General features: G+C 48.5%; 5 protein-coding genes and 2 long non-coding RNA genes across 15 annotated transcripts; 2 read left to right on the plus strand and 5 right to left on the minus strand.

Moving 5' to 3' along the window:
- Positions 1-807: 807 nt before the first annotated feature.
- CCDC120 (coiled-coil domain containing 120) lies at positions 808-11,452 on the plus strand. 5 transcript variants are annotated; one of them, XM_040265947.1, is made up of 11 exons: positions 808-893; positions 4,133-4,282; positions 4,398-4,488; positions 4,629-4,762; positions 5,423-5,563; positions 6,148-6,445; positions 6,930-6,992; positions 7,285-7,459; positions 7,596-7,694; positions 8,883-9,797; positions 10,288-11,452. In XM_040265947.1, exons 3-11 carry the CDS (start codon positions 4,440-4,442, stop codon positions 10,400-10,402), a joined length of 1,989 nt encoding a protein of 662 aa, XP_040121881.1. In that variant the 5' UTR covers positions 808-893; positions 4,133-4,282; positions 4,398-4,439; the 3' UTR covers positions 10,403-11,452. The 5 variants fall into 5 exon arrangements, with proteins under 5 accessions (XP_040121881.1, XP_040121880.1, XP_040121879.1 ...); XM_040265946.1 differs by lacking the exon at positions 808-893 and adding an exon at positions 910-1,620; XM_040265945.1 differs by lacking the exon at positions 808-893 and adding an exon at positions 910-1,620 and having other exon boundaries at positions 4,133-4,232.
- Positions 11,453-11,986: 534 nt separating this feature from the next.
- PRAF2 (PRA1 domain family member 2) lies at positions 11,987-15,081 on the minus strand. Its single transcript, XM_040265952.1, has 3 exons — positions 14,515-15,081; positions 13,244-13,461; positions 11,987-12,806 (listed from the first exon to the last, which is right to left on the minus strand). Exons 1-3 carry the CDS (start codon positions 14,691-14,693, stop codon positions 12,667-12,669), a joined length of 537 nt encoding a protein of 178 aa, XP_040121886.1. The 5' UTR covers positions 14,694-15,081; the 3' UTR covers positions 11,987-12,666.
- A 78-nt stretch (positions 15,082-15,159) lies between these two features.
- On the minus strand, positions 15,160-20,443 carry WDR45 (WD repeat domain 45). 3 transcript variants are annotated; one of them, XM_040265951.1, is made up of 11 exons: positions 20,333-20,443; positions 18,860-18,931; positions 18,656-18,730; positions 18,462-18,566; positions 17,506-17,611; positions 17,289-17,383; positions 16,739-16,818; positions 16,418-16,626; positions 16,236-16,337; positions 16,004-16,149; positions 15,160-15,622 (listed from the first exon to the last, which is right to left on the minus strand). In XM_040265951.1, the coding sequence occupies exons 2-11, from the start codon at positions 18,912-18,914 to the stop codon at positions 15,513-15,515; spliced, it is 1,083 nt and encodes a 360-aa protein (XP_040121885.1). In that variant the 5' UTR covers positions 18,915-18,931; positions 20,333-20,443; the 3' UTR covers positions 15,160-15,512. The 3 variants fall into 3 exon arrangements, with proteins under 3 accessions (XP_040121885.1, XP_040121883.1, XP_040121884.1); XM_040265949.1 differs by having other exon boundaries at positions 17,506-17,686; positions 20,333-20,437; XM_040265950.1 differs by having other exon boundaries at positions 17,506-17,680; positions 20,333-20,430.
- A 9,115-nt stretch (positions 20,444-29,558) lies between these two features.
- Positions 29,559-36,272, minus strand: LOC120882121. The gene is made up of 4 exons (XR_005725421.1): positions 36,261-36,272; positions 30,441-30,444; positions 29,896-30,146; positions 29,559-29,681 (listed from the first exon to the last, which is right to left on the minus strand). It is a non-coding gene; the product is annotated as an uncharacterized LOC120882121 (long non-coding RNA).
- LOC120882120 (60S ribosomal protein L36-like) lies at positions 34,760-36,000 on the plus strand. The gene has a single exon (XM_040265953.1). It carries the CDS (start codon positions 35,663-35,665, stop codon positions 35,960-35,962), a length of 300 nt encoding a protein of 99 aa, XP_040121887.1. The 5' UTR covers positions 34,760-35,662; the 3' UTR covers positions 35,963-36,000.
- Positions 36,273-39,216: 2,944 nt separating the features above from the next.
- GPKOW (G-patch domain and KOW motifs) lies at positions 39,217-47,435 on the minus strand. 2 transcript variants are annotated; one of them, XM_040265955.1, is made up of 12 exons: positions 46,894-46,981; positions 46,299-46,388; positions 45,833-45,987; positions 45,609-45,733; positions 43,618-43,727; positions 42,593-42,806; positions 42,061-42,190; positions 41,367-41,493; positions 41,041-41,164; positions 40,883-40,952; positions 40,261-40,346; positions 39,217-40,168 (listed from the first exon to the last, which is right to left on the minus strand). In XM_040265955.1, the coding sequence occupies exons 3-12, from the start codon at positions 45,873-45,875 to the stop codon at positions 40,034-40,036; spliced, it is 1,164 nt and encodes a 387-aa protein (XP_040121889.1). In that variant the 5' UTR covers positions 45,876-45,987; positions 46,299-46,388; positions 46,894-46,981; the 3' UTR covers positions 39,217-40,033. The 2 variants fall into 2 exon arrangements, with proteins under 2 accessions (XP_040121889.1, XP_040121888.1); XM_040265954.1 differs by lacking the exon at positions 46,299-46,388 and having other exon boundaries at positions 46,894-47,435.
- A 10,947-nt stretch (positions 47,436-58,382) lies between these two features.
- On the minus strand, positions 58,383-60,535 carry LOC120882124. 2 transcript variants are annotated; one of them, XR_005725422.1, is made up of 2 exons: positions 60,229-60,535; positions 58,383-58,625 (listed from the first exon to the last, which is right to left on the minus strand). It is a non-coding gene; the product is annotated as an uncharacterized LOC120882124 (long non-coding RNA). The 2 variants fall into 2 exon arrangements; XR_005725423.1 differs by lacking the exon at positions 60,229-60,535 and adding an exon at positions 59,951-60,198.
- Between the last annotated feature and the right edge of the window lie 3,609 nt (positions 60,536-64,144).

Here is a 64,144-nt window from a genome sequence, read left to right on the forward strand (position 1 = left end):
CCGTTGGTTGGCTGTGTTTGCGCCATTTACCCGTTTTCCAGATGCGGAAACCTAAGCCTTGAGACTCAGTCTGCATCGCTGGCCAGATACCCTGTCCCTCTCAGCCCTGATTTTATAAATATCCCCCTTCTGAGCATCCTTGGTGTCCTACAACACAGGGGGTTGGGGGCCATGGCTGAGAGGACACTCCCCACCAACACTCAGCTGCCCAGCTTGTGGCTTCTGCCTCCATCAGCCCCAGGCAGTAAAGGGAGGGAGAAGGGGGGTGATGAAAGTGGCCTTTGTGTCCCATGCCGGAAATCTCACAGCCAGGAAGAAAGGTGGGCAGGGTAGCAGGAGGCCTGTAGCGTGCACATGGGGCGTTGCTGATACAGAGCAAGTTCCTTTCCAGCCTTGGTCCACCTGTCAAGTGGGGAGGGAGCTTTCCTCACTCTGCTCTTTCACATCATAGCATGGGCTGCTGTCGGGGCCTGGGCTGGGCTTGGGCCCTGAGGGCACAGAGCAGATGGTCCCTAATGGAGCTCAGGATGTGTGTGGGGTGTGCCAGGGCAGGCCCAAAGCCCAGGTGGTGGTGTAGGGGAAACAGTTGGTCCATCAGTCTGATCCATCGCAGAGACTGATAGCCTCCCATTTCCTTGACTCCTGGCCAGAAATGCCCCAGGGGGTGGGGGAGACCCAGCCTGGATATGAAGCGTGAACCGCCCCCACTCCTTCTCCCCTGCAGGAGTTGCCTCTGTCAACCTGCAATCCAGCACCCCGCCCCTGCAGTTCTGATTGTAGCTGCTCTCACGCCTCTGTGATCAGAGTTGGGCTTCTTCACCTGTGTGGGGAGGCCCCCCGCTTTCATCTCTCCAAGCTGGCTCTGTGGAGCTGGGTCTGTGCCATCCTCTCAGGTGTGTAGGGGTTGAGGGGGTGGTTAAACTACTGGTGTGTTTCTGCCCTTTGCTGGGATGATTTCTTGTGACGCTGCAGAAGGTTGTAGGGTCCTGAGACATGGTTTCTCTTAGAAAAGTGGACCTCGTTTGTCCCACTTTGGGAAACTGTTACCTCAGCGAGGGTGGGAATTGCCTTCTGACCTTTTCCCACACCTGCCTCACCTTGGGAGGAAAGGGTAAAGGATCTCCAGAAAGTGATGGGTGCTGCCACAAGAGGCACACACCCATTGCACACCCAAATCCTTCTGTGTGCTTAGCCTCTCCCCAGACCTCCAGCCTTCGGCACCTAGGGTGGGCAGGATTGAATCTGGGCACTTGGGGAGCACCAGAGGCAGCTACCACTCCCACGACCATTAGCCCTTCCTCCTCGGTCCTCTGCTAGGTATATGGGGTAAAGGGGGAGGTCCAGGCTCTCTTCTTGGCCATGCTGGACTCCCGGGGGAGACATGACTCCAAGACAGCTCTTAAGGGTGACCCAAGCCCTGGTGTCGGGCAGGCAAGGGTTAAAAGGTATGGGCTGGCCCAGTCCCTGGCCAGGTAGGCTGGGCCATTACCTAGTGGGAGGTGGCCTAGGCATCTGCCACTGGGCTCACCACTTATTGCCACTACCAGCGGGAGCAGGGCCTTGTCGAAGCAACTTTTTTTTTGAGGTATCTGAGGCCACCCCACAGCACCTCTCTGACGGGTGAGCACCCAGGAGCAGTGGGGCCAGGGGCGAGGGGTGAGGGGAGAAGGGCATGGGTATGCTGAAGTTCCCTGCCAGAGAGAGTGAGGTTTGTGTGAGAGGCACAACCAGGAAGGAGGGCCTGGCTAAAGGGGCAAAGCCTAAAATGTCCAATTTCCTTTCCTGGCAAGAAGCCAGTTCCTTGCTGGAAGTGGATGAGGGGAAGGGACGAGGGAGAAGAGAAGCTGGCACCCTAATAGCAGAAGAGCGCCCCTTCTCCACTCCCTCCTACTTCCTGTCCCCTTTCCTCCATTGCCAGGGTAGCCCCTGCCCTCCTTCAACCCAGGGCTCAGCCCCCTAGGAAAGCGTAGACTAGGGTATTGAGAAACTGCCTCCCACACCTGTCTGCCCACCACCCCATCTGTCCCCCTAGAGGGGGCCCTGGGGGAACCTCTCGGGCAGTGTGGGGAACAGTGCAATACATCAGGAGTTGTTATTTGCTCCAGAGACGGCAGGATGTAGAAATGGGGGTCCCACTGAGGTGTTGGGGTGCCACCCAGGTGAGGTGTCTTGGTTGTAAACAGTCATTACAGCCAGGAATTTCTTTCTCGGCATTGGTGTCAGAAGGGCAGACCTGAAAAACCTGCTGGGCCCGCCGCCTCTGGGTGTGGGGGGGGGGGCCCTTTGCAGCTCTCACTGCAACCCATCCTCAGATAGGACAGGGACACAGGGTCACCAGTGGGGAGACCCAGGGGCTGGTTGGGAGTGTTTCGGGGAGGGAGCTGCTGGGATCCCCTCTTTCTCACCATCCTTGGGTGGGAACCAGGCTGCCCCAGGCCCCCAGGCCAGTGTGGAGAGGGTAGGCGAGTGGAGGCAGAGGCTTGGGAGCGGGTGTGAGAGTGTGGGGGTGTGGGGCGTTGACCTGTGTCTAACCTGCCTGATGACCCCATGACTCAGGCCCTAGCTATGTCCCTGAGGTCAGGCTGACAGGGTGTGGAGTTGGGGTTCCTGTCTGGACCCCGTGTGGACTTCCAGGATGCCACAAGCTTTACAAGCTCCCAGGGAAAGAAGGCTGAGGGAGACGGAAGGAAGATGAAGCAGCCCAGTGTGGGATGGAGGAGTGACCCTGGTGAATGGGCCCATTGGGGAGGAGTTGAGGCTCCTGTTGGGGTTAAGGAAGGTTTAGGGGAGCCTTCCTCAAACCCAAATGGGAGCTGAGGAAGAAGGAACCCCTGGAGCCAAGGAGCAGAGGAATCTAAGCTGGGACCTCAAGGAAAGCCTGCCATGCCAGGCAATGTCAGACCTTGGAAGGTGACTGCTGCCTGGAGGTGCAAAATAGCTTTAGGGACTGACCCCGCCCATGATTTTGAGGATTAGGAACCCCTGCTTTGTTGGAGGGGCATAGACCCCAAGAGGTGGGTGAGAGGACTGCTGAGAAACTGCTGGCACCCTATTAGCAGCTTGGCCATGTACTCCAAGATACACATACGGAAGGGGCTTGAACCCACCCCACCAAGGCTGCCTGGTCTTCTCCACACCTGGCCACCACGTAACGAAAAGCTGGGGATTGCAGAGCCAGGTAGAGATGGAACCTCTATAGCCTCAGGAGGTCCCCCCAGTCGCCTGCTGCCGAGGTCAGACCAGGTGGTGGGAGGTGATGTCACCTAGCTGCCCAGCTGGGGACTGAGCAGGCTGTGGGAGGGAGGGAGCAAACTCCAAAGGAAGGGATGAGGACAGGGCTGGCAACCAGCCAAGGCCAGCTCCATGGTCAACCAGGGTGTCTGGGGCAGAGAAGGAGGCAGTCGCTTGTTATCTGCAGCTGTGGACTTTGCCACTCCCAGTTCTGGCAGGGTGACTTCCCTATGCCTCTGCGGGACAGGCTGGCATGCTGGGTGGGGCTGGATGGGTCCTGAGGCCAAGTGAAAGCTTTTGCTGCTGCACCAGGGCCACAGGAGGGAGTTGGGACAAGGAGCTTGCAGTCATTCTTTTATTCACCCAGCAGACACTCCCTTGAGCACTTGCTGTGTGCCCGGAAGTATTCTGAATGCCAAAGTTACTGATAACATTTTCTGTTCTCATAAAGGTACAAGGGAGGCATAGTCTTGACATAGTGTGGGCCCACCTCTGGAAATCACACTGAAGCCCCAGAATATAAGAGAGAACCAGGGGCTGGAGTGGCCAGAGGGGAAAGTGCACTCCAGACAGCAGCCGCAGCCTGCGCAAAGGCCTGGAACCCTGATGGGCTGAGAGGTTATGAGGGATTTGTGAGGTTCAGCACCTCTGGGGAGGGAGAGTGTTGGACCAGAGGGTGGGCTGTCTACATCCTTAGCTGTAGGCAGATTATTTCATCTCTTTGTGTCTTACTCGTATCTCTAAAATGGAGGTAATAATGGTCACAGAAACTGCCATCGTAGGGTGGTTGTGAGGATTAAATGTGACATATAAGGTAACTGTTCCAGGCAGCCAGATGGTTAATAAAGGCCCACTGTTGTTCTAGTTGGTTGCATCTGTACTGTTAATTCTCCTTTCCCAGGCAAGACTCCTGACGGTGGCCCATGGGCCTCTGAGGAGGTGTTGTAAGTCCGCCCAGCTCCCCACTTGCTGTGCTCCCACTCAATGGGAAGGGAACCAAGGTACCCGGGCCTTGACATTGGCACAGATTCTGAGAGGGCAGGCCAAGCAGGTGGGTGGGGTCAGGGTCCTCCTTATTCACAGCTGGGGCACGGGCACCTGGGTAGGGGTGGAGGGTGGGGGCGCATGCTGGAAGATCCCCAGTGGCTCCCCTGCATCACTGCTAGGCCTTGTCCAGCCATCAGTCACGGCATCCTGACAGCTTCAGGATGGAAGTCAAAGGTCAGCTGATCAGCTCTCCCACCTTCAATGCCTCAGGTCGGTGTCTGGTTCCCCCTCCTGCTGCCTCCTCCCCTGCTCTGAGTTACCACTTGCCTGTGTGGGAGGGAGTGGGCCCTGGCCCCACAGCTGCTCCAGGATGCCCCCCACCCCCTGATCTTCACTCCTTCTGTGTCCAGCTGCCCTGTTTGGAGAGGCTGCCCCCCAGATGAAGTCAGAACGTCTACGGAGTCTGCTCGACCGGCAGCGGGCCCTGCAGGAGGCCCTGAGCCTGAAACTTCAGGAGCTGAGGAAAGTGTGTCTCCAGGAGGCGGTGAGGGCCTGAACCTAAGGGCGTCTGTGGTGGGAGGAGAGGGGTGAGGAGCAGGGACGAGGTAGGCAGACTGAGCTGCTTGTCTGAGCTGGAGATTCCCCAAAGCTCAGCTTGGATGTCTTCGAATACGGTAATATTTTACCACAATCCCTTATCAACAATTTGAAATCCGAAGAAGAAGAAGAAGAAGAAAAGCCTCAGAGACAAAAGAAGTTATTTCCCAAACATGGCAGTAAAACCTGACCAGAAGTGACATGGGCTGATTTATAGTTTTGATTCACCTCTCTCGCTGCGAATGTCCACACAGTTTGCCAGAAACGGTAATGCGGTTCAGAGCATGCAGCCCAGGCCCTGAAGCGAGTGTCATATAATATGTAGTATACAGACGGTGTCACCTTTATAAAAACTGTGAGATTCTGGATTCCAAAGCAGGCTTCCCTGCCTCCCATGCCCACTGGCCCTGGGCTTTGGGCCATGGAGGGGCTGAGAGTGTGCCACACACCCACCTGGTGGAGAATTAGGAAGAGGAAGAGAAATAACAAGTGTGGGCGCTGAGCAGGGCTGGGCTGCTAGTGGGACTTGTGTACCTTCGTGTCATGACTGCTTTGCCCCATCCCCCCAACTAACCCTTGGTAGTCTTCAATCCCTGACCCCACCCAGGAGCTGACTGGCCAGTTGCCTCCCGAGTGCCCACTGGAGCCTGGTGAACGACCCCAGTTGGTCCGCCGGCGCCCCCCTGCAGCCCGCGCCTACCCTCCACCGCACCCCAACGCAGCACACCAGTCCCTGTGCCCCACCGAGGTGAGCTGATGGGCACGCCGAGCAAGGCAGGGGTGGGACAGGATCCTGGAGGAAGCTGAGAGGGGCTTATGGCCAGGGAAAGGAGAGACTAAGGTGGGGAGGCTTCCCTGGTGGCTCAGAATCCACCTGCAATGTGGGAGACCTGGTTTCCATCCCTGGGTGGGGAAGATCCCCTGGAGAAGGGAACAGCTACCCACTCCAGTATTCTTGCCTGGAAAATCCCATGGACAGAGGAGCCTGGGGGGCTGTAGTCCATAGGGTCACAAAGAGTGGGACACGACTGAGCACCTTTCACTTTCACTCTCAAGGTGGGGAGGAAAGGACCCTAAGGGAGGTGGCTTCCAGGTCTGAGAGAAGATGCTGGTCCCTAACTGTCAGGATAAGCCTTTCCCCCTGCCCCAGGAAGATGAGCAAGTGCAGCTCTAATGCACACAGACCCTGCCCCCAGAGGAACAGTAGGTACCCCCAGGAGGGGCAGGCCCCGCCCCCAGCCTATCCAGGCTCTGACACCGCCTGGTCCTGGCGCCTGGCATTTCCATTTCCAACATCTGGTCCTGTCGCACCCTCTCGGGTGGGCCCCGCAGGAGCTGGCGCTTGAGGCCCTGGAGCGAGAGGTGTCTGTGCAACAGCAGATCGCCGCAGCTGCCCGCCGCCTGGCCTTGGCCCCCGAGCTCAGTGCTGAGCAGCGCCGGCGCCGGCGCCAAGTCCAGGCAGATGCCCTTCGGAGGTTGCACGAGCTGGAAGAGCAGCTTGGGGAAGTCCGGGCCCGCCTTGGCCTCTCGGGGCTCCCGCCATCCCAGCCCCTGCCCCTGTCCACTGGAGGAGCCGTTATCACTGCCCAGGGAGTCTGCCTGGGCACGCGCCTCGCTCAGCTCAGCCATGGTGAGCCAGGCCCTGTTATCCCACCGACGAGAGCGGGAAGGTGGGCACTGGCTAAGGGGCCTGGCAGGGGTGGAGCTGATGAGCAGCCAGTGAAGATTGGGGGAGGTAGGCAGGACTTAGGGGACCCTAGCTGTGAGAGGAATTGTAGACTGCTCCCAGGAAAGGGTGGGGACATTGGGAATAGGCCTCAGGCAAGTGAGGGACAGGGCCTTCCCTGGCGGGCCAGAGGTCCAGGCTCTGCACTTCCACTGCGGGGGGCACAGGTTTGATCTCTGGTACAAGAACTAAGATCCCTCATGCCACTCAGTGCAGCCCAACAACAACAACAAAAAAAGTGAGAGACTCAGCCCCTGGTGGTCTTGGATTTAGGTAAAGGTGGATTCTTGGGAAGTGTGCCAGGTGGGGAGGAGACGGTCCAGTGGTGTAAGGGAGTGGCACCCAGGCCTTGCATTGATAAGCCTGGGTCTCTCCTTTTCACCTGTAGAGGATGTGGTTCTGCACTCGGAGAGCAGCTCCCTCTCAGAGTCTGGGGCCAGCCACGATAATGGTGAGAACCCTTGTCCCCTAAATTCTCCCGTACTTTGATGCATCACCCCTGCCCTCCCTCTTCAGCTCCTCTTTAGCCACACCCCATCCTCTGGTGGAGCTCCCATCTTCTTCACTTCACCACCCTCTCCCCTGTCTCTCCCATCAGCCCCAGTTCCTGCCTGCCTCCCTTGGTTCCTCCTCTACCTGTCCTATCCCACTTAGCCCTCTGCACCTCCCTAGCCCCTGCCCTTGGCTTTGTCCACAACCCTCCCATTGAATCCCCCCTCTACCATTTTCTCCCTTCTGCTCAGAGGAGCCCCGTGGCTGCTTCCCTTTGGCTGAGCGCCCCTCACCGCCCAAGGCCTGGGACCAGCTGCGGGCAGTCTCTGGGGGCAGCCCTGAGCGGCGAACCCCATGGAAACCACCCCCATCGGATCTTTATGGGGATCTGAAGGGCCGGCGAAACTCTGTGGCCAGCCCCACCAGGTGAGGGTGAGCCCCTCCACTCCTTCCACACAGCCAGGAGTGGGGGCTGAGCCTGGGTGGGCAGGAGGACCTGCTGGGAGGTACGGTCTCTAACCTGGCCCCCACCCCCACCCTGGGCCCACATGTCTCTATCTAGCCCTACACGCTCACTGCCCAGGAGTGCCTCCAGTTTTGAGGGGCGAAGTGTGCCTGCTACTCCCGTCCTCACCCGGGGCGCTGGCCCCCAGCTCTGCAAGTAAGTGGACTCTAAGGGTGAGTTTGAGGACCAGAGGAGGGAACTGGTAGTTCTAACAGGGGGTACTGGGGAGAGTATTTGGATTCCAAGAGTGTAGGACATGAAAGACTGGGCTTTGAATCCATCAGTTTTATTCTGATTTTCTGTGTAGGTTGTATGAAAAAGCAAGAAATTTATGCTTCAGAACTTTTGTTCATAATGCATCCTATTACATGATAAAGAAATATAGGTAAAATATCTTTTGGAATATGCCATATATAATGTATGTGTAACATCACATTATAAATAAATTTTTTAATTGACCAAAAAAAAAGAAAAGAAAGGCTGAGCTTTGAAAGTTGAATAGGCATTGTCTTGGTGCTATATGAGCACCCCCAGCCAACCCCCGCCTTGGAGAAAGAGGGTGGGGATTTGGGGCAGAAGCGTTGAAGTTTGAGTATGGGCTTTTCTGTGCATTTTGGGCAAGTCATTTCCCTTCTCTGAATCTTGGTGTCCTCATTTGTAAAACAGGCATATCAATATCTGTCTCTGGAAGAGGCTGTAGGCATAAATGAGTTCTGGTTAACATGTGCTGCATACCTACCATCTGCTAGGAATCAGTCCTTTACTTGGTATCAAACTCATTTAGTTATCACAACATCCCTATGAGGTAGATGCCATTATTCTCATTTTAGAGATAAGAAACCCAAGACACAGGTTAACTAACTTGTTGGTAAACCAAAGACCTGGTATTTGAACCCAGACAAATTTGACTCAAGAGTCCATGCTTTTAACCATGGTAGTCTCCTAGTCCTTGAACAAATAGGTACTTAGCAAGTGCCTACTTTTTCCAGGCTGTGAACGAAAGTCTCCATCCTTGTGAAGCTTGCATTCTATGAATAGTGTCCTCCCCTGCTACCATTTCCTCTGGAGTCCCTTGCTTCCATCTCCCTCGGAGCTTAACAGCCCCAGGCACCCCATACATTTTCAACCCCTCTGCTCTCCAGTCCTGGCTAGGGCCTCTGCTGCTCTTAATGTGCCACTCTGTAACGCCTTTACACCCCATTTCTAGTCCAGGGCCCATTTTGGAGTGTGAAAATGAAGGCCCAGAGAGAGGCGTGTGTTGGGGGAGGGGTAGTGGAGCGTACTTATCCCATCTGCCTGATATTTCTGACCCTTCTCCCATCACCCCCACCTCTGTGCCCGTAGACCCGAAGGCCTCCATTCTCGCCAGTGGTCTAGCAGCCAGGACTCCCAGATGGGCTTCCCACGGGTGGACCCTGTCTCCGACCGCACCTCCCTCTTCGCAGCTCGCACCCGCCGCAGCAATAGCTCCGAGGCCCTGCTGGTGGACCGGGCAGCGGGTGGGGGAGCTGGGTCCCCGCCCGCACCTCTGGTTCCCCCTGCCACCGGTCCCCCAGTCTGCAAGAGCAGTGAGGTGCTATATGAGCGCCCCCAGCCAACCCCTGCCTTCTCCTCCCGCACAGCTGGCCTCCCAGACCCTCCCCGGGCTGCCCGGCCCAGCTCAGCCGCGCCGGCCTCCCGTGGGCCCCCCTGGCTCCCACCCGTGTGTGGGGACTTCCTCTTGGACTATTCCCTGGACCGGGGCCTGCCCCGTGGGGGCGGCGGGACAGGCTGGGGGGAGCTGTTGCCGGCAGCTGAGGTTCCAGGACCCCTCTCCCGCCGGGATGGGCTCGTTGCCATGCTCCCAGGCCCACCGCCTGTGTATGCAGCTGATGGCAGCAGCCCCCTCCTCCGCAGCAAGGACCCCCATAGCCGTGCCCCCCGCACCAAGCCCTGTGGTCTGCCCCTGGAGGCCGCCGAGGGCCTGGAGGCGCATCCCAACCCTCTGCTGTGGATGCCCCCATCCGCCCGTATCCCCCCGGCCGGTGAGCGCAGCGGCCACAAGAACCTTGCCCTGGAGGGGCTGCGGGACTGGTACATCCGGAACTCGGGACTGGCTTCGGGGCCCCAGCGCCGGCCTGGGCTCCCCCACATGGGCCCACAACACCCGCCCTTCCTTCATGCCCGCTGCTATGAGGTGGGCCAGGCACTGTACGGGGCCCCCAGCCAGGCGCCGCTCCCACACTCGAGGAGTTTCACGGCGCCCCCTGTCTCCGGCAGGTATGGGGGGTGTTTTTACTGATGGGTAGGGGTCTCTTGAGGCAGATGGCAAAGGTGTCCAGGCCAAGGAGCATCTAGTCATGGTAGCTAATGACAGGGACCACGAAAGAAGTAGCTTCAGCCTTGGCCTGTGGTCCCTGGGCTCTGCCTGACCCGCATTAATTCGTGGGGCCTTGGCAGAGGGGTATCTTGGGCCCCGGTAGCAGCAGTTCTTCACCGAACTATTCAAGTTGTAATAGTTGAACAGCCAGTGCATGTCAGCTAAAAATGAGCCTTGAAACTAGGGTGCTGGGAGGAAGGGCTGTCCTGTGCCCCTCGCCTTTCTCTTCCTCTTTTCACCGTGCCCCGCACCTGCGAGCCTAAAGGTACTCTCCTGTGCCTGTTTCCACCTCTTTAACGAGCCTCTTTTCCTCTTTCTGTGTCTTGTCCGTCTTTCCCTCTGTCCTGTCTTCCCACCCTGTCTTCTGGATTCCTGCTACCCCTTCTAAAGATACTACGCGGACTTCCTGTACCCCCCGGAGCTGAGCGCTCGTTTAAGTGACCTGACGCTAGAGGGGGAGCAGTCCTCCGGTTCTGACCCCCAGACCCCGGGAACACTGGTCTGACCCCTTCTGACATGTCCCTTATTGGCCTGGGCAAGACTCCAGTTTGGGGAGCGCACAGCTGACCTCGCTGAGCCCTGGGATAGGGTTGCTGTCACTCCTGGTGGTGGGCACCAACCTGATCATCCAAGGCCCCTGGCTCCCCGTGGGCCCGTAAAGGTGTCTGACACCCTGCATCTCCTTTCATGCTGTGCTGGGGACTGGGGGCCTTCTGCCAGCTTACAAGAGAGGAGGTGATGTAATGGAGACTCTAAGCCCCTTCCTCCATTTCTGTTTACAGTTGTGATTTAGGTATTCACTGTCCTCCCCCAACACTAGACATTTTATAAAAAGGGAAACTGTGATCTCATCCTGGTTGGGTTCATTCCTGTCCCTGTGCCCAGCCTGCTCCATTCAGGAACCCCCTCCACATAATGGACCAGATAGGGTCTTGGGGCCCAATTTAGGGCAGTCAGGAGACTGATGTGAACAGAACTCCCTGCCATCCATCCACTGGGACAATTTTTTCTTGGCAGAGGTGCCCACATTTGGAAGGAATGAAGTCTCTGCCCACATGTGGAAGGACTGAAGTCTGGGTGGGAGGCTTGGGTTCATTTTCCCTTCCCCAGGGGTGCCTGAAGGTGCCCCAGACCCTCTGTCTGTGCCCGCTGCCTCTGCCCACAGAATCAGATGGCTCAGCCTTTGGTGGCAGCCTCTGCCCTCTTCCCAATCAGGAAGCCCCACAGGAGGACCAAAGGGCAGAGCCATTGGGTGTTTTGTGTCCTGGAATGCTGCGGTGGTGGAACCTAGCATCTGGTAGATGCCAATGAAATCAAGTGACGTCTTGCCACTGGCTCCATCACATCTTCTTGGCTTTCCTTCCATCCACTTTTTAAAAAAAAATCCACACAAGCTGTGTTTTCTATGATACCTTTCTGTGACTTTCTGAAGCTGGGGGTTCCTCTACCCCCTTTACCTGGTGTGAAAACTTTTCTTTTTGTACCAATGGATCTGGACCCAAAACACTACCACATTGGAAGGGGATTTCTATAATAAATGTGTAAACTGAACCCATGTATTGCTTCCCTATCTGCCTTGCCTTGGGGGCCCACATCTTTACCTAAGATGACATTTTAACAAGAAAAAAAATATATATAGCACTGTGGAAACAGCCTTTGATAATGTAATCTGCTTTGGTTTTACTTGCTTTGTGATGTGGGGCAACTTCTTCGCCTGTCCATGCCCAGATTCCTAGGCAAGAGCCCTTAGAGATACAAATGACGGCAGCAAACACTCCTTGCCCTTAACTCCCTGTGTGTTAATGCCACTGGAGTGATTCCCTGGTGGAACAGTGGTTAGAACCCTGCACTTTCACTGTTGGAGGGCCAAGTTCAACCCCTGGTCAGGGAATTAAGATCCCACAAGCTGCTGAGCACTGAAAAAAAAAAAAAAACCGCCACTCCAGAGGTAATAGATTTGAGAAAGGAACTGAAAGCTAGTCTTTTCAGCTCACATATGTGACAGACTCAGTCAGAAAAGTCTCCAGCAGAATTGAAAAGCAGGTCACTTCTGGCCATTGAAACACACAGACTACCCAAGAGGCCCAAATTGACTTGAGCAGTGCAACAGCCTTTATTGTTGCAGCAATACTGCTATATATGCCCCATTCTTGGTCAGGGCTACCCCCACCCCACCCCACCCCACAGTCCTTGTCACTGTGGAATTTTTTGGGAAAGTGGCAGAACTCCTAAGCAGAGCTGGAGGGAGGCAAGTGGGACTGGTGAGTGCTGGGGTCACCTGGGACCAAGGGTTCAATGGGGTCAGGATACCTGAATCCTCTACCCTGATGGGGGCTGAGAACACTTGGATCCTGGGTTCAAAGCTGGGGTGGGGTCTGGAAAAGCCTTGGTTCAGGGTTCAGGATTTGAGAATGCCTTGGTCCCAGACCCCAGCTTTGGGACTGAGCATGGAGGATAGATGGGTCCCAGATTGGGGTTGGGGGTGTGGGCCTAGAGTTTGAGGTTGGCTATGGATGCTCTGGTCTCCAACTCTCAGTTTTGGGCTGGATATGTCTCTGGGTCCAAGTTCAGGGCTGGGAAGACTGGTTTCCTAAAATGGGGGGTGGGGTGGGTATAAGGGAATATCTCAGTTTGGGATCTGGGGAAAGGGTTGCAGTTGTCTTTTGAACTGGGTGGGAGGATCCTATTTTAAGGGTTGGGCAAGGGCTCTGGGTTCGGGCCGGGGTGGGGATGGCATTCTCCACGCCTTTGGGTACAGATCCTAGGCCCCTAGGATCCAGCCTCCTGCTCTTGTCCCAGCGCCTCCAGTAGCAGCCCCATTGGTGTCCGCTTGAGACCAATGCTCTCGATCTTGTTCTCAATCTTGTTCTTGAGGTTGCGCAGGCGCAGTGACGCATGCACCAGGATCACTGTGGGCAATACCGAGAGTTAGTGGTGTCAGTGGGATGGGACATCTGCCTTTAGCTAATGGGGGGGCCACAGAAAGGAACTCGAACACTGGCAGACCAACGGAATGGTCGGTAGCCAGGTCGCCTCCAAACCCTGCTAATATGGCGGAGTAATACGTTTCACAACAGGGGCGTGGCCAGAAGGGTGCACAGCAATGGGGACGTGGCTGGCGGAAGGCACTTCATATCCGCAGTGACGCCCAGAAAGGCGGGTAGTAAGAGGGGCGTTCCCAGAGAGGGGCTCAAAGCCAGGGAAGGCGCTTTGTAAGGGAGGGGTGTGGCCTTGTCCGCCGGGTATCCCAGCCCCCTCTCAGCCCAGGAACCGGGGTAGGGCGGGCCTGGCGCTGTTCGCGAGCGCTGGCTGTCTTTCCGGTTATCTCAGGGTAGTGAAGACTCACGAAGCACTGGCCCGGCGATGCTGAGCAGGAAGGTGCCAGCGCCGCCCGCGGCCCAGAGAACGAGGAAGCCGACGGCAAGCACTGCGGCCAGGCAGGCGGCTGGGTGGCTGCGACGGCAGCGGCGCACGGCGGCTCGATTCTCAGCCGCGCACACCAGCATGCCAAGGGCCACCGCCACTACCAGCGCGCTTAGAAGCGTGTGCAGCGGGCGCACGTACCTGTGGGGACAATGGAACTAAGCTAGCCCCCGGGCAGGCGGGGAGAGGGCTTCCCAGACCACCGTCCACCAAAGCCTGGATGGGCCCCAAGAGCTTTGGTTTGTTCCCACCTCTACCCCTGCTCTGGATCCTTCCGCTCAGCAAATACTCCCGCCAGCCCTGTTCCCACTTCTGGGAGCCCTGGGCTCCCCTGTGGATCCTTTTTTTTTTTTTTTTCAATCAATCCTACAGTCCCATATTCCTGCAGCCTTTCCCTGGTTTTTCCTTCTGACTCTGCCCCCCCGCAGAACCTACTCCAGCCGCAACTCCCCATTCCAAGCCTGACCCCAAACCCACTCTTTGCAAAGGCCCAGCCCTTGCAAATTCCTCTTCCAGTCCTCTTTCCATACATTTCCCACTCCCCAAGCCCAGAGTCCCTTCCAGACTTCCTTTCCTTGAAATTCCCCCTCCAGGCTCCCATTTCCTACAGATTCGTCCCTCCATCATTGCTAGAACCCCTTCCAGGCTTTCAGTACCACTCTTAACTTCCAATCCTGACCAAGTCCTTCCTCTGGGTTCTCCATCTGTCCCTCGTCTCAGGCCTTCCATCCTGGGGTCCTTCCTCATAACTCAAGTTTCCCAACTAGTACCTGCTCCTGGAGCATTCCAATTATAGCCAGGTTCCAAGTCCAGATCCTCCACAAGTCCACTCTTCAACTTGACCAAGTCCAGCCCCTGTCTCTGCAGTAAATTGTTCAAGGCCACCTAAAGCTGGTCCCATCACCCCTCAGGCAGTCATGTCCCAATTTCAGGCCCTCCTTATCTTCAGATCCACACTTAACCCTACCCCCGCAGGACCTATTCCAGCCGACCCTCCCATCCCAACCTGTCCCTAAACCTTTGCAAAGGCCCAGCCCTCTTCGAGGGCTTCTGTCACCCAGTTTGCCCCTCAGTTCCTCATACTACTGAATTTGCCCTTCAAGGTCTTGCATCCCTCTAAAAATCCAGCGGGCCCACCCTCCATGCCAGTGGGCATCCCCAGCCAACCGGCGCCTCCCTCCCTCCCTCCCTCACCCGGCCAAAGCGAGACCAAAGCCGAAGCAGATAAGGTAGTTGGTTTGGTAGTAGAGGAGGTTGTTGATGACGCGGTGGCACCATCGCTGTGGGTCGCAAGGATCCGGGGCCACCAGACGCGCCGACCCCAAAACGAAGTCGTCCAAGGCGCGTAGCGGTGGCAGCCGCACCTCCGACATCCTGCCTGTCGATGTAGCTGGACCAGAGAAGCGGTCGGACTACAACACCCGTACCACCCCGCGCCAACACAAAGCACACCGGGAAATGAAGTCTGGACCCTGCAGCCAATACCCGGACGACCCAGTGACTGCGCATGTGCACCGATGCACGTGACCGGAAGTACAGGCAACAAACCAGAACTGTATGGTAGCGGGGGCTGCCGGGAAATTAAGTCTTCGCCATGGGGCGAGACATTCCCATCCACCCCCACGCGGGGGCGCCACAGGGCCGGTTGTGGGAGATGCTGGCTGTTCTGGCACCCAGTAGCCAGACCTTAAAGAACACGCAGAGACTGTCAGAAGGACCTGAGCAAGATCCCACTTCCTTCCCATCAAGGTCCAAGAGGGTCACACCTTCCAGGAAACTCCTGCAGGGCCTTTTCAGCCTCATCTTCTCTAGGCCCCACTCCCAAGGTCCAGTCATAAATACTATTAAGGGCCTTTTATTATTTATATTCATCACATCAGAGTCTCTTTCTGGGAAGTTTTTAAAAAATCCCTACGGGTTGGATTAGGGCACCCACTCTGGGTCCTTAGCAGTTTTCTTCAGGCTGGGAGCTCCAGGGGGTCCACTGTCTCCCTGAGTCCCTGGCTTGGCCCTGCAGGCACACCCACACAGTCATCAGGAAGTGCTTGGGGCAAAGTGGGCACCCCCTTAAGAATGCAAAGTGGGCACCGGCTCCATTAATGCTTCCTGGGTGGCGGCTTCCACAGCACTCCCACCCCCACACAGCCTTTGCAATCTGCCACTGAAGGTCCCTAGCACAACACACAGGGTCCTTAAAAGTCATCATCATCACAGATGTCAAGGTACACATCGAAAGCCTCTCGGTTGCAGTTTCCATCGGGAGTGAAGACATATTTGTGGAAGGTCCCATCTACACAGATGGCTGGAAGAGAGGGGAGGATTGGAAAAGGTTAGAGGCTGCCAAAGCCACACTCTAATCCTCTCAGGTGTCCCATAGCCTAGGGTCTACCTCCAGGCCTTTGCCCACATCTCTTCTGGGTTGGGAAGATCCCTGGAGAAGGAAATGGCAACCCACTCCAGTATTCTTGCCTGGAAAATCCCATGGACAGAGGAGCCTGGCAGGCTACAGTCCATGGCGTTGCAGAGTTGGACACGACTGAGCGACTTCACTTCACTTCACTGATGATGGAAGTGACCCATCCATTTTGCTCCCTCAGGCCTCCCATGACCTAAAATTCTTTCAGGTCCAATTTGCAGGCCTCTGCCCATGCAGTACCCCCAATCAAGGGCTATTCCTACTCACCAATGACAGAGTTGACATTCTTGGAAGTATTTCGACCAAAAGCACAGATGCAGGCTGACTCAGCAGGCACGGTGAAGCTCGCCAGGCTCCACTGAGAGTCCACGTACTGCCCAATCATAGGCCCCACCTTGCCCACGCGAGCCAGCCTGTAGGCAATACTGGCTAAGCTCAGGTGTGGTATATGTGCAGGGGGATGATGGGGGTAAGGCAGGGTAGGGCAGGAGGTACTCACGCAGAACGGCGGTTGAGGCGGGTATCCTTGAGAGCAAAGATATGGACTGTGCCCTTATCACTGGATGCACACAGGAAGGAGGAATCATGGCTAAAGTTGATGCTGAAAGACAGACCAGCAGTGATGCCCACATGTCATGCTGGGCATAGGGTCAAGAGCCCACCACCCAGCCCTGTGCTTACCAGTAGAGGGTGGCAGGATCGGTGCCTCGACGCAGTTCCACCAGTTTCTCCTTGGACTGTGTATCAAAAAGGCGAATAAGTGTGCCCTTCTGAGAGGCCGAGGCCACTACCGTGCCTGGCTGGTTCAGAGACACACAGGCCACATCGCTCTGATGTGCATTGATGGTAAACGGAGCAGAGGAAGTGCCAGGCTTTGTGCTTGCCAGGTCCTATGGTAGAAGGAGCAGTTCAGGCTTAGAGCAGGTAGTAAGGAGGTCAGTGGCCAAGAGTCCACAGGGACAGCCAGCCCACCTACCCATCCCTGCCCCCTGGACAGCTTACCACAAGTTGTAGGCTCCCGCATTTGTGTCCTGGGAACACTAGCAGCTGTTTCTCCAGGCTGGGGCAGAGGTCACAGAGCCCTAAGGTGCGAGGGGGGGTGGGCTGGTAAAGAGGACGATGGGGCCAGGCAGGGTCTCAGATGGACAGAGCTGGATAAAGGCTGGACTTCAACCTTCTACGATACATGTTACCCACAGAACCCACAGGGGGCTTGTCCTCAGCTGTGCTCCCCACCATCAAGGCAGATTCTCCGCCTCCCAATGCATTTGTGGCAGTTCCAGGAGGCCCAGGAATCCCTGGCATACCTGCAAATGTCCTTACTGAGCCTTTTTGCTCTGTGATCTCAGATAGCCAGGGGTGGGACAGGGCCAAGAGTGGAGAGAGAGAACTGGCTAAGGGATGGGAAAATGGATACACTGGGAGTCTCAGCCCATCAGAGCATCTCTATGCAGACTTTCTTCCTGCCTCTCTTTCCCAGTTCCTTTCTGCACGTCCCTCTTCCCCATCCACTACCTCCTACCATTACATCTGCATCTCAGGGTCCTCTCACCCTTGGGGTTGTCCCGGGTGTCAAATTCAAACAGCTTTCGGGGATTGTCAGGGAAGGAGTACACATAGATGCGGTTCTTCAGCACAATCACGATTCTGTGGGCATCACACAACACAGGATGGTCATGAGAGAGGGCAGGGTACCCATGCAGGATGAACCCTCTTGCCTGCTGGGGGGACTTCCTACCTCCCCCACCCCCAGTCCACCTCAGGCTCACTTGTCATGGCGCATGCGCACAGCCAGCACTGGCTTGGTGAAGGTGAACTCCAGCACCAGCTTGTCCTTGGAGTCCTTGCCCTCCCGGGCATCGTCCCAGATCAGCACTGCTTGGCAGGTGGGTGTGTTGTCGGGGCCAACGTGTAGGGTGAGGGGCAGCCCTGGTGACACAAGACCTACCCCTACTCCCCATGGGACCTCAACCCACTTGCTTAACCTTTTGCTAGCACCCCATGTGATCCTCACACAGCATGACTACTTGTGATTCCTCAGGAGACAGGTTCTAGAACTGTTATACTCATTTACAGATGAGGAAGCTGAGGCTCAAAGGGGTTGGCTATCTGGCCAAGGACCTCACAACCCATCAGCAACCAAGCAGAGACTCATGTCCAGCCTGGAACTTCCCATCGGTAACCATTTCTGCCTCCAGGGTCCCAGTCCATACACCCCCAGAAGACTTCTGTGAGGAATCCTAGAGCTTCTCTTGCCATGCCCCAGTGGGATAAACAAAAGCCCTTAAAACAAGATGGTGCTTGAGACTCAAAGCAAGAGGGCAATGGGGAGACTGCCCCAAGATTTTAAAACCTATTGATTGTGTGACCTTGGATAAATCACTTAATCTCTCTGGGCCTCAGTTTCTTCATCTGTAAAATGGGAATAATGATACTTCCTATCACACATAGTTATTATGAGTATTAAATGAGTTAATACATGTAAAGTGGTTAGGACAGCACCAGGATCACAGCAAGCGCTCTATAGGTAAGGACATGTCATACAGGAGGCATTCAACAAGTGTTTGTTAAATGAAGACAAAACACCAAGCTTCTCAAGCAATGAGATCCAGGACTTGTAAGCCTCACTGTGTGACTCTGAGTTATTCTTCATTTGCCAGTGCCTCTGGGAGGCCAGGATTCTAGGGAATCTGGGCCAAGGGTGGGATGGGATGAGGACACTTACCTGAGATCTCTGAGAACTTGGGGCTGCTACCACCGCCCACCAGGGCCAGCAGGTTGGAGCGGTGCAGCATTTCCACCAGGCCCATGCTGCCCACCTGCTCATGGTCTGGACAAGGACCAGGGTGTCAGTAGGGGTGGGTGCCAATGCCCAACCCATCCCTTCTGCCCATTGAACCTCCCCCACCGACAGCTCACCCAGATGCCCCTTCTCCATCAATGGCTCCACGTTGTAGATGCGCACACCTGTCTCCATAGCACAGCAAAAGCAGCCTGGGGATGGGAGGAATCCGGGCTGCCTCAAAGGATGCCCAAGTAGGAAGCTAGGGGCTTAACATCCACCTGTGGCCATTCTCTCCCTCCCCACGCTCCCAAAAGGGCATAGGCACAAGCCTCTCTCACTCTGGTCTTGGTTGAAACGCAGACTGGTCACGCCTCGAAGTGGCTGCTGAGTCATGGTCCAGGATTACTTCCCTGGACACAAATGGGGGTAGGGTTGGGAAGAGTCCTTTGGTCTGTTCTCTGAGTCCTAGAACTCCTGTCCTCAACTGATTACTTCCTCCTCCTTCCACTCTGCTACCTAACCCCAGCAGTATTGCAGAGAAGACAAAATCAGGGGGAGAATCCTAGGGTCTCCAGTCTAAGCTCCCAAGACCCCAAGGAGCATGGCCAGGAACGTTCCCATCTTCTCACACTTGGTTGACCCCAACTCTGTGCGTCTACCCCGACCTCGACCACCCCTGCCCCTCCTCCTTACTCCCTGGCCCTGACTGTTTCTCAGGAAATAATGAGGTAGGAGGTATTTCAGTGAAGTCTCCTCTTTACCCTCAGCCAATCCTGACCTTAGTGCCCAACATGGCCTGGAACCACCCCATACCCACTTCTCTTCTTACACCTGGACCTAGCACCTAAGTCTGCCTGTCAATAAATGGGAAAGGGAGCTCAAGCACCCACCTCCTGCACCTCCCCGACCTGGCCCTGAAACCTGCTATAGTTGGTTCACCATTCTGAGGAGCTCTCCTTCCATGTCCTTCTACTCCAACCTATTCTATCACTCCTGGGCTCTCACACCTTCCCTCCTCACAGGCTTCCCGAAATACCTTCAGGATCCCATTCCTACCTCCAGACAACCCCTCTCATGACATGCTAACTTCTGCCTGACCATGGACAACCTGGACCTTCCCCCAGATCCCTGTATGCCCTAAAGACCCTTCTTCAGAATTCCCTTACCACTCAGATGCCCCACCCCTGGGACATACCCTTGCATGTGTTCAGCTATCCCTGACTTTGACATGGGTTGGCTGGGACCTACCCTCAGGAATTGCATACCCACTAAGATCCCTCCTCCAGACTCCCTATCCTCTCCCCAAGACCCTTTCCCAGGGGACCCTACTGCCTCAAGACCCTTGCTTAGGACACAGACATTCCAAAACTCCGACCTGGGACTTCTCAATCCCCCCAGCAAGATGCCTGCCCCAGATTCCCCTAATATTCTTGCCCTAGAGTCCTCATACTCCCTTTAAACACCCATCTTCCCCAAATCTTTGCCCAGGCACACCCTCTTCCCACCCTTCAAATGTCCCCCTCACCTGTCTGCACCACCTCCACTGGACTGCCTTCACCTCCCCTCCCCACAAAGACCCATTCGTTGGAGATTCCCCCACCCAAGAACCCTGCCCAGGGATTCCTCACACATAGCTCTCCCACCCCTTACGTCCAAGACCACCCTCATACTCCTCCCAATGCCAGCACCTACTTAAGATGCTTGTCCTAGATACCTTCCATCAACCAAAACTCCTGCTCAAAAGACCCCTTTGTCCCCTAGACCGCAACCAATTTGGGGACCATGCCCCAGATCCTTGCTTCTGCACTGACCTGACCTCTGTGCGTCCCCGATCCCAGCTCCAGTTCTCGGTGCCGCCAGCGGCACGGCTTTCTCACCTCCCGGGCCTTGACGCCCTGCTCCGGTGTTTACATCAGGCCTCACTTCCGGGGGAGGGAGCCTGTGAACGGAAATGATTCACCCTGCCCAGAAAACGCGGCCAGTCCTGCTAGCTCAGCTTCTGGGTCATTGGAGCAATGAGAGAGAGCGTGGCGTCCTCCCAGGAGGGCGCGGGAAGCAGAGGATGCTCAGCCAAGGCATGACTGTCTGAGGGAACCGCGGACAGGTGGGCGAGAGAGAGTCTTTCCCTCGCTGAGCGGAAAAGGGCGAGAATTCTTCAATTCGGTCCAGCTCCGACAGCTAAAGGCGTTATCTTCTGGGCTAATAAGACGTGGACCGAGGTGGGGAGAGGGGCCGCCCCCGTTAGCAATTTGTACTCCCCGCACACTCCTAGGGAGGGGCGACCCAGGACCGTTGAGGCGGGGGTGGTCCTGGAAACATTCAAAGCTGTCTATCACAATAGCCACGGAAAACCAGGTTGAGATTCCCCATCCCACCCTCGCTTCGTTTTATTCACAAAGTGAAAAAAAAATTCTTTTTTTGATGGCAAGATAAATGTTCTCTGTGGGGGGAAGAAACCCCAATTATGTACGTAGTGGAAATATTTTTTTTATTCAACTTTTGAGATGTGGACTCACGTGTAGTTTTGAGAAATAATACAGAGAATTTCCATGTACTTAAACACTTCCCCCTAAAGGTAACATGTTATCTATAGTAACATGTACTATAGTAAACTATAGTAAAATATTACAATGAGAATATTGATATATTTGATATTGATACAATCCACCCATCATTTACTTTTTTTCAAGTATTGTTTTTATACTTTCAAAAGTTGCTAATATATAATGGACAGTGGTTTAATGTATCCTTTTTAATTGATTCATGGTATTCCGTGGAATAAATGTCTAATTGTTCAGCTGTTCCCCTACTGATTGGAGAAGGAAATGGCAACCCACTCTAGTATTCTTGCCTGGAAAATTCCATGGATGGATGAGCCTGGTAGGCTACAGTCCATGGGGTCGCAAAGAGTCGGACAGGACTGAGCCACTTCATTTTTTTTCCCCTACTGATAGCCATCTACTGATAGCCATCTAGGTGGTTTGATGGACTGTGTTGACAACATCCACAGGCATGTTTACTTGTGAATTTTGGCCTCATATACTACTCTATAGCTTCCCTGGTGGCTCAGACAGTAAAGCGTCTGCCTGCAATGTGGGAGACCCGGGTTTGATCCCTGGGTCAGGAAGATCCTCTGGAGGAGGAAATGGCAACCCACTCCAGTACTCTTGCCTGGAAAATCCCATGGATGGAGGACCCTGGTAGGGTACAGTCCATGGGGTTGCAAAGAGTTGGACAGGACTGAGTGCTTCCCTTTCTTTCTTTCTACTACTCTAGGCATTACTCCTCTGGCTCTCTTCAGTCTCCACTTACTCACAACCCGGCACACAACTTTTTTTTTACTCACAAATTTTTAAAAAATCTGCTGTGCCATCAGCATATTGCAGGATCTTAGTTCCCTGACCAAGGATTGAACCTAGGCACCAGCAGTGAAAGCTTCAAGTCCTAGCCAGTGGGCCATCAGGGACTTCCTAAGGCATATTTGACTTAATTCACTTTGGCTTCTATCTGTCTCCGAGACTCCCTGTCTGATGATTAACAATCTTCCCAAACCAGCAGTTACTTCTCTACCCCTTCCTGTGACCACTCAGCATATTCCACAGTTTCTTGCCCTCACTCTCTTGGTTTTCTCCTGTATCTCTGACTACTGCTCCCCTTTCATCATTTCCAAATATTGGTGTATCCTTGGCCATGATCCTGGCCCCCTACTTTTTTATAGCTAATATTTTGTCCCTAGGTGACTTCATCTTGTCTCCTAGCCTTAATTATTACAAATATTTGTAAGATTCACTAATTTAGGCCTCTGGCCTAGATGTCACCAGACTCATATATGCTATGGCTTGTTGCACATTTTCACATGGATGTCTCATAAGCCATCTGAAATTTAACCCATCCAAACAAATTTCTTGAATTTCCCTAACTAAAACACCCTCCTGTCACCCTCATCTCAACCAATGGCACCATTACACCAAGTTTGTCATGCAAGCCAAAGAGCAGATATATCATGCTTGATTCTCCTTTGTCACTGGCAAATTGTGTTGATACCACTGTCAAAGTGGTATCACAGATACAACCCCTGGGATTTCCCTGGTTAGTCCAGTGGGTAAGAATCCACCTGCTAACGCAGGGGACGTGGGTTCTATTTCTGGTCTGGGAAGATTCCACATGCTGTGGAGCAACTAAGCCCATGCACCACAACTCCCAAGTGCTGCAACTACTGAAGTCCGTGCACCTGGAACGAGAAGCCTCCACAATGAGAAGCTTCCACAATGAGAAGCCTGTGCACAGCTAGAGAGTAGCCCCTGCTCTCCACAACTAGAGAAAGCCCACACAGCAGTGAAGACCCAGTGCAGCCAAAAATAAATAAATAATAAATAAATACAGCAGTGTGTACACGTCAAAAAAAAACGAAAAGGCCTGGCACATAGGTCAATTGGAAAAACTCATAATTCACAGGGCATGAAATACACAGGAAGGTTGTGGGGAATAATTAGCCCTGGACTTAGTACCACTCCATACCCAATTAATCATTAAAGGAAGATACTGAAAAATCAAATTCCTTCCAAGTAACTGTATGTCAGTACACAGATAAGGAAGATTCATAGGAATAATAATAATACTAAAACCCTAGTACCTAATAAGGTAAAATTCACAATGTCTGTTACCAAAAAAAAAAAATGACTAGGCATAAAAAGAAGGTAGAACCTTGAAAAACATATGCTAAGTGAAAAGAGCCAGTCACAAAGGACCACATGTTGTATGCTCTCCTTTGTAGATAATGTTCATAATAGGCAAGTGAAATACAAAGTAGATTAGTGGTTGCCTAGGGCTGGTGGGGTGGGGGATATGACTGGGGGAGAAAGGCAATGACTGCTAAGGAGTATGGGGTTTGGGGGTGCTGAAAATGTTCTAAAACTGATTGTGATGATGGTTGCACAAGCCTGTAAGTATCCTTTAAAAAGAACATTTAACTGTACACTTAAATTGTGTATTGTGTGGTGTGTGAATTATATCTCAATGTTTTTTTTTTTAAGCAGGAAAACAGGATCCATAATAATCTATCAATGGAAATTGACCCAGAATGGACACACATGTTAGAATTAGGAGAGAATAATTCTAAAAAAAAGTTATTAAAAGCTGCACTCCATATGTTAAAAAAAGTTGATCAGAGACATGGAACATTCACCCAAAGTGAATTTCTAAAGATGAAAAATACACCCGATGGGATTAATGACTAGACATTGCAGAAGAAAAACATTAATGACAGAAGTCCTAGCAATAGAAACTAAGAAAATGAAAAAAGGAAAAGGAATCTCCAAAAATAAAAAGAGCATATATGAGCTGTAGAACAATTTTGTGTGACCTAATATGCAGGAAATTGAAACCCCAAAGAAGAGCAGAGGGGACAGAAAAAGTATGTAAAGAATAAAGTCCTAAAATTTTCCAAAATTAATGAAAAATATAAGCTTACAGATCCAAGAAATTCAATAAACACCAGCAAAAGATGCATGAAAAATACTACACAAAGGAACATTGTAATAAAATTGCTCCAAACCAATGAAGAGAAAATCTTTATTTTTTCTTCCAGTTTTATTGAGATATAATTGACTTACAGCACTATATGTGGAAAATTCTGACAGAGATGGGAATACCAGACCACCTGATCTGCCTCTTGAGAAACCTATATGCAGGTCAGGGAGCAACAGTTAGAACTGGACATGGAACAGACTGGTTCCAAATAGGAAAAGGAGTACGTCAAGGCTGTATATTGTCACCCTGCTTATTTAACTTATATGCAGAGTACATCATGAGAAACTCTGGGCTGGAAGAAGCACAAGCTGAAATCAAGATTGCCGGGAGAAATATCAATAACCTCAGATATGCAGATGACACCACCCTTATGGCAGAAAGTGAAGCGGAACTAAAAGGCCTCTTGATGAAAGTGAAAGAGTGAAAAAGTTGGTTTAAAGCTCAACATTCAGAAAACTAAGATCATGGCATCCGGTCCCATCACTTCATGGGAAATAAATGGGGAAACGGTGTCAGACTTTATTTTGGGGGGCTCCAAAATCACTGCAGATGGTGACTGCAGCCATGAAATTAAAAGACACTTACTCCTTGGAAGGAAAGTTATGACCAACCTAGATAGCATATTGAAAAGCAGAAACATTACCTTGCCAATGAAGGTCTGTCTAGTCAAGGCTATGGTTTTTCCAGTAGTCATGTATGGATGTGAGAGTTGGACTGTGAAGAAAGTTGAGTGCCTAAGGATTGACGCTTTTGAACTGTGGTGTTGGAGAAGACTCTTGAGAGTCCTTTGGACTGCAAGGAGATCCAGCTAGTCCATCCTAAAGGAGATCAGTCCTGGGTGTTCACTGGAAGGACTGATGTTGAAGCTGAAACTCCAATAACTTTGGCCACCTGATGCAAAGAACTGACTCATTGGCAAAGACCCTGATGCTGGGAAAGATTCAGGGCAGGAGGAGAAGGGAACGACAGAGGATGAAATGGTTGGATGGCATCACTGACTCAATGGACATGGGTTTGGGTGGACTCCAGGAGTTGGTGATGGACAGGGAGGCCTGGTGTGCTGCTGTTCATGGGGTCGCAAAGAGTTGGACACAACTGAGCAACTGAACTGAACTGACAGCACTATATGTTTGAAGTGTGCAGATAATGACTTGATTTACATACACTGTGAAATGATTATCACAAGTTTAATGAACATCCATCTTTCCATATAAAATTAAGGAAATAGAAAAAAATTTTCCCTGTGATCCTCTTATAATTTACTCTTTTATATATATCATACAGCAGTGTTCATTATATTTATCATGTTGTACATTACATCCCTAGTACTTATTTATCAAATATCTGGAAGTTTGTACCTTTTAAACCTTCTTCATCTTATTCCCCCTTTCCCACCCCACCTCTGAAAAACACAAATCTGATCTTTATGAGTTTGTTTGTTTGTTTTTGAAGGTGGGGATTGAGGAAGGGGCAGCAAGAAAGACAGTTAGGAGGCTATTTCAGTAAATCGATGGTTTTTGGTGCCTTATGGCACAAAGCAAAGAAGACCTAAAGAGCCTCTTGATGAAAGTGAAAGAGGAGAGTAGAAAAGTTGGCTTAAAACTCAACATTCAGAAAACTAAGATCATAGCATGCTTCCCTGGTGGTGCAGAGGTTAAAGCATCTGCCTGCAATGTGGGAGACCTGGGTTTGATCCCTGGGTCAGGAAGATCCCCTAGAGAAGGAAATGGCAACCCACTCCAGTATTCTTGCCTGGAGAATCCCATGGATGGAGGAGCTTGGTGGGCTACAGTCCACGGGTCACAAAGAGTCAGACACGACTGAGTGACTTCACTTTCACTTTTCTTATCCCATCACTTCATGGGAAATAGATGAGGAAACAATGGAAACAGTGAGAGACTTGATGTTGCTGGGCTCCAAAATCACTGCATATGGTGACTGCAGCCATGAAATTAAAAGACATTTGCTCCTTGGAAGAAAACCTATGACCCACCTAGACAACATATTAAAAAGCAGAGACATTTTGCCAACAAAAGTCCGTCTAGTCAAGGCTATGGTTTTTCCAGTAGTCATGTATGGATGTGAGAGTTGGACTATAAAGAAAGCTGAGCACCAAAGAATTGATGCTTTTACAAGGACATCAAACCAGTCCATCCTAAAGGAAATCAGTCCTGAATATTCATTGGAAGGACTGATGCTGAAGCTGAAACTCCAATACTTTGGCCACCTGATGGGAAGAACTGACTCATTGGAAAAGACCCTGATGCTGGAAAAGATTGAAGTGGGAAGAAAAGGGGACAACAGAGGATGAAATGGTTGGATGACATCACCAACTTGATGGACATGAGTTTGAGTAAGCTCCGGGATTTGGTGATGCACCAGGAAGCCTGGTGTGCTGCAGTCCATGGGGTCACAAAGAGTTGGACATGACTGAGGACTGAACTGAACTGTCCTTCAACACAAGGTTGACTTTCAACAAGCTGCCTGGTGCTGTTGAAACTTCTGATAGTAGGAGTACCACCACGCCCCTTCACCTCACCTTTATTCCTGGAGCAAATAGGACTTAGCATCTTATTTGAATTAAGATGTATTCCTAAGTCTTTAATCCTTTTTAGTTTGCTTTTCAAACTAGCAGTCTGATTATTTACTTACTTAACAGGACAGTCACCAGAGAATGAAGAATGATGCACATGCCTGTCATGCCAAGTTGTCACAAGAAGGGCGTCAGGATCTAAAAGGACCCACCTGTCATGATTAAGTAACCTGTGGAAGAAATCCAAACTAGGATGAATGTTTAGGCATTCTAGATTTGTGGGAATGAGTTTCAAGTATCTATATCTCAGTCAAAATCTTTCTTAAAACAGAAATCTTGAAGTTAAACATGGCTCTGCTCAAATCTGGTTGGGTCAACTTTAATATTAGAATTTCTCCTTGGAACATTTCACCTTTTGTGGATATGACTCAATGAATTAATTTTCTCTTAACACATCCTGGAAAATTGATTGTTTGGCAATTGAGAAATTAGGTTTTGCTCTGATGTTCTGAAAAGTAACATACTAATCCCCTTCATTAATAGCTAATTATTAACATTTATTCGTTTATTTATCCAATGTATATTGAGTGCCTACAACACACCAGGTACCTGTACTAAGTGTTGGAGAATGGAACAATAAACAGAACAATGTCCTTGGAAGAAAAAGGTGAATAAATGGATGAGTAAACATATATTTATATATAAATTAGAGATAAATGGATTAGGAGATAGGAAGGGTTGCTACCTTATTTGGGATGATCACAGAAACTTCTATGATAAGGTGACATTGGAGCAGAAACCTGAGGGAATGAAGTCTGGAAGTTTGGGGAAAGAGCATTCTGGGAGAAGGAACAGCGGCCTGAGCAAGTGAGTCACAGAAGTATGTTGTGGGGGCAGAATATGCAGGGCCTCATCGCCATTTTAAATGCTTTGGCTCCTATTCTGAGAGAGATAGGGAGCCATTTGGAGGGTCTGGAGCAGAGAAGAGAAACATAACCAGACTGGCTTCTGTGTGTGGACCACCCAGAAGGCAGAGAGTAGGGGAAGGGGCAGCAAGAAAGACAGTTAGGAGGCTATTTCAGTAAATCACACAGTGGTGCCTTGGACACTGGGCAGTGGAGGAGATGTTTTCTGGAATTATTTTGAAGGTAGAGCTGAAGGACTATGTTGACGGGATTAGATACAGGGTGTGTGGATGATAAGAGTTAAGAATGACTCAGAAGGTTTTAGTTAAGCTGAGAGTCAGCTAGAGAAGCAGATTAGGAGTTTTGTATTGTCCTTGTGAATTCTGAAATGCTTCTGAAATATCATTTAGAGATGTTAAGTAGGTGATTGGATATGACTAAAGGTCAGGAGTGAGGTACAGGCTGGAGATAACACATTCAGGAGGCATCAGAATATCAAACTCATTTACAGCCAGAGGAAATTACCTAGGAAGTGAAAGTAGGCGAGGTTAGAAGCCTAAGTCCTGGGGCATTTCCAAGGTATAATGTGTAATGAGGAGGAACTGGCAAAAGACTGAGTAGGAGCAGCCAGTGTGGCAGGAACAGAACCAAGGAAGGATTTCTGGAAGTCAAGAGAAAAAGCATTTCAAGAAGGGAGTCAAATGTTGCTGAGAGGGAATGATAAGGAGCACTCATGATATGCAGGCACTGGGTGTACAAAGATGAACCAGAATGCCAGGCACATAGTAGGTGTCCATGTACTTTTAATTGTAACAAAATATACACAACAAAGTGCTTCACTGGGGGTTCAAAGGTAAAGAATCTGCCTTCAAAGCAGGAAACCCGAGTTTGATCCCTAGGTGGGGAAGATTCCATGGAGAAGGGAATAGCTGGCTACCCAATCCAGGATTCTTGGCTGGAAAATCCCATGGACAGAGAAGCCTGGTGGGCTACAGCCCATGGGATCAACTGAGTGACTAACACTTTCACTTTTTAATACATAACATAAAATTTACTACCTTAACCATTTTAAAGTATACAGTGCATGAGTGTTAAGAATATTTACATTGTTGTGCAACAAATCTTCAGAACTTTTTTATCTTGCAAAACTGAAACTCTAGACTCATTAAACAACATCTCAGCCTCCTGCCCCTCCCCAGTCCCTGGCAACTACCTTTCTACCTTACATTTCTATGAATTTGACTCCTTTAGATACCTCACATAAGTGGAAACATACAGTATTTGTATTCTTATGACTGGCTTATTTCACACAACATAATGTTCTCAAGGTTCATTCGTGTTGCACCATGTGTCAGAATTTTCTTCCCTTTAGAGGCTGAATAATATTCTATTGTATGAATATCCCACTTTTTGCTTATCCATTCATTTATTGATGGACACTTGGATTGCTTCCACCTTTTGGCTTTTGTGACTAATGCCGCAATGAACATGGGTATGTGAAGTCTATTTCATACTGTGCTTTCTTTTTTTTTTTCAGGTAGTTTCGTTATTTTATTTTTGTGGTAACTTTACAGTATTTTAAGGTTATATATGTTTAAACATCTCCCTGAAAAGGGCTGACTTATAATGATCTAAACGTGACTGTATCATTTTTCTACTATAAGGTGGGAGAGAACTCCCTTTGTAAAACTATGAATCCAAATAAATGACTGTTTACAAAGCTGGCTCTGATGGTAACTAAAACATTACCAATTTCATTTTTTTTTTTAAAAAAAAGCAATGTTCCGTCATTGCCATGGGTCTGATCTGAACACAAATCCAATCTGATTTGTGTTCTATTCAAGACAGCTTCCCATGTTGCAGCCTCTAGGGGGCAAGCATGCAAATTATAGGATGGACTGGCTTTAAGTTAAGTGTTTCTAAAGGCAACAAGAAGCTCCCTAGGGAAGAAGCTTCCTCCTATAAAGGCAGGAACCTGTTTACAAAAGCTCATATACCTTGAAATTAATAGGAATTCTATACCTGTGGGGGATACTGGGTGGTCACAACTCAAAAGATGGACATAACCAATGCAGCATCTCTCCAGATCCTTCCTTTAATGTCAGGTAATGCTTCAACCCAAACACAGGATACATACTGTAATGAAAAGGACCTGAGGGCATCTGAGTCATGCATGGTATAGTAAGTACAAACCTTAAAGGTGAAGTCGCTCAGTCGTGTACGACTCTTCGTGACCCCATGGACTGTAGCCTAACAGGCTCTTCCATCCATGGGATTCTCCAGGCAAGAATACTGGAGTGGGTTGCCATTTCCTTCTCTAGGGGATCTTCCCGACCCAGGGATCGAACCCAGGTCTCCTGCATTGGAGGCAGACGCTTTAACCAGTGAGCCACCAGGCAAGTACAACCTTGTTCCCACGCAAAGGAGCAGTCAAGGGCCTGGAAGATTCACCTCTTTATTTCTCTTTCCTGCTGGGCTTAAAGTCCATGGAAGAGAAAGAGCTTTCAATCAGTGGAACCAATGAGGCGTCAGGGCCTTGGAGGGTAGATTTGGTTGTACAGGATTACAAAATATATTTAAGAAAAAAACAGCCCAGGCCTCCCAGCAGTATCCCAAGCCTCAGCTGGTCCAGTGGCCCAACCTCTACATCATACTGTGCTTTCAATTATTCTGGATATTTTTACAGAAGTGGAATTGTTGGATCCTATGGTAATTCTGTTTTTTTTTTTTTTTTTTTTTTTTTTGTAATTTTGGGGGAACTGCCATATATTTTTTTTTCCATAGTGGCTGCACAATTTTATATTCCTACCAAGAGTGCACAAGGGTTCTAATTTTCTCCACATCTGAACCAACACTTCTTTTCTTTTTCATAGTAACCATCCTAATGAGTGTGAGGCCCAGAGAATTATCATTCTTGATCTGTATGGCAGTTCCCTGGAAACCTTCACTTACAGGGCTTGTCTTTATTTGACCTGATACAGAGCTCTCTCTGAATCACATCTGCTGAGGTGGTGATAACAGCTGGAATCAACAAGAAGTTGACCAAAAAATCATGAAAAACTGGGAGTGAGATGTCCAGAGGGACCTTTGAAAAACTCTGACATATTTCTGGGAATCTGGAAGGCCACATGCATGTGCAACTGCAGGACTGCAAGCATGCCCAGGAAAGAGCTGAGAAGACCGTATGCTTTCACCTCTGGGTGATTTTTTTTAATTGGAATATAGCTGATTTACAATGTGTGGTAGTGTCAGGTGTACAGCAAAGTGAGTCAGTTACCCATATATATATACATATTTCCACTCATTTTCAAATTGTTTTCCCATACTGCTTATTAAAGAACATTGAGTAGAATTCCCTGTGCTGGACAGTAGGTCCTTATTAGTTATCTATTTTATATGTAGTAGTGTGTATATGACCAATCCAGTCTCCTAATGCATCACTTTCCCCCATGTTTCCCTTTCGGTAAACCATAAATTTGACTTTGAGATCTGTGAGTCTGTTTAAGTTCATTTGTATCATTCTGTTTTAGATTCCACATATAAGTGGCATCATGTGGTATTTTTACTTCCTCGCCTGACTTACTTCACTTAGTATGATAAACTCTAGGTCCATCTGTGTTGCTACAAATGGCATTATTTCCACCTCTGCGTGATCTTGATGCCCTGTGGAAAACTCTGCTAAGGCAGAGCTGTAAACTACCTTGCTGGAGTTTTCAAAGCATTCAGTGACACACACAGAAACCCTAGGCAAAGGTTGAAGACCTGGTTCAAAGAACTTAAGGAAATCTCTGTTGGCTGGCTACTAAGTTAATGAAGGTCACTTTGGTGAGCACACACAACAAACGATATAGACTTTACGAAAGTAGTTAAGAAAAGTCACTAAACACCAGCAACAACCAACCCTGGGGAGGAGAGAATCTGAATTTCAGAGCTGCCACATTATTTCAAATGTCCACATTTTAAATTACAATGAAAACAGAAGTATAAACCAGATTTCCCTGGTGGTTCAGTGGTTCAGAATCCACCTGCCAATGGAGGGGACATGGGTTTTATCCCTGGTCCAGGAAGATCCCACATGCTGCAGGGCAACTAAGCCCGTGTGCCACAGCTACTGAGCCTGCAATCTAGAGCCTCTGCTCTGCAACAAGAGAAGCCACCACAGTGAGAAGCCCACACACTGCAACTAGAGAGAAGTCCTCACTCACCACAACTAGAGAAAGCCCGCCCACAGTAACAGAGTAACCCAGCACAGCCAAAAATAAATACATAAAATAAAAATATAGTATAAACCATACACAGGGGGAAAGTCACTAAATAGAAACCATCCCTGCTGCTGCTAAGTCACTTCAGTCGTGTCCGACTCTGTGCGACCCCATCGACGGCAGCCCACCAGGCTCCCCTGTCCCTTGGATTCTGCAGGCAAGAACACTGGAGTGGGTTGCCATTTCCTTCTCCAATGTGTGAAAGTGAAAAGTGAAAGTGAAGTCGCTCAGTCGTGTCCGATTCTTAGCGACCCCATGGGCTGCAGCCTACCAGGCTCCTCCATCCATAGGATTTTCCAGGCAAGAGTACTGGAGTGGGGTGCCATTGCCTTCACCGGAAACCATCCCTAAGGAAGCCCAAACATTGGATGTACTACATTTTAGATTTTTTTTTAAGTACAGTTGATTTACAGTGTTGTGTTAGTTTCTGGTGTACAGTATAAGTGATTAAGAATATATATATTCTGGGGTTTCCCTGGTGGTCCAGTGGCTAAGTCTCTACACACCCAATGCAGGGAGCCTAGGTTTGATCCCTGGTCAGGGAACTAGATCCCACATGCCACAACTACGAGTTCACATACTGCAACTAAAAATCCTGCATGCCACAATTAAGACCCAGTGCAACCAAAAAAAAAGTGTGTGTGTGTGTGTGTGTGTATATATATATATATATATATATGCTAATCCCAAACTCATAATTTATCCCTCCTCCATCCCCTTTCCCCTTTGTTAACCATAAATTTATTTTCTATGTCTGTGAGTCTGTTGCTATTTTGGAAATAAGTTCAGTTGTATCATATTTTATTTTTTGGCTGTGCTGGGTCTTTGTTGCAGCATGCAGGCCTCTCTAGTTATCTGCAGGCTTAATCCCCCCAGGGCATGTGGGATCTTAGTTCCCATAGGTTAAATTGAACCCGCATCCACCTGCAGTGGAAGGCAGATTTTGAACCACTAGGCCATCAGGGAAGTCCCTGTATCATATTTTGGATTTCACATGTAAGAGTCACATTTAAGTGATAGCAAGTTTCCCACATGGCGCAGTGGTAAAGAATCTGCCTGCCAATCTAGGAGACACAGAGAATGGAGATTTGATCTCTGGGTCACGAAGACCCCATGGAGTAGAAAATAGTAACCTGCTCCAGTATTCTTGCCTGGAAAATTCCATGGACAGAGGAGCCTGGCGGGCTACAGTCCATGGGGTCACAAAAGAGTTGGACACAACTGAACGACCAACACTTTCACTGCCATTTGCAACAACATTAATGGACTTCAAGGACATTTTGCTAAGTGAAATAAGCCAGACACAGAAAGACAAGTACTACCTGATTCCACTTATGAGGTATGTAAAATAGATTTGGGACTTCCCTGGTGGTTCAGTGGTTAAGAATCCACCTTGCAATGCAGAGGACATAGGTTTGATCCCTGGTCAGGGAACTAAGATCCCACATGCCACAGGGCCACTAAGCCTATGAGCTCTAGAGCCTGTGAGACACAAGAGAGTCTGCATGCTGCAACTACTGAAGCCTATGTGCCACAACTAGGGACTCTGGGTGCTGCAACTAAAGATCCTGCATAATGCAATGAAGATCTCATGTGCCACAACTAAGACCCAACACAGCCAAATAAACAAATATTAAAAATAAAATAATCAAATTCATACAATTAAAGACTAGAATGGTGGTTAACAGGGGCTGGGTAGAGGGGGAAATGGGAAGTTATTAATCAACAGGCATAAATTTCAGTTAGGTAAGATTAATAAGCTCTGGAAATTTGCTGTACATTGTATCTGTAATCAACAATAATGTATTATATACTTAAAATTTGTTAAAAGCAGAGTTCTTATGTTGAGTATTTTCATCACAATAAGATATAAAAAATAAAGCTCTTTGCAAAAAAAAAAAATATGGATTGGTTAATCTATTTTGGAAGCCTTCTCCATTTTGCATTAATGAGAGTCTAGTTGTCACTATGGCCTTTGTCCTAGAGATATTGCCCAAGGTTTGACACTGAAACAGGTCTGCCATTTTCTTTTAAATGCTTTTCAAAATTAATTATTTTTATTTTTGGTTGCACTGGGTCTTCATTGCTGCTAGTGGGCTTTCTCTAATTGCAGAGAGTAGGGGGCTACTCTCTAGTTGTGGTACATGGGTTTCTCACTGAGATGGCTTCGCTTGTTGTGGAGCACAGGGTCTGGGCACATGGGCTCAACAGTTGTGGTTCATGGGCTCTAGAGCATGCAGGCTTTAGTAGTTGAGGCAAGTAGGTTCAGTAGTTTCGACTCACAGGTTCCAGAGCAGGGGCTCAGTAGTTGTGGCACACAGGCTTGGTGGGCCTGCGGCATGTGGGATCTTCCTGGACCAGGGAACCCATGTCCCCTGCATTTGCAGGGTGGATTCTCATCCACTGTGCCACAAGGGAAGTCCTGCAGTTTTCTTTTGAAGAGTAGTTTGTAACTGGTGCTTGTACCATAAGCCCCTGGGGGGTTCATTATAACAGAGTGCTAGTTCCCAACTACAGAATGTCAAATTCATTAGGTCCAGAAAGGACCTGAGAATTTGTATTTCTGCCCTGTTTACAGGTGATGCTGCTGCTGCTGGTCTGGGGTCCATACTTTGAGAATCACTGCTTACCTGATACCACAAAGTAATAAAACTCTGCCCCTGGAGAACTGTCCTAACCTCCTCATGGGAACCCTTGATTCAAGATATGGCCAGAGTCCCTAGAATGACAGGAAGCTGGGACTTGGCTGAGTTTACAAACAGGTTTAGGATTAGCAGGAATTGAACCTGCTTGGTACTAAATGTTTGTTTAATAAATGACAAGTATGTTGGAGAGAGGGAAAAAAAACCCTACAACTAATGGTGTACTTAATGGCATAAGACTGACTACTTTCCCCTTAAAACCCAGAATGAGACACATATCTACTCTCACTACTGCTCTTTTACATTGTACTGAAGATTCTAGTCAATGCATAAAAGCAAGAAGAAATAAAAGGCATCTGGATTGGAAAGAAATAAACCTGTCTTTATTTGCAGAAACATAATTATCTAGTAGAAAACCCAATGGAATCTATAAAAAAGGTAATAAACTTGTTATTTTAGCATGATTGGAGGATGAAAGATCAATGTACGAAAATCAACTGTACTTTCTCTGGCACTTCAGTGGTTAAGACGTGGTGCTCCCATTGCAGGGGAACTAAGATCCCACATGCTGCATAACACAGCCAAAAAAAAGAACGTGGAGAACTGATTTTCAAAAATTATTTATTTGGCTGCACTGGGCCTTAGTTGTGGCATGTCGATCGAACCCAGACGCCCTGCATTGGGTGGAGTATCAGCCACTGGACCACCAGTGAAGTTCTGGATAACCAATTTCTTTTAAAAGGCACAAAGCCATGCAGTGGAGGAAGGATGGTTTTTGTAACAAATGGTGCTAGAACAGTTGGATATTCATACCCAAAGGAAGGAGCCTGGATTCATACCTCCTACTATATACAATGTGTTAGTTGCTCAGTTGTGTCTGACTCCTTGCGACCCCATGGAGTGTAGATCACCAGGCTCCTCTGTCCATAGGGATTCTCCAGGCAAGAATATTGGATTGGGTGGCCATTCCCTTCTCCAGGGGATCTTCCCAACTCAGGGATCAAACCTGGGTCTCTTGTACTGCAAAAAGTAATTCAAAATGGATTAAAGATGTAAATATATTATCTGAAACTATAAAACTTCTAGAAAACCTTGTGATCTTGGATTAGGCGAAGATTTCTTAGATAAGACATCAAAAGGACAATCCACAAAGAACAAATTGATAAATTTGACTACATCAACACTGAACATTTCTGCTTTTCAAAAGCCATTGCTAACTTTCTGCCTCACCAGCCATTGCAGAGCAGTGGCTGTGGCTGTGCTCTTCCCCATGGCCATGGGCCTTAACAAGGGCCACAAGATGACCAAGAACGTGAGCAAACTGAGGCACAGCCACTTCCTCGGGCGCCTCACCAAGCACACCAAGTTCATGTGGGACATGATCCGGGAGGTGTGCAGCTTCACCCCTTATGAGCGGCGGGCCATGGAGCTACTCAAGGTCTTCAAGGACAAGCGGGCCCGCAAGTTCATCAAGAAAAGGGTGCGGACATACATCTGTGCCAAGAGGAAGAGAGAGGAGCTGAGCAATGTCCTGGCCACCATGAGGAAAGTGGCAGCCAAGAACGACTGAGCCCTTCCCCTGTGTGCACAATAAACCTTTTCAGAAAAAAAAAAGACATTGTTAAGAGAACAAACAGACAAGCCACAGACTGCCAAGAAAAATACTTGCAAAGCATATATCTGATAAAGTGTCTGTATCCAGAAGATATAAGAACTGCTTTTTGAAAGTTCTATTAATAGGATATGGCAAAGGGGTGGTTTATCTCTAATCTTCATAAAGATTCTTAAAGCTAGAAAAAATGGAATAGATGAATAATTTGCAAAGAAGAAATAGAGACACAGATGTAGAGAACAAATGTTTGGATAACAAGGGGGAAAGAGGGTGGGACGAACTGGAAGCTTGGGATTGACATATTTACACTACTATGAGTAAAATAAATAATAGATATTTACAATACTGTGTGTATAATAGATAACTAATGCAAACCTACTGTACAGCATAGGGAACTCTACTCAATTGGAAGGAAATCCAAAAAAAAGGGGGTGGGATATATGTATATGTGCAACTGATTCACTTTGCTGTACATCAGACTAAAACATTGTAAAGCAACTATATGCCAATAAAAAAAAATTAAAGCAACCTGGGTCTCCTGCATTGGCAGGTGGATTCTTTTACCACTATCACCACTTCATATCTTTGCTCAAATGCCACCTTCATAATAAAACCTTCCCTGATCATCCTATGAATACTGCGCACTCTGGATCCCCTTTACCCTGCTGTACTTTCTCCCTGCACCCCTTTCCATGGTTGTTCACACCTTTAACATACTGGATAATTCTCATGCTTATTGCCTCTCAGCCCCACTGGAATGTCAGCTCCACAAGGGCAAGGATCTGTCTTGTTTTGCTCATGATCTTCAGTAACTAGTATCAAGCCTGGCATTGAATAGGGACTTGATGTTTGTTGAATGAATGATGTACCTTTTATGTATCCCTAGCATGCAGAACACTACCTGGCATACAGTAGGGGTTCAATCAGTTCAGTTCAGTCGCTCAGTCGTGTCCGACTCTTTGCGACCCCATGAATCGCAGCACGCCAGGCCTCCCTGTCCAACACCAACTCCCGGAGTCCACCCAAACCCATGTCCATCGAGTCGGTGATGCCATCCAACCATCTCATCCTCTGTTTTCTCCTTCTCCTCTTGCCCTCAATCTTTCCCAGCATCAATGTCTTTTCAAATGAGCCAGCTCTTCACATCAGATGGCCAAAGTATTGGAGTTTCAGCTTTAACATCAGTCCCTCCAATGAACACCCAGGACTGATCTCCTTTAGGATGGACTGGTTGGATCTCCTAGCAGTCCAAGGGACTCTCAAGAGTCTTCTCCAACACCACAGTTCAAAAGCATCAATTCTTTGGCACTCAGCTTTCTTCACAGTCCAACTCTCACATCCATACATGACCACTGGGAAACCATAGCCTTGACTAGACGGACCTTTGCTGGCAAAGTAATGTCTCTGCTTTTTAATATGCTGTCTAGGTTGGTCATAACTTATAGATGCCCACTGAATGAATTGGAGCAATAGCAATAGGAACTGGAGCAATAGCAATAGGAACTGGAGCAATAGGAAGTAGCAATACCAACTACTTCCTTGGTAAGGAAGTAGTTTTTCAAGTTGTTACTTACTCTCTCTGCTGGATGCAACAAACAGGGAAGTTAAGAGGCCCCATTGTGGGAGTAGAGGCTGAGGAGCTGAGGAAGCCATGTCAGAGAAGAGGAGCCTACCTGTATATATCTGCCCCCAAGCTCAGCCCCAGGCAGCAGTCCCAGTCACCCAAATAACTGACTTCTCTCAGAAAGGCAGAGAAGCTTCTTCCAGAGTTTGTCACAAAGGCTGGCTCAGTGTCTGGACAGCTTCCTAACAGGGTAGCACCCTGCAAGGAAAACTCTGGAGATTTGGCAAAAGAGGCAGATGCTTTTTCACCCACATCTTGCTCAGACCCTGTCATGGGGAAAAAGCCAGTCTGGACAAATTGTACAGGTCATGGTCCCCTGCTTGTGAGTGGTCTGTGGAGTATTCATGAGCTCATGGAAGCTGTTGCTGCAGTAACCGCTGCCAAGGAGGCAACACTGGCAGCACGTGCAGCAGCTGAGAACACCATGTAGACTCAGAAGGTGTTTGTGCACAGTGAACGAGGGGCAGGTTGGGAGGGCTTCCTCGTACTGTCTATGCTTCCTGGAATGTAAGGAGGCCTGTCCTCATACTGAGGGATCAGGAGGGATCCTCTTGGAGAAGCATGAAAAGCCCCAATGATCTGCCCAGGGGCACCAGGCCATCTGCCAGGGGCTAGGCCTTCTGAACACACGGTTGTATTCAAGAACTTCAGGCCCCATTTCCAAAGGTGGGCTCAGGAGAAACATTAACTCCAGGAAACTGGATCTGATAAAAGATCTATTTTAAGGGTCAAGGAGCACAGAGGAGATGGAGGAATTGTCTGAAACTGCCAGGTCATGTATCATTACAGGGCAGACATGGCACCAGGGCCATTCCCTGGGGAGCTTTATGTTCTCCAGGGCATTACCAAGACAGATTTACTATGATTTGGAGAAAAGAGGAGGCCTTCTTGACTGGGTGAAGCATTTAACAACATAGGAAACTGATTTCTGGATGGGGGCTTCCCTAGTGGCTCAGATGGCAGAATTCACCTGTAATCCCTGGGTTGGGAGGATCCCCTGGAGGAGGACGTGGCAACCCACTTCAGTATTCTTGCCTGGAGAATCCCCATGGACAGAGGAGCCTGGTGGGCTAGTCCATGGGGTGGCAGAGTCAGTCACAACTGAGCGACTAAGCACAGAACTCCCAACCCTTTCCAAGATTAAAAATACAAGTCAGCCTGTAATTCCAGGGCAGTATGTACAATCACAGTGATAATGCAAGAACTGGAGGGGTTGAGGGTGGGGTTATTCTCTGCTATCTGCCTTAATAACCCTGTTTGGCTATTCTTGAAAACAGATGAGTTCTGGAATTAATTAGGGATGATTAAAAAAAAAATTAAGCCAGTCTGTGCAAGTGTCCCTCATACTGGGGTGACAATACTAGAAGGTTTTCTAATCCCTTGGCTTACTGGGCCCATGGCCAACTCATTGTCTTTCTATACCTGCTCATTTTGGCTCAGAACAATAATCTGCTTCTGCTTGGTAGACAGCAACTTACCTTTATTATTCTTCTTGAGGGGAAAGTATTCAAATTCTCCACAGCGGTGCCCTGTTCTGAAGCATCAGGAGTTTATACCAGAAGCCTAGATCTAATGCAAACACCACTAATTATATCAATGATTTAATGACTGAAGATGGTTTACAAACAGTTGTGCCTAAACTCTGACTTCCCTTGTGGATTTTTTTTCTTCCCTGTTGATTTTCTATCTTAGGACATTAAACAGGGAAAAGGATTCTCTGGAATCCTTTAGTAGGAAAAAGATAACCTTTTGAGAATCTAGTTACTCAGAGAAACCAGAGAAATTCTACCCAAGATAGACAAAACTTTCTTACCTTCAAAGTTTTGGGACTAAAACAGGGGCCCCGAGATTAACTGCCTCCTCTGGAAAGTAGTGCTAACACGTCCCATTGGTGGGGAGAAGCCTCCCTTCAGCCTGAATCCTGTCATAGGCTCAAGATACCCTGTGGGCATCTTCTGTGGATCACAAGTAAAAGCAGAGCCTGCAAGATTCTTCCTTAGGATGTTCTCCAGCGATGCAGCATACCCAAATCCCTAGTCTCTGCTTGGGGATAGGGTTCATAGCTTCGGGATTCTGACAGTGTGCTCAGGAGCAAATGGATCCTTCCACTTGGCTGGCAGCCCAAGCCTGGAGGTGGGGCTGAAAACAGGAATGGTTCCCATCTCCACTCACAGCTCAGCACACCATTTATGCTCTCTTTGTTTCACCAACGATTTGAACTTTTTATTATATACTAACTTCTGATAAACTGGGTTTGTTTCTAGCCTCCCTTCTGACCCATCCTGTCCCAGGGCTGCACTGCCAAGTGGAGGGCAAACCATGACCCCCCCCCACCTTCACAAAGGCGGGCTTTTCACATTGTACAGGACTGGAAACAGCCCGGGGGATGGGAGTGTGTCCACAGGTCAGTCTTCCTCCACGTCCCAGAGGCCCACAAACTGGCAGATGGCATCATAGTGCAGCTCCACCACCCTGTCTTCTCTCTGCAGCTGTACCAGAGCCCGGCTCCGTGCTCTGTCCCGGTCCAGCAGACGGCCCACCTATAGTAGGGGTGGGTCGAGTCAGCAAGGCCAAGCCAGACCAGAGATGTTCCCGTGGGCCCCTGCCCCCGTTTCCCAGGTCTGCAACTCACCCTTCCAGCCCATTGCCCCAGCACTACCATCACCTGGTCGCCTGGGACCTTGGGGACCAGGGTCTCCAGCATGTTTTCCCTCAGGCCTGCGGACAAGGAGAAGGGAGTAAGACCTGCAGCAAATGCCAGCCCAGCCAGGGTCCTGTCAGAAGGGCCTTTCCTGTATTCCCTGGAGCCACTCTATACCTATTGACAGATGGTGGTCCCCCATATTCATTTCCCAGAGGAGGAAACCTAAGGAGCCATTCCTGGCAATAGGTGTAATAAAGGGACCATTTATGCATAACAATGATGAGTGGGGGGTGATAACAGACACCATTTATTGTGAGCACATCGTATGCCCTGCCCTGCATGTGGAGCTTACACACATCCCTGCAAGACACCAGTCCCAAGAGGGAGAAATAGGTTATCTTCATGATAATTTTTCAGAGAGCCAAGTGGGGCTCAGATATTCACCATCACAGAAGTGTCTAATGATATGTCAGAGGGTATTGGGCCTTACAAAAAAAGACCAATTCTGCCAAAACTCCCAGCCTCTGCCTGGGTCAGGCTCTTGACCCAAGATAGTCTTCTCATCTGCCTCCGGGATGATGAAGACCCAGTAACCATCCCTCACACTCACCTTCCAAGACCTGGCCTTCATCTGTCCGACACACACAGGTGTCTGGGCTCAGGACGTCTTCAATTGTCATCTGGGGAAAGTGTCAGCAGATATGAGAATGTTAGCTAAGGGGACCCATTCCCCGGGGGAAGAAGCAGACCCAGGTGTGGGGTTCCCACCTTGGTGTTGTAATACTGGCCGCCCTTGTGCAGCTTGTCCACAAACCGCACTCGCAGATCCCTGTGCAGCCAGTGCTGACTCCGGGGGGCTGCTTTCTCATTCTTGGCTGCAGGCCCATCTTGTCTGTGGAGAGGGGTCAACACTAGGCATAGCTCTTTATGGGGGGCATGTTCCAGTCACCCCACCTTTGCCGATATTTTGAAACCCACCCATAATGCCATTCCTAGTTCCTTCTAGGCACCTGCCTTGCCCTGGAAGCCTTCTCTGCTGGAGCCTCCCCACAGTTCTGCCCCTACCCCTACACCTGAGATGCTCAGTGTCCCACCGGTCTGGATGGTGTTTCCGCTTCCTCTCTGAGTCCTCCCAGCATATGTGGCTGTCCTGATCCTGGAGGGTCTTCCGTGATGAGGTTGTTCTGTGCTGTTCCCCAAAGGAAGTTCTGCTCACCTGACCTGTTCAATAGGGTGTGAAGGGAACCCAGAAACAGCCTTGGTATCTCACTCGCTTCCCTTCCAGGCCACACCTCAGCCTCAGGCCACCTCTCACCTGCCAGAGTACCCCAGCTCACCATCCAGCCTTTGCCTTAGCTATTAGAACACTGCCTGCTTCCTCTCAGCTGTCTCGGCTTCCTTCAGGAGGCCTTGCTCGACCCACCTCCCATGTGCCAAACTGGCCCATCCATGCCTAGAATGCCTTCCTCCCCATCATGCCCTAGTATTAGCTGTTCTCCATCCCTAGCAATGGAGCAGTCCACCACCCGAGAGACAAAAACTTTCCAAGGGTAGGAACTGGTTTCCATTCCTGTTGCTTCCTCCCTAGAAAGAGGCTAAAGACCCAGGGTTACTAGAGAAACTTCTCTTCAGTCAAACTGCATAAACCACTATGTTCACTCTCACCTCTAAATTCTGACCAGAAGTTACCCTTGCCATGCAGACCACTGTCCCATCCCTCTACAGATCTAACTCTCACCCCCAGGAACACTGCTCCAACTCCCCCAGATGAGTAACAGGCTCACTTACTCAGATTCAAGTTCTTGTCAAACTCCTTCTGGGAGACAGGCCGCAGGCAATACTCACTAACAGTCACCATGCGGCTCCCCACAGCCAGACGGACCATGGCTCGAACATTGTCAGGATCAAGGCCTTCCACCTAAAGTGTGTGTGTGTGGGGGTGGTGGCGGGGGAATGAGACAGGGGTTGAGTGGACTTGACCCATGTTCCTAGGACCAAGTTGTCCACCCTTATCTCTAATAAGCATCTTATCTCTAATATGCGTCTCTCCCAGAAGACTGTGAGGCTTGGATACATTTTAAGTATCTAATCCTCAGGGACTTGTGGCAAAAGGCATTTTCTCCCTTTTAGTTGAAAACTGAGGCTCAGAAAGGCCTGGCAAGTAATCCTTAGTTACGGAATGAGATAGTGGGTCCGGCAGCCCTAAAAGACAAGGACTTCCAGCCTTTATACTCCACACCCAATTCTGCCTCCTTCTGACCCTCATGTCAATCTTCCCTGCTGCCTGTTTTTTGGCTCCAGGCACATCAAGGTTCCTTACCTTCCCATAGAGGCCTCGGTGGGGGCCAGAAAGAACCACCACAGCTCCTCCAGGCACCAGTCCTTTAGGCTTGTCTTCCTTATCCTTCTCTTGCTCCTCATCTGGCCTCAGCAGGCGGCAGGGGCTGGTAGGGGCCAGGGCCTGGACCTCGGTCAAGTTGGCGCCCAGTCCTAACCCCTTGGGCCTCAGTGAATTGACACAGGGCTTCACTACTCTGCAGGGAGCACAGAACATGGACTTGTTGGGAGGATGCATCAGTCTTCAATGTCTTGTTCCCCACCCCTATCCCCAACCACTACTTAACTCCCATCCTATCAACATGTTCAAGAACATCCTTCCCAATCTCATATTAGGACTATTTCTGACCTACAGAAATGGCAATTTCATTTGGTTCAACCGAATAACATGCTGAGTATACCATCTATGACATGGTATCTAGAGTGGATTCTGAGACAGATCCCAGTAGCCAAATATACCAATATTTCTACACAGGAAACTATTCACACCAAACAAGATAAATAGACTGTAAAATGCTCACTGTCAATTCAGGTCATATTTGGCTGCCAAATATTTCATGGAAAAAAAAAGTCATGTTTTCAGAATTCTTTAGAGTTTGGAACGGTAGAGAAGGGATTACAGGTCTGTATGATCATGACAATATCAAGGGTTTAGCCTATGCTTATCTGTGGCCAAGGGCTACTATAAGGGCTTTATGTGGATCATTTCACTTAACTTTGAGAACAGTGAGGTCAGTACTGTTATTATCCCCATTTTTCAGATGAGGAAGCTGATGCCCAGGGAGGCAATGTTTACATAAATAGGATCTCTTAATGGAGTTTCAAAGGGCAAACAGGAGGTTATAACAGCAGTGGAAGGGACTATTGAAATACTTAGGGTGGTAATGTGCCCTCTCCCTGCCTGGATGGTTCTGGGTGGGCGGTAACCATGGGGGGGGGTCTGTTCCCTGGCCCATCAGTTGTCTCCTGGCCTATCTGTTGCCCCCTGTCCCTACCCGAGAAACTCACTGACTGAAGGTCCGGCCGATGCCCTCGCCAGGTTTCCAGCCCATGCCCCGCAGCATGGCCAGCCCGTAGGCCTCTACAGGGACTGCCTCGTAATCAGCCTCCTCTGGCACCTATGGGTTTAGGCAGAGGAAGGACGGTCAGGCTTGGCTTACCATGGGCCCACTGAAGTGTACTTGCTATCACCCACTGAGTGACAGTTGAGGCTTCTTTTCCAGTGAGCTCAAGGGTGAGTTTTTCTTTCCTCTCATCATCCCTCACTTTATTCTTCCATGTTCAGTCCTTGGACAAATATTTATAAAGCATCTATTCTGTGCCAGCTACTGTTCCAGGTGCTGAGGATAAAGCAGTGAACAAAAAAGACAAAAACCCCTGCCCTTGTGTGGCTTATATTCTAGTTGTGGAGACAGAATAAATGAAATGCCTAAAACATGATATGTCATGTAGGGATAAGTCAGATGAAGGAAAATAAAGCAGGTTAAGGGAATGCAGAGGGATGGAGAAGGGAATGTCACCAAGTTGATATTTGAGTAGAGACCGAAGGAGATGACAGAGGGAACCCTGAAGATACAGGAAGAGTGCTCCAGAGAGGACAGTAAAAGCAAAGGCCCCAAGGCAGGACAAGATCTGTTGTGTGTGAAGAGCATTGTGAAAGCCAATGAGATTGAAACAGATGTGGAGGCAAAGAGGAGTGGTAAGAGATTAATCAGGAGAGCTGTCCAGAAGCCGTGATAGAACGGCAGCTGCAACGGGACCAGTGAAAAAGTTACTGCAATAGTCCACATGAGAAATGCTGGTGGCTCAGGCCAGAGGAGTGGTAGTGGTAATGGTGGGAAGTAGTCAGATTCTGGATATATGTGGAAAAGAGAGATGACGGGATTTTGCTGACAGTATATAGGGTATGAAATAAAAAAGGGATTCAAGGATGACTCTAAGGTTTTTAGGCTGAGTGAGAGGAAGGATGGATGGAACTGTGATGGACTGAGATGTGGAAGGCTGAGAGGAGGGAAAATCAGGGAAAGGAGGCCAAAACTGGAACAGGATGGAGAGTGAAGTGAAGGTCTTTTTTAAGATGAAAGAAACCCAGAGGTTGTCTGAAGACTGAGGAGAATGGTTCAGTTGAAAGAGTCTCTCTGCTTTGGGGCTGTAGGAGAACTAGAACCCAAACAAGCATTGCCAAAAAATTGTGAATGAAGAGGTGGAAAGTAGGGTCCATGAGTATGAAAGGCAGACTTGGTTACTTCTGTGGACACACCCCTCACCTCTCCTCTTATCAGAATCATCACTCCCTTAATTCTTTATATTCACTCTAGACACATCAAGGTGTCACTGATGGACACATACCATGCTGATTTCCTGTCACTATGCCATTGGGTGGTTGCTGCCATTAGGAGCACTCAACCTCCTCTTCCTTCTCTCACTAAACCCTATCTATCCTCCTGGCCTCACTCCCACCACTCTGGTCTGGGTCACCATCACCTCTAGCATGGACTGCTGCTCTCCTTGCCTCCATCTTTGCTTACTAGTCTGTTCTGCTCACAGCAGCCAGAGAGAGCCTGTCAAGTCATAAGTATTGTCCCTTCTCTGCTCAGAGCCCTCTCATTGCTCTCATCCTACTCAGAGTAAAAGCCAAAGTCCTCACGATGGCCCACTTGTGACCTCATCTGCTACCCTTCCCTCTCACTCATTCCACTCCAGCCACACTGGTCTCCTTGGTGTTCCTCAAATGTTCCAAGCAGAGTCTATCCTTAGGATCTTTACATCTCCTGTTCCCTTTGCTCCTCATCTCCTTCAGATAATCCCAGAGTCCAAACCTTTTCACACCTCAGTATTTGGATTCATTTGTCAATGCTTCCAAAAAGGACAGAAGGAGGAAGGGAGAGGCGGCAGACCTGTAGTATACACACAGATTTTTCCTGCTGGTGCAGGGAGACAAGCCTGGCAGATAGGACAATGAGAGACTGGGGAAGCGGGGAGGTGAGGGGCCAGCTCACTGTCTCAGCCTGGGGTTCGCTGTCTGTCCCTTCTTCGTTGGGGATGCATCCTTTCTGGATCATGGGGATAGTGAGTGTGGGGTCAACACCCACATTCTCTCTCTCCTCCAGAGACTTCTTGGATTCTGAAGAAGAATGGTAGGGAGCAATGAGGTCCCAGTCTCTCCTTCCATCTTCCTCCCGTTCTTCCTTCACTAGGGTAAGGCAAAGGAGGGATTACCCACCCTCAATGAGCTCCTTCACAGCCTGGGACAGCATCCCATCCATCAAGACCTCAGTATGTATGGATGGCCCAGGGGCCTGGGTCGGTGGCTGCCTTCGATGGCCATTCTGGATCAAAGGGATGACAAGCTCCTTGGGGGCTTCTGAGGGCTTCACACTGATGTGGACACAGAGGAGTGAAATTGGGAGAGTAGCACAAGCAGTGAGCCCTGAGCCACAACCCTTCACTCAGAAGAAACACAAGAGCCACCCTCACCCCCAGCCCCATAGATCACGCCCTCTGTTGTCCTGTTATACCCTAGTGGTGCTTTCTTTGGATTCTCTTCCCCACCACAAACTTTTTTTTTTTTGGCTGCACCTGGTGACTTGCGAGATAGTAGTTCCCCGACCAGGGGTCAAACCCGGGCCCCCTGCAGTGAAAACACGGAGTCCTAACCACTGGACCACCAGAGAACCCTCTCTCCCCACCTCTTAAATGTCAGTGCCTTCGTGGAATCAGTCCTCAGTTCTGGACCTTCTGTTCATCCCAAGACCCACTTCTGTGGCTTCCACAAGGACCTAGAAATCACCATTTTCAGCCCAGACTCTCTCCCCCCAGTTCCAGGCTCCATACCAGCCTCCTGGATGGTTGATTCTCTTCTGGAAGCACCTCCCTCAAACTGTCCATTCCGAATTAAGCTGATGATGGCCTCCCCCCAACCTGAATCTGGCGCTCAATTCCAGTCCCCATATCGAAGAAGCCTCACCGCTTCACCTGGGCCACTAGGAATCCTGTCATTCTCATTCCTTTTCTTCTTTCAGAACACAAACACACGCTCCGCAGGGCCCCTCGACTCCTAAAGACACCCTCTCTCAGGAATACATCCTCTCCTCTCAATCTCTTTGGCCAACAGATCCAATTTCCCCACCTCTCTTACTGACTCCCGACTTTTCGCCTTCACAGATTTTCTCCGGCTGTCCTTCAGACTTCCCAGGCCACTGTCACCAAGACATGAACTGATTCCACCCTCCCGCAGGCACCCACCGCACCGGTTTCCAAGGGATGAAAGACCCAGCACTTCACCTCTGCAGCTCCCTGCCTTCCACGGTCTTCAAGAAATCCTTCTCCTCCGGAGCCGTGTCTCCCGCTAGCCATCTCCGGGCGGACGTGCGATTGAAGCTGAAGGAAATTGGGGCAGTGGAGGATCCCGTCGGCCGCAAAACACCATCTTCGGCGTCCGCCATCTTGCCCCTCTTCCCAGGCCGTCGTGCTGCTCGCTGGGAAGCTTAGTTTACGCTCACTTTGCCGGGGCCTTCAGCACGACCGGTAGAACTACCCTTCCCATGAAGCATTGCGGCACTGGCCGGAGAAGGCGGATAGGGATCGTAGGAAGTAACTGCCTTACTTTTTACTTCACAGGAGCGCGTGACGCCAAGCCTAGAGGGAAATGTAGTTCTTAGGGAAGCTGTATGCGTGCTAAGTCGCTTCAGTCGTGTCCGATTCTGCGACCCTATGGACCATAGCCCATAGGCCAGATTCCTCTGTCCGTGGGATTCTCCAGGCAAGAATACTGGCATGGGTTGCCATTCCCTCCTCCAAGGGATCTTCCTGACCCAAGGATGGAATCCACGCAGGTGGGTTCTTGGGGAAGGTCGGCGTCATAGAAGATGGGTTCTTTCTTGCTAAGTATTCATTCCTATGTGTGGGCATTATTAATCGCCTGCTTTACCCTACTGGTGTGGGAAATTAGGTAAAATAAATAATTAAGAAAAAAATCTGTGAGTGCCAATTGTGTACAATAATAAATAATAGACATGTAAGTGGTGCCTTCAAGATGATAGATGTAATAGTGGACAAACTCTAGATTCAAATACAGATGATCTTTGGATTACATGGGTTTGAACTGTGAGGGTCCATTTATTCGTGGATATCTTTCACTAAATAACCTACTACATTACTACATGATGTGAGGTCGGTTGGAGGCAAGGTTGGTTGAATCCGAGGATGCAGAATCTGGAGGGCTGACTGTAATGTTATAGGAGGATTTTAGGCTGCCCTGCATTGTTGCCCCTAATCCCTACATCGTTCAAAGGCCAGCGGTATTAATAAAATAGTCTGGCTTCCTCTCTTGAGACTCCAAGTCTAGTGGGAAACAATGACACTCAAAACGGATAAAAAAAATGTTCCTACCAACTTTAAATGTTGTGAGAGCCACCTCCTAAGGCCTCAGAAGATTAATGAGACAGTCCTCTGAGTAGGACCTTAGAGTTTGTAAAGTAGAAGACCAATACTTAAAGAGTCATAAGAAAGAAAACTACAAATCTAAAAATTCATCCCAAGGAAACCATCCAAGATGTTAAAAAGTATTTTATATCTTATTTATTGTAGCAAAGCTTGAAGACCACTAAAATGAACAACAAAAGGGGATGGGCCAAATGAGTTAGAGCACATGGTTTGGATGGAACCAATACAGAGCTTTTAAATGTGAAGCTGTAATTACATGAAATGAGGACATAGTCACAGTGTTTGGAAAGTAAATAATGATTTAGTGGGTTATAGGAAGGTCTTGAAAACAGGTAGCCCAACATTCAATAAATTTTGTGGCTATTCTTTCAGGCTTATAAGCCCTAGGCATCCTAGGATGGGCCCTGAAATCTCAAGAGAGAAGCCATTGTGGTTTTCAAAATATATAACAACAACAAAATCTTTTTTTAAGTTGTGGTATATGGGATCCAGTCCCCTGATCAGGGATGGAACCCAGGCCCTCTACATTGGGAGCAAGGAGTCTTAGCCATTGGACCCCCAGGGAAGTCCCAACAACATTCTATTTTATTACTAATGATGTGAACATTGCCTGGGAGGCTAACTGTCCATGGCTGAAGTGATACCCACTTCCTGAAGCAGCCACCTGAGATAGTGTGCACAATACAGGCTTACACAGGCTAGGGCCAGAGGTCCCTGAGAATCTTACCGTCTCAGTTGGTTCACACCTGATTTGTGATTAACTCTTGACATGTACCACAGAGATCATGCCAAGCTACCCTAGTCTTCATGGTGAAAATATAATGGGAGAAAAGACACTTTTTTTCTGTTTTTCCTTTATTCTGAAAACAAAATCAGGAATTTTTTTCTATTTGCAAGCATTAAGAAAAGTATTTGCTTACCATGCAGTGTAAGAAGACTATAGGAAAGTTTTGCACATTCAACCATTTATTCTTTTGTTCATTGAATAAACATGAATTGAGCACCTACCCTATTATATACTCTTCCCTCCAGGTACTCATATGGGATAATGGGACAATCCATGGTTCCAAGCGTGGTTATGACTGCAGACATACAGGACTGCGGGAAGGGGTGGCTGAGAAAACAGAGGGGATAGGTTTACATGATACCACTTCTAAGATGGGATGAAGATTCAGAAAGCATTCTGAAAGATGGCAGGAAATGAAGCTGGAGTTTGGCCACCTCACTACAACTGACTCAACTCCTCAAAGACTTTCTGCTGCATGTGATAAGGGCGCCATTCGAAGGTTATGTGGCATGACAAAATTTGTATTTTAGAAAAATAATGTATATCAAAGGTATAGAGACAACGTGCTCAATACACAAAGCACTCCTGTAGTTCAATAACTATAAAAGGAAAGCAATCCCCAACTAAAAAATGGGAGCAGACAGAATTAGATGGTTCACGAAATGAGAAATACAAATAGTCATGAAGCACATGTAAAGATTCTCAACCTCACTAATACTCAAAGCAGAGACGTCCCTGGTGGTCCAGTGGCAAAGACTCTGGGCTCCCAATATGAGGGACCCAGGTTCAATCCCTGGTCTTGTAGCTAAAGATCCCACATGCTGCAACTAAGATCCGGCATAGCCAAATAAATAAATAAACACTCAAAGCAATGCAAACAAATAAATAATAAAGTGCTGTTCTTCTCTTAACTCACTGGTAAAATAAAAAAGACAAACACTTCTACTGTGGGTTCTCTATGCCAATTGCCCATCTAAGTACTCGTTTAGTCTCCCAAGGATTCTGTGAGGTAGGAACTAGTTTAAAAATCCATTTTACAGGTAAGAGAACTGCAGCCCAGAGAGGCTGAGTTGGCCAAGATCACAAAATAGTAAGTACTATGGATGAATCCTAGAGCTACTAAAGATAGAAGAAAACGGGCACGTTCATACACTGCTAATAAGGGCACAAATTGATTCGACATTTATCCAGGGCAGTATAATAATATACATGCCTTCCCTGACTCAGTGACTACATTTCTAAGAATAGATCTGAAGGAAAGAATGGAAAATTGGAGCAGGATATTCTGTATGCTAATGAGTGAATCTACATTATACCCTGACTAAAATGGTTTAAAAATTCTTTGTGGTTTGACAAGGAACAATAGCTACAGTATTGTGTTAAATGGAAAAAGCAATTTGAGGAGTATGTAGGAATTTCTGGAAAATTAATAATGTTATTTAACCTAGTGAGAGTTACACAGGTATTGATTTTACAGTTTGTCAAACTGTTTGTGTATGTTGTATGTATATTCTCTATTAGGTATATTTCACTATTTTTTAAAAATAGAGAATTCAGAATAGTAGTACTAGGAGCTGGGTGGGCCTTATCCTCAGCAAAGCAACCAACACTAGTGAACTTTTTTTTTTTTACTTCTTTTTATTCTTTTATTTTTTTATTAGAAGATAAATGCTTTACAATGTTGTGGTGGTCTCTGCCATACATCAACGCAAATCAGTCATAATTATATATATTGCCCCTCCCTCTTGAGTTTCAGTTACCGGCCCACATTCCACCCCTTTAGGTGGTCACACAGCATCAGGCTGGGCTCCCTGTTATATAGCAGCTTCTCACAAGCTCTCTAATTTACACATGATAGTGTATATAAATCAATGCTACTTTCTCAATTTGTACCACCCTCTCTTCCCTTGCTGTGTCCACAAGTCCGTTCTCTCTGTCTGTGTCTCCATGACTTCTTGGTAAATAGGTTCATCAGTACTGTTTTTCTAGATTCCATATAAATGCATTAGTATATGATGCTTGTTTTTGTCTTTCTGACTTACTTCACTCTGTATGACAGACTCTAGGTTTATCCAGCTCACTACAAGTGACTCAAATTCATTTCTTTTTATGGCTGAGTAGTATTCCATTGTATGTATGTACTATATCTTTATCCATTCATCTGTTGATGGCCATCTAGGTTGCTTCCATGTTCTGGCTATTGTAAATATGTAAATAGTGGTGCTATGAACATTGGGGTACATGTATCTTTTTGAATTATGGTTTTCTCAGGGTATATGCCCAGTAGTGGGATTGGGCTTTCCTGGGAGCTCAACTGGTAAAGAATCCGCCTGCAATGCAGGAGACCCCAGTTTGATTCCCAGGTTAAGAAGATCCCCTGGAGAAGGGTATGGCAACCCACTCCAGTATTCTTGCCTTGGAGAATCCCCATGGACAGAGGAGCCTGGCGGGCTACAGTCCATGGGGTCGCAAAGAGTCGGACACGACTGAGTGACTAAGCACACGCATGGTAGTTTTATTCCTAGTTCATTAAGGAATCTCCATACTGTTCTCCATAGTGGCTATATCAATTTACATTCCCACAAACTGTGCAGTGGGTTTTCCTTTTCCACATCCTCTCCAAGATTTATTGTTTGTAGTTTTTTTTTTTTATGATAGCCATTCTGATTGGTGTGAGGTAATACCTCATTGTAGTTTTGATTTGCATTTCTCTAATAATGAGCTATGTTGAGTTTAACCAACCCCATAAAGTCTTTGGGAATTGCATAAGGGCATATAGGAAATGGAGAAACATTTGTTCAAGAAATCCAATAAATCACTATGAGAAGACCAAGAGTCTGGCACTTTAATTATGACTTGCTCCCTCCCTACATGCCAGCTCAGTGTGATAGAAGCTCTATTCCAAGAGTGTGGACAAGAACATGGGGTGCTCCCCCTGCCAGCTCCTGGTCTAGGACCGTGATTTCTCCTCAGGAGGGGCAGGTAACCAACATGTCTCATCTGCTCAGCCCCATATTACAGAAACTCTATTCTGGGAAGGCATGACTAAAAGGTCTGGGGCTCTCTTCCACCACCCAGACCCTGTTCATAAGGATGAAACTGTACCCCAGTATGGCAGACCAAGAATATTGGGCCCCAATTGCCCACTCCATAGCTTACTGTTAGAGTGGAGGTTCCACACTGGGAAAGACAAGCAGATAATACCAAAGGATATAACCTCCCCAGCTCCCTGCTCATAGAAGAGGAGTGTTGGTCACTCCAAGAGAGGTGGGCTTCTGATAGACGCACAACTCTTGAGGGAGAATATAAAGAACAGAGAGTTTAACAGCTTTCCCTTAGAGGACTGACTTTATTTGCAACAGAAAGTCAAGAAATTAAAGAACAAGAGCTTTAGAAGCCATTAAGATGGCAAAACAGGCAAAACAGGGAGAAACAGCTGATAAGAGTCCTTCTAGGGGCAGAGCAGGCTACAAAGACTGCTCTCAAGGAAAAATAAAAAAGCTGTTCTCAAAGACTACACCATGCTTACACCTTAAACACTGTAAACCAACTACACTTTAAAAAAAAGGTTAAAAAGACTATCCAATATTTTAGTTGAATAAGGGGCCTGACTTTAATGGAATAAGATTTTAATTGGTTAATTAGAACAAGTTATGCCCCAGAGTACTGTAAAACTTCAGTGGCAGTTAAGTTAGGTATAGTATTGATAGCTTAAGGTGAATGATGTCAGATTCGTGATCTCTAAAGAAGAAGATTTAGATTTGGGACCAGAGACCAGGCTTGACCACTCAGGGCTCTTGTGTGGCAGAAGTTTTGTTACAATGAAAAGGGACAGAGAAAGCTTCTGACATAGACATCAGAAAGGGGTGGAGAGTGCCCCACTTGCTACTCTTAGCTAGGGAGCTATATACTTTTTAAATTGACTATTACAATAAATCAAAATATTATCTCAAGGTTATAAAAATCTTCCTAGACCCACTCCCACAATTTACATTTTAAGATGACAGGATTAGAACCAATAATAGAAAGATCTTACCAGACCCACTATCATAATGTACATTTTAAGATAACAGGGTTAGTCAGAAGGTTTTCAAGAAGGAGAGAAACTATCCTCAAGCAGGTACATTGTTATCTAATCCTTGAAAGTGAAAAGTGAAAGTGAAATCACTCAGTCTTGTCAGACTCTTTGTGACCCCTGGATTGTACAGTCCATGGAATTCTCCAGGCCAGAATACTGGAGTGGGTAGCCTTTCCCTTCTCCAGGGGATCTTCCCAACCCAGGGATTGAACCCAGGGATCGAACCCAGGTCTCTTGCATTGCAAGTAGATTCTCTACCACATGTTGTTGTGGTAAACAATGAGCCACAGGGGAAGCCGATATAATCCTTAGTACCTTTAAGCTGAGTTGTTTTGTTGTGTACTCATCAGCTCTGGGCTTAAAGGGAAAAAAAAAACATTTTATGTGACTAAGACTCAGGAATGTAGCCTGGTGGTCTACACCCCATGGGGTCACAAAGAGTCGGACACAACTGAGCACCTAACACTTGGACCTAACATTCCAGGTTCTTATGCAATATTGATCTTTATAGTATCAACTTTTACCTTCACCACCAGACACATCCACAGCTGAGCATCATTCCCACTTTGGTCCAGCCACTTCATTCTTACTAGAGCTATTAGTAATTGCTCTTCACTCTTCCCCAGTAGCATATTGGACACTTTCTGACCTAGGGGCATTATCTTCTGGTGTCATATCTTTTTCCCTTTTCATACTGTCCATGGGGTTCTCCAGGCAAGAACACTGGAGTGGGTTGCCATTTCCTTCTCCAGTGGACCAGGTTTTGTCAGAACTCCTCCCTATGACCCATCTGTCTTGGGTGGCCCTGCATGGCTCCTAGCTTCACTGAGTTACATAAGCCCCTTCACCATGACAAAGCTGTGATCCATGAAAGGGACTATGTTCATGCCCAAAGCTGAACCCTTTGAAGAAGTTTATAAGGTGGAAACAGATTTAACTAAATTAGTCCAGTCAAGCCACTAAACAGTAAACAAGGAAATTATAACAAAAATGGATAGCTCTATATAGAGAGTTGCTATGATATATTATACAAAATGTTTAGTTTTCAACAGAAAATTATGAAACATGCAAAGAAACAAGTGGCAGGAACAGCAGGAAACAGAAACTATTAGAGGACTCAAATGTTAGACCTAGCAGATAAACTTCAAAGTGAAACAGGAGGGAAGAGGGCAGGGCACAACCTTTAAAAGAATTACATACCAGTTGAGGATATGACATAAAATGATTAGAACCAACTAGGTCCAAGATGGCAGAAGATTTGACTTCAGTAGACTTTGAGCCTCATTATATGCTCATTTTAATATATTAGCATGCTAAATGGCACACCTACAGGCACCATGACAGTTCTCAGACCAACCATAAAAAAGCAAAAAGTGGGTTGTGGCCCAAATCCTGGAAATCCTTGCCCCTTCTCCAAAATAGTTGGAATAATCCTCCCAGTCATTTGTCTATGAAATACTCAGCCCATGAAAACTAACCACACCTTATTCCAGGGCCTCTCACCTTCTGAGATGGTCCACACTCTGTCTGTGCAGTGTTTCTCCCAAGGCCACTCTTGCCTTTTGAGATGGACTCCATTCTGTCTATGGAATGTATATCTCTAAATACACCCACTTTTTACCTATCACTTTGTCTCTCACTCAATTCTTTCTGTGATGAGACATAAAGAACCTGAACTCCATTAAGTCCTGAGACCAGGTGTGTGATTTCAATGAGAAGGCAATGGGTTTAAGGCCCAGTCTGGGTCTCAGCTGGGTTTGAGTCCAAATCTGAGATGTGCAGTTTCAAAATCAGCTATTAAATTTGCTGAAAGAAGTAAGAAATCATGTGTAAAGATGTACGGGAAAGTATGAAAACAATATCTCATCAAATAGAGGATATCAGTAAAGAAATAAAGTTACAAGGCTTCCCAGCTGGCTCGGTGGTAAAGATTCCACCTACCAATGCAGGGGACACAGATTTGATCCCTGGTCTGGGAAGATTCCAGATGCCATGGGACAACTAAGCCCATAAGCCACAACTACTGAGCCCTCATGCTACAACTACTGAAGCCTGTGCACCCTAGAGCCTATGCTCCACAACAAGAGAAGCCACAGCAATGAGAAGCCCATCTAGGGAGTGTGTATCTCCCTAAATAAACCTACTTACCCACTTAGTTCCTGGGGCAGTGCCCCTTGCCTGCACGCTTGTCTCCCTCATAAGAGTCCTACATTAATATGCCTACTTCTTGCCCATTGCTTTGTCTCTTTCTGAATTCCTTCTGTGCTGAGACATAAAGAACCTGAGCTTCAGTAAGTCCTGATGCCAGGTGAGTGATTTTGTTAGGGAAGCACTAACTGAAACTGCCTGCCCTGGCCAGGCACACAGTAACAACCTGCATGAACTGTCTTAACAACAGGAGGTCCTGGTAAAGAACAGAGAACTAACAAGCTACCAACAACCAAAATAATTCAGGAAAGGTGTAAAGGAGAGAGGGGGACGCCAGTCCATATATCCTACCAACCTCCCAGAAACCTTCTTGCTGGAATCTATCTTGGCTGAGCAACGTGCATGCCATGGAAGAGGGACTCTGAGTCAGAGTCATGGTCCAGAGATAACCCAGAAACTAACTAAAACCCGAGACTGTGAGCCACGTAGCAGAGTAGTTCTCCTGGGTTCCCTTACCCTCCTGCTCTCCACCCAGATGCCCTTTCCCAATAGTCTCTTGCTTTGTCAGCACAGGGGTCTTCTCAGACAATTCCTTTCTGAGTGAACTGTCTAACAGAGTGTTAGACAAGAGCCCACTCAGGCCCAGGAAGGGGTCCCCCTTCCTGCAAAAATTTTAATTAAAAGACAGCGAGTTCAAGCATCAACAAGACAACTCCTTAAAAGACAATATTCTTTCTTGATCTTGTAACATGACCTACCATGATGATGCTTAGATCTGGATTATGTAAATCATCATACATCATTTGATGTATAGCCCTCTGTCTCAAAAAACATATAACTATATCTTGACTTCTAAGGGCCAGAACAGTTCTCAGAGCTTTCTGAGATGCTCTTCCCAGGTTATAATCCTCAAATTTGACTTGAATAAAATTCTTCATTTCTTTTTTGGATCAACCAATTAGTTTTTCATCTACAGGACAATAACTAAAATGAAAAAAAAATAAGCAGAGGGACTAAAAGTAGCTCTTTGGGGCTAGCAGAAGAAAGGAGCAGTGAACTAGAAGAGAGTTCAATGCAAATTATGCAATTTGAAGAACAGATTGTAAAAGGAATGAAGAAAAAAATGAATAGAGCATCAGACAAATATGGGACACGACTAGGTGCACCAGTATATGTGTAATGGGGATGCAGAAGTGGAGATAGAGAGAAGAGCCAAAAAAATTCAAAGAAGTAATAGCTAAAATCTACATGTCCAAGAAGCTTAACCAACTCCAAGCAGGATAAATGCAAAGAAATAGATACCTAGGCACATCATATTCAAAAATGTTAAAATCCAAAGAGAAAACCTTGAAAGAACAAAGAGAAAAATGACTAATCTACAAGGTAACCCCAATAATATTACAAGCAGTCTTCTTTTTTTGGTTCCACTGGGTCTTCATTGCTGCTCACTGACTTTGTCTAGTTGCAGTGAGCGGGGGCTACTTTTCCTTGCGGTGCATGTACTTCTTACTGGCATAGCTTCTTTCATTGCGGTACACAGGCTCTAGACACGGGCTTCAGTAGTTGCAGCACTCGGGCTCAGTAGTTGTGGCTCAAGGGCTTTAGTTGCTCCTTGGCATGTGTGTCAGGAAGCATTTAACAGGAGGCTTCCTGTGTGCTGTTCTGGATCTGTCAGGAATCCTCTGTTCCTTATAGGCAAGCCTCTTCCGGGGCTCAGGGATCCAGGCATTTCCTTCATTAGTTTTTCAATATGGTGATAAGTACCCTCTTCCTTCTTATGAACCATAGGGTAAAAGTGATTGTTTACAACTCTCTCTTTAATATGGCTAGCCTATGTTTTGTAAGTCTGGAATTTTAATCTTTATCTTTGCTGAGAATAACTGCAGTATATATGCCCACACCATGTTGATTAAAACACTTTTGTTCCATCATAGCTTTGGTCCCGTGTCTTTCTTTCTTTCTCTCTCTCTCTCTATTTCTGGCTGATTTCCTGGAACGCAAAAGCCAGCTGCGTAACCCAGGAAATATTAGCCTCTCTCCTTTCACTTTCTCATCGTCGACTCCAGACCACCAGGTTCTGGTCCATTAAAGGACATCAACACATGTGGAATCTTCCCGGGCCAGGGATCAAACCCTTGTCCTCTGCACTGGCAGGCGGATTCTTATCCACTAGGCCACCAGGAAAGTCCCAAGCAGGCTTCTTATCATAAACAGTGGGTCCAGAAAACAGCTAAAATTTTACTCAATCATGAAACTCTGTATACTTTGTACCCATGATCTGGAATAAAACAATGTCTGCTCTTGCTACTTCTATTCACTATTGTACCTGAAATTCTAGTTGGGAAAAGTAGGCAAGAAAAAGAAATAAAAGGCATCCATATTGGAAAATGTTGACAAAAGAAAGGACAAGTAAGTGGTTCAGTGGCAAAGAATTCACTTGCAATGCAGGAGACTGCAATGCCAAAGATGCATGTTCAATCCCTTGGTCAGGAAGATTCCCTGGAGAAGGAAATGGCAACCCACTCCAGCATTCTTGCCTGGGAAATCCCATGGACAGAGCAGACTGTGGGCTACAGTCCATGGGATCCCAACAGTCAGACAGGACTTAGTGACTAAACCACAATTTAAACAGTGAATTATTTCTGGGAAGGTCACCCTCCCTTCAGGGGAAGGCAAGGGAGGATGTCTTAGGCAGATTACCTCACTAGTGCTGACCAGGAAAAAAAAAACCTCACAGACTAATTGGCTTAAAATTCAATTCCTAGGATAGCCTGCAAGTACAATTAGGTTAGATATTAAATATCAGTGGAGCTTAGCACAAATCACTCCATTTTGCATTGATTGTTTCCTTTTTAACAAATAAAACCATCTCTATTTGCAAATGTCATTACATAGAAAAGCCTAAGGAACCAACTGAAAAACAATTAGAACTAGTAAGTTTCACGAGGTTACAGGATAGAAAATCAATATACAAAAATAAATTGTATTTCTATAGACAAGAATGAAATAAATAACTCCATTCACAACAGCCTGAAAATAATAAAAATACTTTGGAACAAATTTAACAAAAGAAGCATAAAAATTGTACTCTAGGAAATGCAAAGCACTGTTGAAAGAAATTAAAGAAGACCTAAATAAATGGAGAGACATCCAATATTGACTCAAGGCTTGTGCTGGATTCTCAGCATGGCCCTGTTCAATGCTCTCCTGCAGCTCCCATCCTTCTCTTCCACCCTCTCTTCCAATCCAAGAACCCAAGATTCATGAAGGAAATATTGGCAAGATGGATGGTTCAAGCTTCCCAAAATTACACGTTTTTTTCTTAAAAATATTTATTTGGCTGTGCAAGGTCTTAGTTACTTAGGATCCAATTCCCCAAGGTAATTGAACCTGGCCCCCTACATTGGGAGCCTTGAACGTTAGCCACTGCACGACCAGGGAAGTACAAGGCAACACTTTTAAAACTGACTGTACTTGACATGCCAGGAACTCTTCCTAGGAGGCAAGGGCATCTTGGGACAAATCCACGATGTCATTGTCCTTCTGGTATTCTAAGGGCTAAAGAATAAAAGAGACTAGTGTTAGTCCTGCAGTCCTGTCTGACTCTTTGCAACCCCATGGACTGTAGCTGGCCAGGCTCCTCTGTCCGGGATTTTCCAGGCAAGAATACTGCAGTGGATAGCCATTCCCTTCTCCAGGGGATCTTCCTGGAATCAAACCCAGGTCTCCCACATTGCTAAAGAAAATCTTTAATGATGGTCCTGTGAAACTGGATAGGGCTCTTCCCTATATAAACATTCTAGCCGCTTCTCTTTGAATTCACATCCGGGTTTCACCACTCTTACTATGTAAGCCGAGACCCTAGTAATCATCCAGGCTCCACCCACCCGAATAACCATCCTGATCCCACCTTCTTAGCTAACAACCCTGGCAACAAATATTCAAGCAATCCTCCAAATTTCCTACATCCCTCAAATAAAACATAGATTTTGCCCTCATTTTAAACCCTTAGGCCTACCCTACACCGTGCTTCTCCAGGATTCCAGGTCCTGCTCTCTAATTAGCCGGGTTTTAGTCACTAAGTCTGCCTGGAAAATCCCATGGACGGAGGAGCCTGGTGGGCTGCAGTCTGTGGGGTCGCTAAGAGTCGGACACGACTGAGTGACTTTACTTTCAATCTTCACTTTCACGCATTGGAGAAGGAAATGGCAACCCACTCCATTGTTCTTGCCTGGAGAATCCCAGGGATGGGGGAGCCTGGTGGGCTGCCGTCATTGGGGTTGCACAGAGTCGGACACGACTGAGCGACTTAGCAGCAGCAGCAGTCACTAAGTCGTGTCCGATTCATGCACTATAGCTACCCCATGCACTATATAGCCCGCCAGACTTCCTCTGTCCATGGGATTTGGCAAGAATACTAGATGGGTTGCCATTTCCTACTCCAGGAGATCATCCCACCCAGGAATCAAACCCGGGACTCCTGAATTGAATTACAGGCAGATTCTTTACCCACTGAGCTACGAGGAAAGACCAGTTAGCCTATAAAACCTCAACCTATTATTCCTGACAGTTCCAGCCACACTCCCAGTGCGTTTATAGACTCCGCCTCCTTGACTAACATTCTAGGCCTGCCCCTCACCCAATGCCCCCCCAACCCTCTCCAGGCCTGGCCTCCTCAGAAATACCACTTGAAACCCCACTGACGAAAGTAAATATCAAGCTCCGCACCCACAGCTAACCTTGCAGCGTTCAACTACTAATCCTCTCTCTGTCACCTCCTAGAGGAATATTCTAGGCTAAAACCAGCACCCTCCAATCACAGCCGAGCGCGGGCCTCCGTATTCACACTCATTGGTCCCACCAACAGAAGTGAAATTGCTCACTCGTGTATGATTCTTTGCGATCCCATGGACTGTAGCCTACCAGGCCCCTCCGACCGTGGAACTTTCCATGAAAGAGTACTGGAGTGGGTTAGCCATTTGCTTCTCCAGGGAATCTTCCCGACCCGGGATCGAACCTAGGTCTCCCGCATTGCAGGTAGACGCTTTACCCTCCGAGGCACCAGGGAAGCCCTCCCACCAAGGTGGGTAACTAACAATCCTGGGCCCGCCCCCACGCTCCACTCCGACCACGCCCCAGAAGGCCACGCCCCATCACGCACCCTCCTTGGGGCGCAGGCGCAAGGTGGCGCCGACCCTGCGTACCAGCGCCGCCACGTCGGCCGCAGCTCGGGCCGCCAGGGGGCGAAAATCCAGCCGCGCCAGGAACTGTCTGGCGCGGGGGCCCTCGGGCTGGGGACCGCCACCGCCTGCGCGAGTGAAAAGAACAGATCAGGGCCCACCCTGAGTCTCAGCGAACCCTCACGGGCCCCTACGATCGAAGACCTAGAATTCCCCTCAAGATCCCCGAGACCACTCCTTTTCAGAGTCCCGAAGGTCACCGACTGTGCCTTTCACCTCCCTGGACCCCCGACTATCACGGGAATGCCCGTGGACCCCCGCCTGCTCCCACGATATCCCTGGCGAGCTATTTAACTCCAGCACTCCTGGACACCTCCGAACACCCTGTGAATATCTCTGGAGGTTTCTGACGGGGGCCCCCGACACAACCCCAGATTCCAAACTCTTCCCCCCAATATCCAGAAGGACCGAGATTCTCCCAGATGTCCCAACAGAACACGGTCTGCTCCCTGTGGCCCAGGCACCCCGATTCCCCTCTAGATGTCCTAGGTAACCCTGCTGGTCCATGTAGCCTCAGATGGCCCCTCCACCTATCCCCAGAGGCTCCAGCCGAACCTCCCACAATCCACCAGACCCCCCCCCCCGATTCCAACCCCCCGCCTCGCCCAGTGCCCAGGTGTCCCCAGTGACCCTGGGCAGACCCCTCCAGCACATCTCCCCCGAGACTCCTGGGAGTCCCGGGGTCTGGTGCGCCGCCCCGCGGCGCAGGTGTGGGTGTGGGTGCGGCTCCTCGAGCCCAGCTGGGGTCGCTGGGCCGCTGCCCTCCACCGCCGCCGCCCCCGCCGCTCGCCGCCGCCGCCGCCACCGCCGCCGCGGCTCGGGCGCCAGGGCGGCTTTGTTTACCACCTGTCAGAAGGAGAAGGTGAGGAGCAGACAGGAAGTGCGAGGGCTGGCAGGGACGTGCCCACTACCCTCCCACCCCGAGCCCGGTACCTCCTTTGCTTCCCCTAGGGTCCGTGCCGCCCCCCGGGCGCCGCTCCATGACCTGTACTTGGCCTGGTGGACGCACGGCCGCCCACAAACGCGTTGGGAGCGCTCGGGAGCGCTCACCTGGTGGCCAGCCCGGGCCTGGACGTGGCTGAAGCCGGCCGGTCCCGTGCTCAGGGCCCCAACCAGCGCGGTGACCTACCTGGCAGCCGCCAAGGAGTCCTGGCCCTGGGAGCCAGCGCGCACTCTTGGCCTCGCCCTGCCTCAGCCGCTGCCTCTCTTTCCCATCACCAAGGGAAAACTCTTTCCACCCAGGGGATGTTGTTATTCCAGTGTCAGAGGGGAAAGTCGAGGCCCAGAGAAGTTAAAGGCCCCACCTGAGCTCTCACAACTAAAAACGGGGTGCAAAACCGGAATCCAAGTTTACCGAGGTGTACTGCAGCCTCCAACAGAGCTTTCCACATCTTACGTGGAAAGTCGCTCAGTCATGTCTGACTCTTTGTGATCCCATGGATTGTAGCCTGCCAGGCTCCTCTGTCCATGGGTTCTCCAGGCAAGAATACTGGAATGGGTTGCCATGGCCTCCTCCAGGGGATCTTCCCCACCCAGGAATCGAACCCGTGTCTCCTGAGACTCCTACATTGGCAGGCGGATTCTTGACCACTGAGCCACCTGGGAAGTCCCTTCCACATCGTAGACACTCAGTCAATCTGCACTGAATGTTTCCCTACTGAGGAACTGGAAGAGTATGGTGGCCTGAGGAGTGGGGGCACCCTGGGAGTCGTTGGGAGCCCTGGGAGGTGTCAGGGCCCTGAGCGTGATAGGGTTGGTGGACCCCAAAAGTAGGGAAGGGCAGGTCTCCTGGAGAGTGGAGAGGCAGTAGGAGCCTGGACTTGAGGAAGCTTTGAAGGCATAAGGTGTGTGTTGGGGGCGGGACACTAGCCAATGAGAGGGGAGTAATGAGGCTCCTCCTAGGTTTGAAATGGGGTGAGAGTGTCTGGAGACAAAGCCCCCAGGATGGAAGCCCAGGGGCAGAGTGCTACTCTAGTGTCAGGAGGAAGGGCGAGGGGTGAGAGAAGGCCTGTGGCCACCACTTTGTGGAGGAAGAAACAGGCAAAAGATGTGAACACAGACTTTACCAAAGAACATATACAGATGGCAAATAAGCATGTGAACCCCGCTTAATATGATTAGTCTTTAGGTAATACAAGTTAAAATCATGGCAGAATGCCACTACACACATATTAGCATGGCCAAAGTTAATTAAATGTCTGACCATACCAACTGTATGTGAAGTTGTCCAGGAAATGGAACTCTCATATACTGCTTCCAGGTTCAATACTTGTTCAGGGAAGTAAGATGCCCCGTGGGGCAAGAAAAAAGATCGAACGCCCCTCTTAGCTGTAGCCATTCCTGAAAATAATCCTTTTGCCCCTTTTAGCATCACTTGGTTCATGGATGTAGGTCAGTCCCTCTAACAACCCTACCCAATTCTTATTAATTTAAGCAAATCTTTCTTTTCTTTAGGAGATTGCAGGTTAATTGACATAAAATTTGATAGGTTTTGAACCTGTGACAAAACCAGTTTCAGTTGCTCAACATGCAGCAAGTCAAAGGATGAGACACCAAGATCTGCAGCAGAGAAAGGAAAGTGCCTCCCAAAAGGCACAGGGCTTGAGATATTTATGAGATAAAGAAGCAGGGTTGTCTTTGACCCAGGGAAAAGTGATTAAAGGTAGGGAAAAGGTGACCTAACAGGTGTTCTCTGCAGGTGTATATGAGTTTTATGCTGCTTCAGGGGATGCATGTGCAAAAATGGAGGTGCACCATGATCTGAAGGTGGACCACGTGAAGTGAAACGGTTATTCATCATACTCCTGTGCAGGCCCGGTTTAGGGTCGGTGGTCCCAACCAATCTTAGCCAGTTTGAACTGGACAAGATCTAATTCCAAGTTCCTGAAAAACAACACAAAGCCCTCATTATTATAGCAACCCATATGTCAGAGGTGTGATAACACCTATAGATAATAGGGAGTGGTGAAGGAGTCAAAAAATAATTAAGGCATGTACTCTTTATATAGGTACTCTTTATATAAGTACTCTTATATGTACTCTTTATATAAGTCAGTGAAGGCAGGTTACAAAGCAGAGTGATCTTTAACAAGCTGTCCCTAAATCTGCCGTTCTGTAAGACAAGCTCAAGAATCTCTGTCACCAGAACAGAAACATTGACCCTATGGGGCACAGTTTCAAAGTGTTTACATCTGTGAGACTATCACTACACTCAAGACAGGAAACATAATCCTCACTGCCAAATGTTTTCTCCTGCCCCGTGTGAGTCTTTTTCCTTACTGCTGTCCTCCCCACCCCTGACACTGATATACTTTCTTCCACTGTGTATCAGTTTGCACTTTACTTGTTCAGTTGTTCAGTCATGTCTAGCTCTTTGTGACCCCATGGACTGCAGCAGGCCAGGCTTCCCTGTCCTTTACCATCTCCCAGAGCTTGCTCAAACCCATGTCCATTGAGTTGGTGATGCCATCCAACTATTTCATCCTCTGTCATCCCCTCCTCCTCCTGCCTTCTATCTTTCCCAGCATCAGCGTCTTTTCCAATAAATCGGCCGCTCTCATCAAGTGGCCAAAGTATTGGAGCTTCAGTTTCAGCATCAGTCCTTCCAAGGAATATGCAGGGTTGATTTCCTTTAGGATTGACTGGTTGGATCTTGCAGTCCGAGGGATTCTCAAGAGTCTTCTCCAAAACTACAGTTTAAAAGCATCAATTCTTCGGCGCTCAGCCTTTTTTATGGTCAAGTTCTCACATCCATACATGACTACTGGAAAAACCATAGATTTGACAATACAGATGTTTGTTGGCAAATAACGTCTCTGCTTTTTAATATGCTGTCTA

The sequence above is a fragment of the Oryx dammah genome, unplaced genomic scaffold (genome assembly GCF_014754425.2).
Source record: "Oryx dammah isolate SB20612 unplaced genomic scaffold, SCBI_Odam_1.1 HiC_scaffold_23, whole genome shotgun sequence".
Taxonomy (NCBI): domain Eukaryota; kingdom Metazoa; phylum Chordata; class Mammalia; order Artiodactyla; family Bovidae; genus Oryx; species Oryx dammah.

Excerpts from the sequence above, each read along its gene's own strand:
- WDR45 (XM_040265949.1), bottom strand. The coding sequence starts at position 18,914 with ATGACTCAGCAGCCACTTCGAGGCGTGACCAGTCTGCGTTTCAACCAA. Across the intron at positions 18,567-18,655 it reads GATGGAGAAGGGGCATCTGG|ACCATGAGCAGGTGGGCAGC; the intron begins GTGAGCTGTCGG and ends GTCCTTGTCCAG. Across the intron at positions 16,150-16,235 it reads CGCCTCAACCGCCGTTCTGC|GCTGGCTCGCGTGGGCAAGG; the intron begins GTGAGTACCTCC and ends TATTGCCTACAG.
- LOC120882120 (XM_040265953.1), top strand. The coding sequence starts at position 35,663 with ATGGCCATGGGCCTTAACAAGGGCCACAAGATGACCAAGAACGTGAGC.
- PRAF2 (XM_040265952.1), bottom strand. The coding sequence starts at position 14,693 with ATGTCGGAGGTGCGGCTGCCACCGCTACGCGCCTTGGACGACTTCGTT. Across the intron at positions 13,462-14,514 it reads TTTGGTCTCGCTTTGGCCGG|GTACGTGCGCCCGCTGCACA; the intron begins GTGAGGGAGGGA and ends TTGTCCCCACAG. Across the intron at positions 12,807-13,243 it reads CATCGCCGGGCCAGTGCTTC|TGATCCTGGTGCATGCGTCA; the intron begins GTGAGTCTTCAC and ends TATTGCCCACAG.
- GPKOW (XM_040265954.1), bottom strand. The coding sequence starts at position 47,054 with ATGGCGGACGCCGAAGATGGTGTTTTGCGGCCGACGGGATCCTCCACT. Across the intron at positions 43,728-45,608 it reads GCGAACCCCAGGCTGAGACA|GTGCCAGAGGAGGCTGATTA; the intron begins GTGAGCTGGCCC and ends CTAAACCCATAG. Across the intron at positions 41,165-41,366 it reads CGGAAACACCATCCAGACCG|ACAAGATGGGCCTGCAGCCA; the intron begins GTGGGACACTGA and ends CCCTCTCCACAG.
- CCDC120 (XM_040265948.1), top strand. The coding sequence starts at position 4,216 with ATGGGAAGGGAACCAAGGTACCCGGGCCTTGACATTGGCACAGATTCT. Across the intron at positions 4,270-4,397 it reads TTGGCACAGATTCTGAGAGG|GCCTTGTCCAGCCATCAGTC; the intron begins GCAGGCCAAGCA and ends CATCACTGCTAG. Across the intron at positions 7,460-7,595 it reads TCTGTGGCCAGCCCCACCAG|CCCTACACGCTCACTGCCCA; the intron begins GTGAGGGTGAGC and ends GTCTCTATCTAG.